Genomic DNA, 56,131 nt, shown 5'->3' with positions numbered 1-56,131 from the left:
CAGTTCCTTTTCGATGGTCTATTTTGGTTCTTCCTTTGAAATGCTTATTCGATTCCTCGTTCTTTGCCTCTTCAAACTTTCTGATATGTTCGGTGGTTTAGTACGGAGTCATACAAATATATGTGGTAAAGGGAAGAAAATGATCATGGTGTTCTTTCCTGTTGTCTAAATATATTTTCTCAAAAGTCAAAAGTGAGAACCGATCAATTACAGGTAAATATGGCCCAGGTAGTTTAAAACGTATAGACGGTTCGATTCTAAAGACAAATCAGCAATATAAATTATAGAGCACCATTCTAAAAAAAAAATAGAAGCTCCACTTTGCAATTTTGCATTGACATGGATTTCCAGAGTTGTATGAGCCAAGTCCTTGCTCGAATTAGAAAAGATAAGGAATAAGATTTCCAAAATAGGATAAACCATAGAAAGGTGCTTCCATAGTGCAGTACAGCAGCCACAAACTTGTCCAAGCTAACAGAACGGAAATCAACACGTCCCGACGAAATTCTCTTCCTTGTTTATTTGATGAGGATTGGTAGCCAGCCGCAGCATGTGGCCTTGGAATCCCCAACCTCCTTGCTCCTCCTTTTGTGGGAGGTTCTTAGCTTGTCTTTCTTGAAACGGGATACCTGTGAGTACGATCCTTTATCTTGAAACCAGCAGCCGTTGTTTTTAGTGTAGCCACCTTTATTTGGAAGCAACACCAGTACTCTACTCTCAGCTAGTAGCAATCTGAGATTTAGAGAGCGATCTGTGTTGCCTTCCTATCAAATGCCGCACCTACCGAGAAAAAATATACTCTAGATGTTATGACAAAACCAAAACATATGTTGGGATGTTGGGTCATCAAATGAAAAGAGGCGGATCCGTCTGGAACGCCGGATTCCTACAAGAATTTCATAACGGGGTCTTGATTGAACATATTTAACAGACGGAAAAAAGCATGCATGGTTAACATAGCCCAGCTTTGAGTACACAATATAGTTAAAATAGTACTTGATGAAGAAAATGTAGGAGGTTCGATGAAGACCTTTTAAGAAGTATCTCTTGGAGCACCGTTAAGGATACCAAGACTCCGGAGATGGGCATAAATTTTACACAAAACTGGGCACTGGAACTACCATGAGATCCTGAAACAAAAGACTTCATTGCAGGAGATATAAGTAAAGCTGATAAACATATCAGGCACTGGACGCTATGAAGAGCTGACAAGTGGCAACAAAAACACACAAAACTAAAGCATGTCTTCAGATCATCTAAATTAGGCTAGTAACAAAACCCTACAAAAGACAACTCCAAGCAATGACTACAACACCTGACATCGTGGCACCAGGATGAACGATGGCCACGTTATGGTGTGAGTGTAACCATCCCTGCCACCAGTTCAGCATAGTTCCTCTCCCCCTAGTCCTTCTCCAGCAGACCAGCCACACAACATCCATCAACAACTGGTCAAGAAATTAATACATTAGAATGTTCAATGTTCAGTCGAAAGAATGGTGTATTAGATGCCTTCCAAAATACTGCATTACAGCATGAGTTACAGACAAACCCGAGCAACCTTTGTAGTACTACTAAATGACAGTAGTGGTAGTATAAGCTATTACAGAAGCTAATATCCTAAATTAGAACCATTATCGATCCAGTGAATGCTTGATTAAATTTCATTTATTTCCCTGTTAGCTTAGAATGACAGTACTATTTCTTCTAAGGCTGCCATAACACCACTTCACTGTGATTCGGTTCAAACTGACGATGGTATAAAAATTCAAAGCTCTCGCCTTAGAGTTTGGAGAATGGCTGGTGGTGGGACCTACAAATCATAGAGTGCTGAACCCAAGTGGAAAAGGGTGAATAGTTGGCCCACCACTCAGGGTGTGTGCCTCCATGGTCGGTGGGCACTGAAGGCAAGCAGCTACGAGGCTTTTTGCAAATCTAGTAACAAGAAAAGGCATGCCAGCCAACAGTTATGGTGTTCCAACTTTCCCTGCAAACAAGATTTCATTCAGGTCCTGTCATGCACTAAATTTTTTTGACAGCAATATGTTAGGCAGAGATCTGACAGAAGGAAGTGCCCGTGTGCATATATGTCATGGCATGACTCCTTCCACAAAGCAACTTTAATCAGCAAGAAATCAAAATGGTTCAGAAAAGCATCATTACCTGGTCTATTGCCACCCGCCACTGCAACTGTTGCGTTTCAAAGTCACTAATCGTAAAAGGGGAAAAGACGTGCCTTTTCTGGCTGCCTTGCTGTTCCAACATAGGACTTGTTCAAGATGCAGCTCCCTGGCTAATAATGGGAAACCCCCTAATGATTCAAACTCTAAGTGGTGCGCATGTAAACCTGAAAAGTTCGTTCATGGCCAGACCCACACCAACTAGCAATTTCTACTGTGTGCAAACCTGCTGTGGCCTGTGGGTCATATAAAATCAGGATGCACTAGATTTTGATGTGGGCAAACATGCTAACATAACGACCTGATAAGCACTCAAAATACCCTCCCTGTCGAATATCTACCACTTCTTATCCTTGTAACTGAACTTCCATTCTCATTGTTCAAGCACTCACGAAAAGATCACAGCAAAGTGCCCTAGAAAATAATAGACGCTTAATTTGGCCACTGACTAGAAAACACACTAGCAAGTACTACCTCCGATCCTAAATTGTTGTCGTTGTTTTAGTACGAAGTAATTGTTGTCGTTGTTTTAGTATATGAAGCAAACGGCAACAATTTAGGATAGGAGGGAGTAATAAACTACTCACAATTATTAACTGAATGTGCATGCAGATATGCAAATAGGCTTATTTTTGTGAATGATTGCTTTCAAAAGTAAGATTTACCTTGATGTGATTGCGGGGAATAAGTGTACGTCATGAGTACATAGACTAACTGTGTGTTTGGAAGACCAAGAAACAAGATTTCAAATCTGAAAAAACAAAGCTATATGGTTAAAACAATGATGTTAATGTAGCTTGTCCAATAACTAAATATCAGTGTCAAATGACTAGAATAAACAAGAGTAGTGGCCTCCAGAACTAACTGTTCTTTTCACTCATTTGCGACTATTGCCAGCCATGAACTGCTTCTGAATAGCAAGAGTGACCTACTGACCTTAGTGGGGATCAATTAATAACATGAAAGGATAGGAAGAGCAAGTTCTCAGAATAAAAAATGAATGAAATATTGTACAAATGCAAGCTTGGTGACAAACAGAACACAATATTACATGAAAGGATGCGATTTTAGGTCCGAGAATGTAAACCATGTCTGTATGAGGATGCTAGCAGTGTTGTGAGCTACTCCCTCCGTCTCATATTAAGTGACTTTTTATTACATGTACCTAGACGCCCTTTTAGGTATAGATACATTCATAATTGGGCAAATTTGAGTCACTTAATATGGGACAGAGGGAATCTGGTAGCATAACTTATCTCACCATTGAATGGAAGAATATTGTCATTTATCTGTTGCTATCTTTGTCCGTAATTGATTGGCACCAAAGGGTATAATGATCAAGCAAATCAAATAACAAAGCTAAAATATTGAATTCATCCTTGTGACACGGCTATATCACTCAGACACTGATGCTTCGAAGTGTCTCTAGGAGTCTAGGTCTTGACAACAAGGATTCCTGTCAATACTTAGGATCAACAAAAAATGTGGTTTCATCCCCTGCCTGCCTTTGACAGCTTGTGTTTGATTTTCTAGGCAACGTAAGTAGGTTAAGTAAATTTACATGCATGGAAGAATAGGACAACCCATAATAATAGAATGTTGGGTTACATGTTGAACACATGTTAGGTTCAACTTTTAAGTGGCAACACTATATGTCTATAGTCAATGGAATGATACCAGTCTAGCAGTGTGCCAACCAACAGACTGGTCATAAATATTGGTTTTCCATAAGTATAACACAGAAATTTCTAAATATTCTTCGAATGAAAGTGCTTTGGAAAGTTTTAAACAATCATCAGTTATACAATCTACAAAATAACTGTTACGCAACTTCCGAAATGGAAAGGAGGGTTGTACATACAGAAGCTTGCGAAAACAATAACTTTAGCTCACCTATGTGCCTTCTGTCTTTTCAAAGCAAACTTGGATTTCATGAATTTGTCACAAGAAATTACAGAGGCTTACAAAAGTTAGCTCATCATGAAGCTAATTCATTTTAAGCTGTTGATCTTGTCGAATTTTATTCCAATAAATTGGTATTCATACTCCGATAGTGTGATACTGACCATGTGCAAAATAAAATAGGTGGGTGAGCGTGGAGTCCAAATGTCTGGAGGGCAGAAGCAGAGGATTGCTATTGCCAGAGCAATCCTGAAGTCACCCAAGATCCTCCTCCTTGATGAAGCCACGAGTGCATTAGACACCGAGTCAGAGCGTGTTGTACAGGAGGCGCTTGACTTGGCCTCTGTGGGCAGGACAACTATTGTCGTTGCACATCGCCTATCCACTATTCGCAATGCTGACATGATTGCTGTCATGCAGTACGGTGAGGTCAAGGAGCTGGGCTCCCATGATGAGCTCATTGCTAATGAGAATGGCCCCTACTCATCTCTTGTTCGCCTTCAGCAGACTAAAGAATCAAATGAGGCTGATGAGGTCAGTGGAACTGGTAGTACTTCTGCCATGGGCCAGTCCAGCAGCCACAGCATGAGCAGGAGATTATCTGTGGCTAGCAGATCAAGCTCGGCCCGGTCATTGGGTGATGCAGGCAATGTTGACAACACTGAACAGCCGAAGCTTCCTGTACCATCCTTCAGAAGGCTGCTTATGCTTAATGCACCAGAGTGGAGGCAGGCACTTATGGGGAGCTTGAGTGCAATTGTGTTTGGAGGCATCCAGCCTGCTTATGCATACGCCATGGGAAGCATGATCTCAGTCTACTTCTTGACAGATCATGCGGAGATCAGGGACAAAACAAGGACCTATGCACTCATCTTCGTCGCTCTTGCAGTGCTCTCATTCCTGATCAATATTGGACAGCATTACAACTTTGGTGCCATGGGAGAATACCTCACCAAGAGGGTCAGGGAACAGATGCTTGCAAAAATTCTCACTTTCGAGATTGGGTGGTTTGACCGTGATGAGAACTCCAGTGGCGCTATATGTTCACAGCTTGCCAAGGACGCCAATGTTGTAAGTAGACAAACAAATATAAGCATGTTGATACTTAGATGGAAATTTATTTAACCTGGCATTTTGTGTCTGTTGTAGGTAAGATCCCTCGTGGGTGACCGAATGGCGCTCGTGATCCAGACAGTTTCAGCAGTGCTTATTGCATGCACCATGGGTCTGGTCATTGCCTGGCGACTGGCTCTCGTCATGATAGCGGTGCAACCGCTCATCATTGTCTGCTTTTATGCTCGCCGTGTCTTACTCAAGAGCATGTCCAAGAAGTCAATACAGGCACAATCCGAAAGCAGCAAGCTAGCTGCTGAAGCTGTCTCCAATCTTCGTACCATCACGGCCTTCTCATCTCAGGACCGCATCTTAGGCCTCTTCAATCAAGCACAGAATGGGCCCCGGAAGGAAAGCATCCGACAGTCATGGATTGCAGGCCTCGGCCTTGGCACTTCCATGAGCCTTATGACATGCACATGGGCGCTTGACTTCTGGTTTGGTGGCAGGCTCATAGCTGAGCACCATATTACTGCAAAGGCGCTCTTCCAGACCTTCATGATTCTTGTAAGCACGGGACGTGTGATTGCTGATGCAGGTAGCATGACAACAGACCTAGCTAAGGGTGCTGATGCAATTGCTTCAGTATTTGCTGTTCTTGACCGGGTAACTGAAATTGACCCTGACAACCCTGAGGGATACAAACCAGAGAAGCTCAAAGGCGAGGTGGACATCAGAGGAGTTGACTTTGCATACCCATCAAGGCCAGATGTGATAATTTTCAAAGGATTTTCATTAAGCATCCAACCAGGCAAGTCAACAGCCCTGGTTGGGCAAAGTGGCTCTGGCAAGTCGACCATCATCGGCCTTATAGAGCGGTTCTATGACCCACTTAGGGGATTGGTGAAGATTGATGGCAGGGACATCAGAACTTATAATCTTCGAGCCCTGCGACAGCACATTGGACTGGTCAGTCAAGAGCCAACACTATTTGCAGGCACGATCAGAGAGAACATTGTGTATGGGACAGAAACAGCAAGTGAAGCAGAAACTGAGAATGCAGCAAGGTCTGCCAATGCACATGACTTCATCAGCAACCTCAAGGATGGATATGACACATGGTGTGGTGAGAGGGGTGTTCAGCTCTCAGGAGGACAGAAGCAGCGGATAGCAATAGCCCGTGCCATCCTGAAGAACCCAGCTATCTTGCTACTTGATGAAGCTACAAGTGCACTGGACAGCCAGTCCGAAAAGGTGGTACAGGAGGCACTGGAGCGAGTGATGGTCGGCAGGACAAGTGTGGTGGTAGCACACAGGCTCAGCACAGTCCAAAACTGTGACCTGATCACTGTGCTTGATAAAGGAATTGTTGTGGAGAAGGGCACACACTCATCCCTCATGTCCAAGGGTCCCTCCGGAACATATTTTAGCTTGGTTAGTTTGCAACAAGGAGGCAGCCAGAACTGATTTTTTGCATGACAGTACAGCACTCATTTCCAAATTAGAACTACGAGCAGAGATGATCATCAGATCACTGAAACTTTCAGCAACAATGGGCTATTTTTACTCATGTTGCTCTTGCTCTATCAGCATATAGGAGTGTACCAGGCTTATCGTTTATTCATATAACTGTTTGATACGTATTGTAATGATGCAATGGTCAAGAAATCTGAGATAAGCCATATATTAGGTTGTACCTCATTTTATTCTTCTGTGGCCTATTTGTTTGAAACCACTATGATACTGTACTCATTGATCATGCACTTATAGCTAGCAATGGATATTAACTAAACTACTATATCTTGATTCGCAACAAAGTTGTGGATTCTTAAGAAATGTAAGGAAAACTAAATTAAAGAGGTCTATATTCTCTAGGGAAATCATAACACGGCGAAGCAACAAGAATGGACCGGGACCCATTTTCAGGAATGCACTTGCACTTTATCCACACTATATCACAATATGGTTTTAGTATGAGGAATTTCCAGAATCCAGAACCCTAACCCTATGATGAACATTTTACAAGTTTATTGTACAACATTATGCATTACCAGATGCAACTCTGGTGGTGGTACCAGTTTGATTTTCCTGGTGGAAGCGAAGGGGGAGGGGGGGAGTTCTTGCGGTGGCACCACAGAGGCGGTCAGGCATCATCCCCGTCGAAGGAATGGAAATTATCCTTTATAAAATGGATATATAAATAGATGCGGAAAAAATAGAGGTTCCCGCAAACCAGTTACCTGGCTCAAAAGAGTAAACTTCAGCAGCAATTACCGCAAAACTAACACTATTCATAAAGTAACCCTGCAACCTTAGGTTGCCAATCATAGAGGTGGCAATTTTAGTGTGCGCAAAGTTATAGGGTACATTATATTATACTCCCTCCGTCCCTAAGTTGTCGTGGTTTTAGTTCAAATTTGAACTAAAACAACGACAAGTATTTAGGAACGGAGGGAGTAGGTGTATCTTCATATGGACAGATATGCCTATCACAGAAATCAGTGAACTACTGAATGGTATGAATTTCCTGGTTATTGATTTAGTATACAAATTGTGCACATTTTGCATACAAGTCACAAATTTTAAGTGCTTACAAATTATACATTATCTGCATGTTCTTCACCAAGGTTACCAATATCACGATTCATATCGTAGGATCACATGATACTATAATCTGGCCTGAGGGGAATGACAAGTGCCGCACAATGGATCGTTATCAGTGGGTACAGTTGTCAGTGCGATACCATGGCTGCCCAGACTTGCTGGGATTGCGACCAGGTATGAAATTCCATGTCTTTGCAATAGCAAATAATAAGAGACAGCAGTAAATGTTGTTTACCTACAATTACAAAACAATACAGAAGGATACACGATTTGATCACTGAAAGCAGGTATAACTGTGCAAATAGCGCAAGAATTTTTCCTTACCTTCAAATAGAAGATGCATTCTATATCATGGTGGCTATGCTTTACCACCATCATCACGGTCCATGTCCTTTCCATCAGGCATGGTCTTGCTCCCAGTACTTATAACCTTTGCGTTCTTACTAGAGTTCCTCTTGGTATACTTCTTCTTATACCGATCCACCACATCATTATGATTAGTCCCAGGAGGACCTTTCCTTTTACCTCTCATTCTCTCCTGAGATTGTTTACCTTTACACTCCAGTGCAAGAACCACTGTGACTGAGGGATCTAATAGTGTATCATGCTCTGCATCCGAGTTGTCTCCCATCTCTGCTCCAGACAAATCATCCTCCAGCTCATACATCATATTGGTTACACAAAGCCCCTGATCCCCATTAGCATTCGTAGCAGAAACCACAACTTTCTGCCCCTTGCCCTTCCCACCTGAGGCTGCCCAGGATGCACTACTAGAACGTGAAATCCTCTGTGACCCGTTCATCGCCAGATGCAGCTGTAATGCCAACTTCTCATCTGGCAGGTCCGGATCACTGGTGCCCTTGCTTCCTGACCCCTCAGCTCCAGCAATGAGGACCGTCGCCTCCTTGGCACGCTTTGAAGCTGGCACAGTCTTCCCTGGGGAATTCAATTTAGACACAGTGACGGCCTCCCCCTTACCACGCACTGAAGATGTGGGCTCCCTGGCACACACATTCTTGCTACCTGGCTTCAGGGTGGGGCAGCAATCGACGCAGACGAAATTCTCCAAATCGACAGGCTGGATCAGGGCAGTACGGTGCTCAGAGGGGATGCAATGGCGGTGGACGCAGCGGTTGCAGCTGCGGCATGTGACTGAGGAGTCCTCTGGCGGGAGGTTGTCCAAGGAGAGGCAGTAGGAGCAGACGACGGCAGAGCGAATGAGGGGGAGACATTCTGAGCAGAGGAGGACGATGCGCCAGACGGAGCGGAGAGCACGGACAGGGCGAGGCTTAGCGCCCGGCGGCGGCGGCGGAAAGCGTGCGCCGCAGCATCGGCAGAGGTTTAGGTCGGGCTGGCCGCGTGTGGGCGCGGGGGGCGGCGGGGTCTGCCGTGGGGGCGCGGCACGGCGGCGCGGGCGATGCTTGGAGAGGAGGCGGGACGGCGGGGAGGGGTGGTCGGCTTTGGGGGCGGGGGTGGGGGAGCTGGGTGCCGATTGTACCATGGAAGCTAGGGTTTGGGACGGAGGAACTTGGTTGGGAAATTTGACCGGCAGAATGCGTTGTGTGTGTGTGCCGCTGCTTGGCTTCTGACTTCTTTGGTTTTTCGGCCAGTGCAGATGCCTCCAACGCATAGAGGCAATCTCTAAAGACTGCAGCCTGCTGCTTTTAGGGTTTAAAAGTAGGAAGTCCCTCTTTCTCTCGATCCAACCTCAAGAAGTAAACATCATTAAAATAAAAGGGATAGAGGAAAACCATGAGAAACATGCATGTCAACTTTACTCAGACATGAGACCCAGTTTAGAAATAAAATTGCCTCTAACCACTGCATCATTTGGTGATAAGCTTAAAAACTTAGAGGTAGAACTACCTCTAAAGAGTGTGGATGCCCTTAGAGCTGTTGGAAATATGTCCTAGAGGCAATAATAAATTTGTTATTATCATATTTTCTTGTTCTTGATAAATGTTTATTATCCATGCTATAATTGTATTAACAGGAAACTAAATACATGTGTGGATAAATAAACAAATACCGTGTCCCTAATACGCCTCTACTAGATTAGCTCGTTGATTAAAAGATGGTTAAGGTTTCCTAACCATAGACATGTGTTGTCATTTAATAACGAGGTCATATCATTAGAAGAATGATGTGATGGACAGACCCAAACCTAAGCATAGCTTTTGATCGTGTCACTTAAGTTTAAATTGCTAATGCTTTTATTATGTCAAGTATAATTTCCTTATACCACGAGATCATGCCACTCCCTAGTACCGGAAGAATACTTTGTGGACATCAACCGTCATCTCGTAACTGGGTGACCATAAAGGTGTTCTTCAGGTATCTCGGAAGGTGCTTGTTGGGTTGTATGGATCAAGACTGGGATTTGTCACTCCATGTGACGGAGGGATATCTCTGGGCCCTCTCGGTAATATAACATCCTAATGAGCTTGCAAGCATGTGACTAATGTGTTTAGTCATGGGGATATTATATTGCGGTACGAGTAAAGAGAACTTGCCAGTAACGAGATTGATCTAGGTATGGTGATACCGACGATCAAATCTCGGGCAAGTAATATATCGCGAGACAAAGAAAATTGGATACCGGATTAATTGAATCCTCGACATCGTGGTTCAACCGATGAGATCTTCGTGGAATATGTGGGAACCATTATGGACATTCAGGTCCCGCTACTGGTTATTGATCGGAGAGATGTCTCGCTCATGTCCACATGTTCTCGAACCCGTAGGGTCACACACTTAACGCTTAATGTCGCTAGGGTTTGATGAGATCCAGGACATCACGAGGAGCTTCGGAATGGTCCGGAGATAAAGAATTATATATGGGAAAGCTGTTTCGGGGTTTCGGAAAAGTTCGGGATATTTTCCGGTATGGACCGGGAATGTTCTAAAAGGTTCCGGAAGTTCTCGGAATGTTTCAGAATATTTTAGAGAATTTAATTGGGCTTCTGTAGTAATTAATTAGAGAGATCCAATTAATTATCCCCTAGGCCCATTAGGGGAAAGGGGACGCAGAAACTCCACCCCACGTACGTGGAGAGGCACGTGGGAAAGGGAGGGAGTCCTCCCGGGACTCCTCTTTCCCTGGCCGGCCACATCTAAGGAAAAGGAAAGGGGCGAAATTGAGGCAAGTTAATTCCTATAGGGATTACTTCCTATTTCTTGAGAGGCAAGGAAGGAAAGAGCAGATTGTCTCCTCTGCCTGCCTTGCCGCCAGCCTCCTCCCCTATATAAGGAGGGGAGGGGCTGCCCCTGAAAAAACCCTGCTCCTCTCCCTGACCTCCTCCTCTCACGCGCACGGTGAAGCCCTGCCCGTGGAGAACTCCACCATAGCCTACACCATGCCGTTGTGCTGCTGGAATCTCATCGACCTCTTCCCCTCGCTTGCTGGATCAAGAAGGAGGAGACGACGTGAAGCTGAACGTGTGGATACCAAGGAGGTGTCATCGTTTCTGCACTGAGATTGATCTCATCGAAAGTTCCACTACGCCAACAACGATCCCGTGATCGTAACGCTTTGTGGTCTACGAGGGTATGATGCTCATTATCTCTCTCGTTACTTACATCTACTAGATATGATCTTGGGTTTCTTCCGCACATCTCGTAGGAAAATTTTTGTTTTCCATGCAACGAACCCATCAAGAGCATCTCCACCGGCACGAGAAAACCCACTCCCAAAACCAAATAAGTGTTTTTTTCTCCTCCAAACTGCTCCACTGCCTCCCCAAAACACCTTTGCAATGAGAAAAAAAATTGGGAGGGAGGAAAAACCTCTCTCCTCCCCCCTCCAAATAGGGAGTCTATCCTCCAAGGAGAAAAAAAATTCTCCACGCCCAACACTCATCCATCTCCGCACGGGAAGTTTCCCGCCGCCGCTCCTCCAGCCGATCCACCGCTGCCAGCCGCCATGGAGCCTCCGCCGGAACTCCCCGCCACTGCCGGACCCTCCGCTGCCGTCGCCCAACCCCCGCCGCCCGCATCCGCGACCAGAGCCGCACCCGGCGACGCCTCGCTGCCGGGAAAGAAGGCACGACAGCGCCTGGGCTTGGTGCCCCTGTCGGGAGGCACAGTGCCGGTCCGGACTGCGGCCGCCGCTCCTTCGCCGATTGAGCCGGTCCCCACCGCGCCGGCCCCTCCTCCTCGGCCCCGCAACACGAAGAAGGGCGGTGTACGGGGTTCCTCCGCCGGGAAGAAGGGGGCAGGCGAGCCGGCAGCCACTCCGCTGTCCCGGAGCAACCCGGCGGTTGGGCTCCTTCCCACGCCTGCCCCGGCCGCGCCGCCGGAGGTCGTCCCCGACGAAGACGATGACGGTGAGGATGAAGTAATCCCGGAAAGGTAAAATTGCTGCCATTCTTCATAGTGTACATATTTTGAATGGAATTGATGCAATGGAATGGATGAGTGTATACATTGTGAGTGGAATTGATTCAATTTTGAATGAAATTGATGAGTGTATGCATTGTGAGTGGAATTGATGAAATTTTGAATGAAATTGATGAGTGTATGCATTGTTCATAGTGTTGATAATGAAGGATTTTTGGAAGAAATGACGGGGGGAGCTTCACAACAAAATGTGCTAGAAGAGGAGGGATTTGTTGAAGAAACACCAAAGGGGAGAGGAGGAAGGCAGCCCAATTTCACAGTTGAAGAAGATGTTGCCTTGTGTTTGGCATGGGAGGCCATCACACTTGATGCCATTTGTGGGGTGGAGCAAACTGGGAATACCTATTGGTCGCGCATACAAGATCACTTTGTTCGCAACAAGAAGGCTGGGTACGAACGGTCACAAGGAAGCCTCTCCCATCGATGGTCGACCATTAGTGACAATTGCAGCAAGTGGTCGTCAGGCGAGGAGCAAGTGGAACGTCTCAATCCCAGTGGAGCAAATGCTCAAGATAGGGTAATATCTTTTGCACACTTACCATTTCTTGATGTAGTTTACTCATTTGTTTCATTCATTGGTATTTGCTTACATATTTGCATCACACAGACAAACATTGCTCAACAACGATACAAGGAGTTGATGGTGACCAAGGGCGGCAAGCCTGGCAAGGCATTCTCTTTGTTTCATTGTCAGGATTTGCTCAAGCATTGTGAGAAGTGGAAGACAAAGGGCAATGACATCCCAAACAGGAGGAAGTCTAGCCACTCTTCTTCTCCAGATGTTGAGAATGTGGATGAGTCTGATGATAGTGATGAGGATGGGAAGAGAAGTCCTACTCCTATCTCGGTTGCAAAGAACAAGAGGTGAAAGATCAGTATGGTCGGCTAGAGGGGGGCGGTGAATAGGCGACTAACAAATTTTAATATTTTTCTTTTTCTTTTCTAGAAAGATACAAACACTTAACCTAGGGTTTACTAAATTTTCTAAAGGTAATGCAACCCTAGGATGAAGTGCAATAGCCGAAGCAACTAGATAACAAGAATGTAAAGGGTAAGAATGGATACCACACGAGGACGAAGATTTCACCGGAGTTCCACCGATTGGGGTAGGTGTACGTCTCCGTTTGGAGGAGTGCTCTACCACAAAGGTAGAGACGCAACAAAGGTTCACTCTATTCTCCTCTCACGGCACCACAAAGGTGAGTGAGCTCCACTAATGGCTTCCTTGAAGGCGAAGACCGAACTTTTACAAAACTTGACCGGGGCTAGCTCCACAACTCAATTGGAGGCTCCCAATCCAATCCTTAAGCTGCACAATCTCCAAGGGAAGAGCTCAAGGCAACCACTTCCGTCTAGGGCTCCCAAATGCCCAAGAGAAATGAAATCCACAAGAGAAACAAGGGGAATCAACTTTGTAACTTGGTGAAACCTTAGATCTAGGTCTTCTCCTCCAATCCTCAAAGAATCAACAAGGGAGAAGCTTTATGGAGGGAGATTCAGTAGAATGAAGCTTAGGGAGTTCTTGGGAGAGAGGGGGCTGTTTTTTGCTTCGTGCTCGGGCTGGAAACCCGTTGGGGATGAAGGGGTATATAATTAGACTCCCCAAAATCTAAACGTTATGCACTGTGAGTTCCAGGGGAGGAACTTCCGCTGGTCACCGGAAGTTCCGGGTGATCGGAAGTTTCGGTCCTGTTCCGGTTCAACTTCCGGAAATCCACAATGGATTCTAATAGCGTTGCGGACCTGGTCCGGAGGTTGGGCTGAAGTTTCGGGGTACCGGAACCCCACCGGAACTTCCGGACCTGGGCAGGCAAATGCACACCAGTTAGGCTCTAGAGTTGGTTCTCTCTCACTTTTTGGTAGGCTTTATGTGGGTGCAAGATGTTTGTTTGTGTACGTGAAAAGCGATTCACCCATTACCTTCCCATATGGACTCCCTCTTAATAGTACGGAGTTCCTACGACTCAATAACCGAAAAAACCGCTAAAACTCCACTACTCTTCGTTTTCCAACTTGAGGGCATCGAATCGTTTTGCGCCATTTGATATCAAATCTGAAATACTTAACGCACGATTAGTCCACAACACACGTTGTCATCACCACCAAAATTAACTAGGAGACAAATGCCCTTTCAAGAGGCCACTTGGGAGGAAGGCAGAGAAGGAAAAGGCTAAGAAGGGTGGAGATCCTTCATACAAGGAGGGCCTAGAGATGACTGTGTCCATAAGGAGGGATCTTGCTGCAGAAAGGAAGCAAGACAACATCACAAGGTGGCAAGAGTTGAAGGAAATTGAGGAGAGGAGGGTGGCGGCAATCGAGCGCAAGGCAGCAATGACAGAGAAGAGGGTGGCACTTGATGAGTGGAAGATAAGAAACAAGCAAGAGAAGCAAGAGCGAGAGTTCATGTTGATGAATCCATCCAATTTTGATGAGAAGGCAAAAGCTTACTCTGAGCTAATGCGTGATCAGATAATGGCATCCAAGACAATGGGCGGGTTTGGTGGCTTCATGAACATGATGGGTGGCTTTGGTGGATTTGGTGGCTATAGAGCAGGTGGAGGATCAAATGCTAGTGGTGGTTCAGAAGATGGTGGTGCCGAGCATGACATATGATTGGTTTTCTCATATTTCGAATTTGAAATTTGAACTTACCAAATTCGAGTTATTATTGAAGTTGAGATATTTTGATTTCATATGCTTTAACTTATGCTATGCTCAAATGTTGAGTCTATTTGGAGTGAATATATGTGCAATAGGATGAGAGTTTAGAAAATATAGGGAGCCAGTTTTTCTCATGCTAGTGGAGAGCAAAACTGCGGAGGAGAAAAAACTGAGTTTTCTCACTCCCAAAAACCAGTTTTTCTCCTACTGGTGGAGATGCTCTTAGGCCCTGTTTGGAATGCATGAAAAACTCAGGATAGAAAAAATACAAGAATTGAAATGACATGTCTCACAAATCCTATGGAAATTGAAAACACATGAATAAAAAATATCAGCCATTTGGAATACAGGATAGGAAAAGAATAGAAAACTCTTCAAATCAAAGTTGGTCACATGAGGAATCTCATTAATCCATCGTACAATTTTTTTGGCTAATAAGAACAGAGAATAGATTAAATCAAACTTGCCAGCCGGATGCAAGAAATATGTGCAATAAAATCACAAAACCTACGCATGATTGAATCTACAGTTAGCCATGCTCACAGCCGCGTACACTACAGGGAAAGAGGAAGTTTTCATCAACCTGCTACCAGGCAAGCTCCCGTTGACCACCACTCTGTCAATTTTCTATCGTTGGGGAAAGGTTGGAGAGATTGGAGCCTAGGTGGAGCTTTATGCGGGCCTTTTTGGCGCGCTAGCGAGTGAAAGAAGCGGCCGTAGCGCGAGCGCGTGCAGGAATTTTTCTATTAGATCGGACCAAATGTTTTATTTCCTATAAAACGTGAAGGATAGGAAACCAATCCTGTGAAAGTCAGTTTCTTATTCCTATGTTCCAAAGGGCACTAAGGAAATTTTTCCTACAAAAATCCTATCCCACAAAAATCCTAAAAGAATCCCTTGTTTCAAATGGGCCCTTATGTTGGGGCTGTGATAGGTACAAATCCAAACAAACACCTTGTTTCTTGAGACTTTCTTAAACCACTTCTTTAATTTGTATTAGAAACTTCCTGAGCAAATTAGTGTACAGATAGTGTTGAGAATGCATGGTGTCTTTCGATCGCATAGAGGTTAGAGGTCACTTTGTATATGTGTATTCAGTCATTTTGAGAAACTACATTTGGATCACCGACCTTTGTATTTCTCAAACCCATCTGATAAATGGTATGTATTTCGAAATAGTATGGCATGTCTAGCCCATGTTTAATGTCAAGATTTGTTCCATATTTGACCCAACTTGCGGCGCGGGGAAACTTGGCTCACATGCTTGCTTATGGAATCTCATAAAAATGAGATAGATTAGCAACTCGGTTCAGGCCCATCGGGTAGCCACATGGACCAATCTCAAACCTTGGAATGCTCATTGTGTTGTACTCTTAACCCATTTGAATTTAATTTTTTGGCTATAATTAGCGATATGGTGATTAAGACATGGTGCACTGTGCACATAAGATTAGATGTGTTGCTAATTTTCGGGGTTGGCAGAAAACCTGGACTGAGTTAAATGTGATGTAAATTTGCACCCATGAACTAAGAGGTGCATTTCACCAGCAAAATATGTTTTACTTAATGGTTTGCCCAGAGTATTTTTTTTTTCAGAATTTCATCACTATTAGAACTTGTATTGTTTGTTTAGATTTACCAGTTCATGGACAAAATGTTATTGACGTGTAATTACAAAATTGATGGAACTTGGACTTCCGATCATTTGTTGATTGTATCATGTGAAAACTCGCCCCCGCAAATTCTAAAAAGAATGTAAAAGCACAATCATGAAAAAAAAATAGTTTGATGGGCGTGAATTCGCCTCCATGGTCAGCAGAGCGCTCGGGCCATCGAATCTGATAGAACAAACACATATCATCACGGTCTTCCGCACACATGAGATACTGGTAACACTCGTATGTTCGCTCGTATGGCTAACCGGTGGCAAACAAGGCGTCGCCGTTGACGGCGTCCCACGAAGGTCATGCGGCTGAGAAAGAGAGGGGGGATTGGAGTTGGGGAAAGGGTGAGGACGAGGTGCCGATCTGGCTTCATGAGGCGAATGAGGAGTGGCGAAGAATAACCTGAGACATGGGCCCACATCAAAATAATATTGTGCATGTGCTATTTCGATAGCATATTGCCCATAAAGCCAAGAGGATTACCCCGATACTTCCTCGCAATCAAACTATTACTAGGCTTATGCAATACCATGTACACCTTCGTATCACTATTCCGCCAGCTCCTTCTCCCTAAGGCCCATAGACGACACAAATACAAAGCGCCAAGACGCAAATCTGCGGGAACCATAGCAAACTATCATCGTTGGTATTGGATCAAGAATGCATGCATGGCTTAGATCAAAGATAAAAACCCACCAACCACTTAAACAGAGTGTTGCACATAACTATCTACTCCACCATTTAGTTTAATGGTTGGTGGTAATCCGAATGCATTTTTTTTATCTAACAGCCTACAAAAATACTCCTGGCTTAGGCCTCCTGCCAGCTGTAGGCCCAGTGGGATTGGGACCGGTAAGAATGGATTGTATTGTTGAAAAAAAAATCTGCAAAATCATCCTGAAAACGAAGCATGAACACGAGTGAAAATAAGAAAGTACGTACCCAGGCTAAAATAGCAAGAGTTGGGCCCCTCAAGCTTAAGGCGGCTCGTCTGCAATTACCTCGAACAGCCGACAGTCTGACACGCACGCACGTATAGTACGTAGGGGATGCACGATGGAAGCAGCGTGCACGGCGGGCGAACAGACACGAGATCACGTCCCATCTAAAAGCAGACGGACGTACGCTGCTGGCTCTGGTACCCAACGCGAATCCAAAGATGGCGACGTAATAATCTTTGATCGAGCGGTGAGCTATTTGCCTAGTATTAGGCTGCAATTAGCTGAACCACCACTTGCTGTACAGAAGAAAAAAAGGGTGAACCACCACTAGGCACTAGCTGTGGAATGACCTGCAGCTCTGCTGATCGCCCACACGAGACTTGCCACGAACAACGAACGTCCGTCGTCTTTTCTTGGAGGCGGAGGAAGAGAAGACTTGCCACAATTTGCTTTCATCTTCAAGAGCCAAACGTCGAATCGAGGAGGAGGGCGCGACGGCGAAAGAAGAGAAAAAACAAAATCGTGTAGTTGGGCCGGCCGACGCGTGGACGGACCACGCAAACCAAACTCTGATGCTGGAGGTTGGCTCGTTTCGATCGGCGGCTCATCATTTGTTTGTTCGGCGGTTCCGGGCGGGGGCCGTTAAGGTGCACTGCAACGGCGCCGTCCGTCCGTTCCCAACTTCCCGTCATGATTACCAGCAGCAGCACACGAGAGTACACGACGCAGCACGGCGTCCGCCCTGGCCTGGCGGCCTTCCGTGTCAACAAGAGCCGCTGGCTCGTCCGTCCTGGGCCACAACGAGGAGTACTACAGTATGCAACAGGCCGGTTCTCTTTTACTGCGAGTTTTTTTTCCCTTTGTGAACGGAGGCAGGCAATACGTGTAATGGCCGGAGTTGTGGCCCCGGATTGCCTTGGCCGGACCTTTGCACGTAGATTTCACCGTTTTGTCTGGACGCACTTAATAACAGCTCCATTTAATACCCCCGTGGGGGAAAGCCATGAAACGCGGCGGAGGTGTCAGCGGAATCGGGCGCCACCCATCTCCCTCCTCCTGTCCCGTGCGCTGCGCGCGTGGCTTACGAGACGAAGGCCCACGGGGTACGTGCGGCGGCCGCACATGGCCCCGCCCATCCGCTCCGTTGGATCAGCCGCGCCGCGCGCCGGTCCCGGTCGGTCTTGCCACGCCGCCAATAGACTCGCACGCCGATGCTGCGGTAGATTCTCATTCTTTACTTGCGCGCGGTTGCGATCGGCGTTGATTTGTTGGTTAACCCACTATCGGGGTGCAAAAGCTTTGAACGCCACGCGGGTGGGCAGAGAGCGTCATGTGCACGGTAGGGAAAATGGAAAAAAGAACAAGCGAAAGAGGGAAGGAAACGGAAACAAAAATGGAAATATAGAAAAATGATGGAAAGGTATTCATATGTTTTTTCTAACATTACTTTTGCTTGATGCGTTTTTAACATTAGAACTGGGTTCTCCATGAGGCTCATCAGCTTATGCTCATCTGTTTTCATGATCCGACTATTTTTCAGCACTTAGATGGGCGAGTTGTCTTGTCCGAAGGGAATGCAAACAAAGCGCAAAAACTTCAAGAAGCAAGAAACATCCATCCATACGAAATAGACTATGCCATGCGCAAGATATGAGAAATCAAATTCGATTTTCAAATGGAATAGCAAATTTGGACGAATTATCAGCTGAAAATACGTGACCATGTGTATGTGCTGACCTATCAAACACGCCTCGTACAGAAGAAAATGAAAAGAAGGAGACAAATAGACCAAGCAGACGACTCGATGCGACTGGCCGTGGAGGCGTTGCCGTGATTTGGCTTGATGCCACGACGGAGACAGTTTCGTGATTTGACTTTATACGGCTAGTGGTGGAGGCCAGCTCGAGACCATCGCTTGCTAGCTCAGAAGAGTGTGCGCTTCGGACAAGGAAGATGATGCAACTGTTTTCGTCTTGATGAATGGTGCTCCGAACCTAGTCTAAACTGATTGCATGTTGTAATATTGTTGGTTTAATATGTTTAAAATCATGGATGTCCATTTCTTTTCATCTTTTCTATCTACGTGAATTCGGCATAATGCCGGTATTTCTGTAAAAGAAAGGCCCAAAAAATTATATCCATCCGTTTCATATGAAATGACAAAATATTACATGTATATAAACGTTTTTTTATATAAATACATCCATACGTCGAACAGATTTGAATATATGGAACTGAGGGAGCACAAATTACCGTATGGGCAAAGCCACGAAAAAAAGGGTTAAAGGAGAAACGGGGAAGGGAAAGGCAACAAGAGAAAGGAAAAAGGCCGGCAAACGGGCAGGGAAGGTGGTGGGAGGCGCGCGGGCGGGTGGGGGTGGGCGTCGTGGGCGGTGGCAGCACAAACAAGCAAACCTTCCAATTAACTCCTCCCCACCTTCCCATCCTCCTCCTCCTTCCTTCTTCCGGCCTTTCCCCCCTTCACAAATCTCAATTTCGATTCCCGTTTCTACCCTCTCGTGCTCACGGGCGCACGTTCCTGGGTTCCGATCCTGAGGAGGGGGATCCCTTGGCCTGGCTTGCCGGCATGCGGCGGGGCGGCGCGGCGGCGATGGCGGCGCAGGGGGATGGGGACGCGGAGGCGCGGTTCCGCGGGGTGCGGAAGCGGCCATGGGGCCGGTACGCGGCGGAGATCCGCGATCCGGCCAAAAAGGCGCGGGTCTGGCTCGGCACCTTCGATTCCGCCGAGGACGCCGCCCGCGCCTACGACGCCGCTGCGCGCATGCTGCGCGGGCCCAAGGCCCGGACTAACTTCCCCCTCTGCCTCGCGCACCATGGCCAACTACCGGCCAGCTACCCGCCCTACCCCCTCGCGGCCGCCGCCGTCCAGCCGCCGGTCGCCGTGGCGGCAGCCTGGCCGGCCAGCAGCAGCCTCAGCTCCACTGTCGAGTCGTTCGGCGTTCCGCGGGCGCGGCCGGTGCTCCCGCCGCGGCCCCCGCCGCCGCCGATCCTCGACGGCGACTGCCATAGCGACTGCGGCTCCTCGGCCTCGGTGGTGGATGATGATTGCGTGGACGCTGCCGCCTCGCCGTCCTGCCAGCTCCTGCTCCCGTTCGACCTCAACCTGCCCCCAGGCTGCGATGGATTTGCATGTGATGACGACGACGAGCTGAGGCTGACGGCGTTGCGGCTCTGAACTCGAGCCACCGGTGGTCAGAGAAAGAGGAAAAGGAGAAAAATATTTGGTTCTTCCCTTCTCTCGTAGCCGACATGATCCACCTCTATGTTGCTGCTGCTGCTGCTGTTGTTGTTTACATGATCTGATGATGATTAATATGGCCGGATCTACAAACCGGCCTGCTTGCATGCTTGTTGCCGGCGATGGTGATGATTATTGCCAGACTCCCCCGGTAGCTCGCTGCTGTTGTACTGTACTATAGTAGCATTTTACTTGCTTCCTCCTGTGAGGAATCAGACAGCTAAAGTAACTTATTTTCTTCTTTAACTACATGTGCTACCCTTACTCACCTGTTTCGAATCGAGAGCATTGAATTTTTTTCCTGTTCATGAGAATGATCACACGGCGCTTAAATGCCAGAAATATAGAGTTTAAAGTTGATGTGCAAGAGGAATTATCTTGATCTGAATTTCAACCTTGGCACAACATTCAGTCTGAATACTTCCATTATTTCTCAAGCACTGCAAATAGACTAACCCTGGCTATTCTTATCCTAACACTGGCATATGATGTATTTTCATTTGCAGTTTTGGTGCTTAAATCAATTCTTGCATTGTTGTAGTTGCAGATATCTGTCATAGAATAAGAGAGGTTCACTTTGGCTGTTCAAGATGATACCATGATTGTTAGATTCAGAATCAAAACTAAATTTAGGAGCTACTTTGTAATTGCTCAGAATGTGTACACCCTTAGCCATAGTTGATGCATTCGGTGCAATTTCGAAAATCACTGGGATGCATGGTTTGGCATCTGATTTACTCCTGAGCTGAAATCACCAGACATCAGGTCATGACGAAACAAGATGCCAACAGGATTAATTCCTACAACTAGCAAAGTTATGCTAATAGCATCAACTATGATGGAATTACATGAAAGTGAAAGGAATTTGAATATACTCTTCTTTCTCTTGGCAGATTTCTCTGTTTGATGTATGCTAACGAAATTTAGCAAACATTTATTGTTTTTCAGGCTTGCCCACTAAACCTCACATTTCTTGCCACTTGCATATATAGGATGCAGCAATGGTAATCCTACTATGGATCTTTTGTTACATTCATGCGAGATGAGGAATTTGTTGGTAACTAGAAAAGGAAGAAACGTGTATTACACTATTATCATAGAAATATTGTTACTCCATTAAACTGTCTGTTGTACAATATTTCCCGTATGGGATGAATTGCATGACTTTTCAGATGCTAACATTATTTTTCTGACGAACCAATGCTAACGTTATGATACCTGCTGCATAGGTTTTAGTTCATATGTAATATTATTACTCCATGTTCTTGTGAATTGTCCAGTTTACTGGTTTTCCGTCAATCATGGCGAATTGCATGACCTTTCAGATGCTAACGTTATGATACCTGCTGCATAGGTTCTAGTTCATATGTAAAATTACATTTTTATCCAGTCTCAGTATATATGGTGGGATGCTACAACAATGCACTGCATCCTTTCTGTTAGTAACCCCACTGTATTGTTTATCTTAGTAAATGTGTTAGTGTGTTAATTTCGGTGAGATTTGGGTATTCCAAAGTCCTCTACAAAACATGCTCTGAAATTTTTATGGTGGCATCTCTGAACATGTGAGTGGACGTTACCTGAGTCTGGAATTTCGTACTACATGCGTACTACTCTCATAAGCAGCAGTGGACCTTGTCTGACGTATTCAAGCAATTTTGCTTATTACTGAGTGTATACTTCTGGTCTTTTGCTGCTCAGCATTCTTCTATGGTTTCAGATGCTTCTCAAGTGGATTGAAATTCTTTATTATGCTAGTAACTTGAAGTTATTTGCTATCAGTATAGCAATATCATAAGTATCATCTAGTCTTGGCCAGTAAATGGGACTTGTCACATAACATATCTTTTCTTTAAAGTACCGTGTTTTGGAACCATCGGTAAGAAAAAGTATTTCATAATCATGTGAAACACATCATTATATGTGCATCATTTTATATATTTTTATGGTTATATATGGGAAGCTTTATATCTTTTCTGGGTTCCAATGGCAAAAAATAGACATGCACTTATATATTCCTTTCATCATGTTTTGCTACATCCAGCAAGGGATGATGTACCTGACCAAATTGGAGAAAGGTGATGTTTTGAGGCAGCAGCTCTGCGAATTACTCAAGTCTCAAACAGTGCCATCAACAAAATAGTGGAAATCCATTGCAATTTGGAGTGTTCTGTGCCTGGACAGCAGGGAGTGGAACCAACTCAGGTACATGTGGGATGTGGCTGATTTGCGAGTTCTTCTTTTCTAGCTGTCAGCATTTACACTTAAGCTCTATATTCTTAGCTGTGAAAACAGTTCTTTAACATTTTGATGCCATTTAGGTTGAGCAAGTTCAATAAAAATGGAACGTCGTCAGGAATATATTAGCTGGAGATATTGTATTATTGACTTGCCTGTTTTTCTTGCATTTTAGTGCTTGGCTGCGAGGGAGCATCTTAATGTTACCGACATTCTATCAGACACTAGTGACAATGGTAGCAATAAGCCAATAACTATTCCTTACAACCAGATTCAAGTTCGCTAAACTTAATCTGTGAGAACTGGCAAATGCCTTCGGACAAACAATTGCCTAACTTGCAGAATCTCTCCCCTTGAACCATCATAATATTACCTGACAGTGAGGCACTTCTAGTGACACTGGTTAATGGTAGCAGAGACTATTCTTTAAAACCAGATTCAAGTTCATTGAGTTTACTATGAGGATTGGCAAAAATACCTTGCCTAACTTTCCTAACTTTCAGCATCTCTCCTCTCTCTAGACAGGAGCATTGGTAGTGAGGAAAAAGTGGGATCTGCTTTGTCAAAGCATTAGTTGTATTACAAAAACCAGTCATTTGATGCCGATTAATCAAGCACCATATCATTATCAATTTCTCATACTAGTATCTATTTGGTTGTAGATATCCAGAAAATTGCGCAATGTAGAACATCTGGTAGGCAATATCTAAAAGTGGAATGTCATGTTACCATTGATGGGTAGAAGATATTGTTCTCTTGGGACCAGGTGTCTTGAGAAAACACAAAAGATCAGCAATCTCTATATCTGACTCGTTTCAATTTTGGCAGTTCATAGGAGTTGTATATAGTATGTAACTGTTATTTAGATCATCTTGGTGCTTCATGCACATGTAATTCTTATTTAGATCATGCTTGGTGCTTCATGCATATTTTTCGTGTTCAATTGTATGTAAAAGTACCTCACTTCCTTCCATGGTACCTCTTGTTTTCTGTCCCTACGAATACAATTAATCTATCCAGGTGGGTTTACTTCTGTTATTATATGCAAATGTGAATAAGTCATACAAGGTCATGCCATATGGTCCTTCGTTGTATTGTCTTGCCAATACACTGGATTACCTCTTTTGTACTAATTGTTCATATTGAATTTATCTATTCCTTTGCCTGTTATTACAGCATCGTCCCCCTTGTCTTGTACATATTTTTAGTTACGGTAGTTTCTTTACTCATGCAGGTCATTTATCACTCCATCTGATTTCGTTGTTATTCCTCCATTGACAGTGATCGTGCTCAATTATTCTGGATTATGCATATATTGTTTTTGGCCGCACGCAAATATGTGTGGTGTATATATGTTTACATGCGTACTCTTGTTTCTCTCGCGGCATCTACTTTGCCCCTCTCCAATCTTAAACCTCTCGGGGTACGCGATCATTGTTGGTTCACATGCATCTGATTTCTTTATAATTTGATGTACTATTATTGATGGCACTTGTTCCATCAGACCCGACACTGACTGGCCTCTTGTTTTATCTGATAATGCATCATAAGCAGGCTGTGGGGTACTCCGTTCCTAAATACTTGTCGTGGTCCACGACAAGTATTTAGGAACGGATGGTGAGAACGGAGAAAGTATTTAGGAACGGATGGTAAGAACGGAGGGTGTATGTTTTAGCACTGCTAATACATAGTGTTTTTCTTGTATATTTGATCTATTGTATTGTTAACTATGGGTAATGGCTATTTTGGATGCGCCTTTCATGTTTGTCGCGAAAGGATGCCACGAATTTTGTGCGCACAATAGCACCCTTTCCATGATAACACGGATGCTCGTACAGGGCACTAATGGCTTATTAGTGAATGTATCATCATCTGATCGCAGCATCTGCTCCGACATCTCTGCCATTAATCTACGATGATGATCTGGTGATTAGATCTTTCCTCATGACTAAACTATTTTCTCTTCTCTTCTGTTTCAGCTGCTCCAGATCTTGCGCGTCGCATGTCCACTGACCAGCAAGCAGGGGCAAGCTTCTCCCATGTGCCTGGTGCCGTGCCGGTGGCTCCTACAACTCTGTGCTATTCTGCTGATGACGACGACGGCCCTGATGGACGGACGTCTCAGTGCAATAAAGCTTCGGGAGTCATTCATGGCGCCATTTCCAGTTCTTGTATCCGAGCCACCGGGTGGCCAACGCGGTGCGGACGTCCGCTTGCTTCTCCTGGCAATCCGTGGTGGGTGCCTTTCCAATTGCGTTTTCTATTAATGCATCAGCTGTTGATGAATTGTGAGCCAGCTATAATAGGATGGTCTCTGTACGCTGCACCGGTCCAGCTTGCGATGCTGAAAAGGGTACGCCTTGTTGCTTACTTTCTAAGCTGTACAGGAGTTTGTTGATGATTTGTTTACATATCTATTTTTCTAGTTACCAATACTATCAATTAGGCGATACGAAAATGCTGAAAGCGCTACCAAAGAGTACGCAAGATTGCTTGATGCGCGTTTCTAAAAGAATTTCATGTCCAAGTTGAGTTATGTTGACAAAGCTCTGATCTATATCTAACTACTGTCCTCATCCGGCCACTGCCTACTCTTACCTAGGTTCGTTTAGTAGGTTTGATTGAATAGTCGGTTCCATCTGACTCAAGTTCTTGCTGTTATCTACAGCGCACACTGTTCAGAAGATAGAGAAGGCACAACAAGCTCGGTTGAACTCTGTTAGCGAGTCTACTCAATAGATGCAACCAGAAGCTGGTCATGCAATGTACTCAACAGAGATACGATACTACTAAAGTTACATCAGTACTCCCTCCGTCACTAAATACTTGTCCTGGTTTTATCCGTCACTAAATACTTGTCCTGGTTTTAGTGAAAAAATCACGACAAGTATTTAGGAAATACATTTTAATCCTGCGCAATGGTGTTTGACCAGGTCAACCTTTGAGAGATGATGGCAGTGGCGACTTATCGAGAGAACAATTTAAGAAACGGCGGGGCTTTGCAACAACCACCGTCCTCCTGTCCTCTCCTCGGTAGGTGAGAGTTTTTAAGCACTCTCTCCCTCCCAGCTGTTCCTTCGTCCCATTCTCCTTCCTTTCCAGTCCCCTCCATAAAAAGCACAGCACATTCCAACTGACACCTTGCTCCCTCCCGTTCCGTTCCGTTCCGTTCCGTTCCGTCTGCCTCACAGCTGTTGCCCTGTACGTCTTCCTTTCTGTTGTGTGCTCCCCTTTATTTAGGACTCTGTCAGTTCCTGGCTTCTGAAGCCCCAATCATAAGAACAATCCTGCCCTGCCCTGCCCTGCGCATCCGCGTCCGTCGCTCCTGCTTGATTGCTGCTTCTTCTCTCTTCTGTCCTCTTGCGATCAAAGGGGAAGAGCGAAGGAACGAGGAAGGGATTCGACGGAGAAGGATAAGGAAGAGATCAGCCAAGACCAGCTCGCCGTCCTCTCCGATCAGTTCTTCATCAAGCAGCATCAACAACGATGGCCGTGAGTATTTATCTATCTATCTATTTATCTACGTTTACATGTCTGATGTCCCCTTTCCCTTGTGGTTAATCATCGGCAATTCTGCATACCTGAATGCCCGGCTTATTCACTGATCATGTGGTGACTGTTAGTTTTCTGCCGATAGTTGCTGCATTTGTGTCATCTTTCTCCTCCTTCTTTCGTTACCACTCTACGTGCGTTCTGCGTGGACTTGTGGCGTAGAATCGCCCAACCCATGATGGACCGTGGTTCACTTTAGATGAAAAAATTTCATGGGCGGCACTCCCCCATGTGCGGGAGCTGCAAGTTGGCAACATGCGTCGGGTGACTTGTGTTAAGTTAGGCAGCGGCAGACAGGAGTTAGGCTCACGGATCTGGACCATGATCCCAATGCGCCGCGCCGGCCGGAGAACCCAAGATCCGGCGGCACATGGCAGTCATGCTCCCTTCTCGTCATTTCACCGGTCACGCTCCCAACCTTAAGAAGAAGATAATGCCATCTGTCTCCAATCTTATCTCTTGGCATGACCAGAACCAGAAGATGAAAAGAAATCATCGGAAACGACACCAGCGCTTTGCGTGCTATGGACGGCAATTTAGACGTCAAGGCAACTCGTCGTTGCGTATCATTACTACTGTACAATGCATGCATCTGCCCAAATGCAGAGCTGTGTGCCTCAGCTGTCACAGACGTGGACATATCTGTATCTGTATCGTGACAGTTGACGCGAGCATGCATGGCACTACTACTCCTCTCTTTTTCTTCCTTTTGCGAGGACGCGTCACGCGTATGCTTGCTAGGTGGTTGGAATTAGCTGGGGAGCTTTGCTGCGTTGTCAAATTTCTTGTCAGTTACAGCTTGAACTTAAGATTAACCCTGTAATAAGACTCTGAACGTTTGATTAAAGATTGGTGTTAATGCGGGGTGCAGGGGAAAGCGGTGGTGCCCAAGTTCGGGTCGTGGGACGCGGAGAACATCGGCTACACCGTCTTCTTCGAGAAGGTGCGGGAGAACAAGACGGCGCCCGTGCCAGCAGCGGCGGCGGCACCCAAGGCGGCCGCGGGGGACGACTACGAGTTCGACCCCTACGAGCACTACGAGACCCTGAGCAGCCGGACCGCGCCTTCACGCCCCGCCAGCTCGCACGGCCACGGCCCTGCCCCGGCGCCGCCGCCGCACCGGCACTACTACCCCGCCGCTCAGCCGCCGCCGCATCACGGCGGGCCGTACCACCGCCGGACCGGGAGCAATGGCAGCAGCGTGGCGGCGTCCGAGTCCGCCAGCAGCCGCGGCGGCAGCAAGTTCTCCCCGCCCAGGCCCTACCAGACACGCTACGGCAACAACCACCAGGCCCAGGCCCAGGCCCGGCACCAGTACCCAGCCCAGCACGCCGCACCGAGGGTCCCCGCCGCTGGGCCCTCGCCGCCGCGCTACGCGCCGCCGGCCCCGGCGAATGAGCGGCGCCACGGGCAAGGCGCGCAGCAGGGTCGTGCCAACAACAACAACAAGGCGCCGTCGGCGGTGCCCAAGTTCGGGGTGTGGGACGACGAGAAGAACGCGGCGGCGGGCGCGCAGGGGTACACGGTGCAGTTCGAGAAAGTGAAGCGGCACCGGGCGGAGGTCGCCACGAAGGCCGCCGCGGTGCCGGACGTTTTGCCGCGGCGGTTCTCGCCGGAGCGGCCAGCGGCGTCGCACCGGCAGCAGCACCACCCTCGGAGGAAGGCCAAGACGTCCTTCCTGTCAAAGGTACATCAAGCGTATTTGCCGTTACAGTAAAACAATTTGACCTGTTCTTTTCCTTACAAGAAAATAAATAAATCGATCTGTTCTATTCTGTTCTGTGCAGGTTTACGGGTGTCTGTTCCCGGTGGTCAGACACTGATGCAGCGGCTGTTCCTGGATCTGAGCCCGGCCTTAATTTCTGCTACTTTGATCGTATTCCTATTTTTCCGATGGGAACTGTGTACTGTACAGTACTATTTCATTTGTTCATTCGTTGTTCACCGTATACTACCCGTGTTTATCAATCACGGGCGACATATTTGGCGTATCTCAGTGTTTTTTTACCTATGCAGCAGAGTACATTTTGACGTGCCTGATCTTCTTTGTGCCTTTCAGCAGTTAACCTACATGGTAAGGACATTTTTGTAGGAAAAGAAAAAACTATGACTGCACAGTGGAGCGAACACAATTGCACAAGATTCTTGATAAAAACAAAATGTGTAACAAGATCCCTTGGAAGTCCGTTCAGTCATGTCCTTCGCATGTTTGTGTCATTCCAAACCTCTGCCCACAAAAATACAAAAAGCAAAGACTAACATGACTAACTTCAAAACCTAAACATGTTGAGTGCATGGGGGGACATGTTCTTTACAAAACTTGGGTTCTCCAAAATGATGACTGAAATTGTAAGAAAGAAGATTCCAGTGAACCCAAATAAATCTAAAAAAATTAGGTTCGGTCTTCGGTCACCCAAAACACCCATGTTCTACTCCATGTTGTCAAAATGAGGAGCTCGCCGTCCGCAAACCGCCAAAGAAACTAGGGACGTGGCACGCCATCCACCATGGGAACGTTGGCAGGATCTATCTTGTCGTTTGTCGTTGCCCAAAGGACACCGGGGTATCGTTGAGGCTGGAATGGGATTGGAGAGAATTTAGGTTGTACCTCGAGGGATCGTGCGGGTGCGGTCATGAGGGACGAAGTGAGATCTTGATGTGGTCCGGACGTGCAGCCATGCGTGACACGAGGAGTCGAGAATGAGTTTGCGGCTGGGGGTGGGCATTGGGAGTGCCAGGATTGGGACTTGGGACTATAGGCATGCGGGAGTAAATTGGGTCCTGCAAGTTAGGTCTCTCCTAATGTTTCTTCATGGCACATCAGTTTTTCCCCATGTGGCACAAACTTAACGAGGAGAGAGCATGATGGCATCTCTTAGGTAGATAGCATATTGCACATAAACCAACAAAAAATCATCTCTGCCACAAACATATACAATAGTAATTATTTTGGATAACATTAAGAGACAATGCATTGTGAAAAGCCTTAAATGAGCCGGCTAGGTTTATTGTTTCTTTAGATATTTTGGGTAATACGGGGGTTTCAGGTTCTGAATGTTGATGACTGAACTTGCACTCGATGATCCAAATAAATGGAAAATTTGACTGAAGTCACTGAACTGAAACCGGATAACCGGCTAGACTATCAATTCGGTCAATTCAGGGGGGATTTGTTCGATCGGTCTTGTTTTGGGTTGGGTTTTCAGGTTTAAAATGGCCACCCCGAAGCGAGTCATCAAACAAAATTGAGCCTTGTTTCCTGGTCTCTGCTTATGGTTCTTCTCCATAAGAAACCGCTCTGGTTGGGTTTTTCTCCGGAAGCAACCCTATCAATCTCACGTCTTGATGATCGATCTGTGGCAATGGGCAAATATTTCAGTGAGATTTTCTGTTAGTTTGGCTGTGCAACATGGTGTCCCAGTTACTCACCCAAAAAACATGAGTCAACAGCCTATTTAGACCTTCTTTGAGCGGATATATGCCCCACAATTGTCTGTTCATTACCCGCAAAACAAAAAATCTGTTCATTTTCTTGAGAATATGGACGTTCAAATTATTCATGGGTCTAATCTCCAAGGAAGCCCACGTAGGCCCATCAAGCAAACCAACCTCGTCAACACGTTATACCATTTTTTTTCCTCCAGGATACTTGTAGGCCCAGGTAGGCTAAAACAAAAAGAGCTTGGGCTTTCTCCAGCATGAGCCGTATCCAACGTGTCATACAATTTTCTTTCCAGGAAACTCGTTACACCAAACTAGAACAAAATTACATTACAACTCGCAAAAAAAAATCAGTAGCTTTCTCTTAGTTTGAGATTCTTTTGCGTTAAAATCAGTTAGTAGCATGCCACAATTTTTTTTTGGGAAATACAAGTACAATTTTTTTTTGTAGAAAAAACTCTCCCCAAATCTTGCACTTCATTCTATTGTTGCGAAAAACATGTTTTTCTTCCTCTAATTGAATCTTTAACCTGCGAATGTCCGTGCAAAGGAGTATCCCAATCGTTCATGGGCGCCTAGTGCTGGCGGAGAGCATGTGGAGCGGTGTGTCTGATGAATCGCTTGTATCCGGTCGTTTTTTGGATTTTCGACGAATCCCTTGCGATCCGGTGAACTTTCGTGTTTACTGGTTAATGGTTCTCATCTTTGGGATGGTTACTGCTATGATGCGTTGCTCCTCTGTGTTTTTGCACAACGACTTCCCCACTATCAACTACGACAAACTCTTGTTTGGCAAACGTTGCTCCTCTATGGACTTAGCACAACGACTTCCCCACTATCAACTACAACAAACTCTTCTTTGGCAAACTTTGCCCAGCTCCGGAATGGAGAGGTGAGGACGGTGCCTTGTTTTCGGCTTGTTTCAATGCTCGTTGTTTCTTCACGTCAGTCAATTTAGGACGGAGGGAGTACTTATAATTTTTAGGACTTTCGTGACTGGTTATATTACCGTTGATGATTATTAATAAATTGGTGGATCTTTTCGAGAGAGAAAAAAGAGATTCATCACGAGACATTCTTGAATCCCCATTGCCGCGAAATGGGAACTTGATCGCACTAACATTAAATCGCTGGGACTGATTCTGGACACGTGACGCGTTGGATATTTGAAGGCAATTTCTTTTTAATTACTCCACAAATGAATATCAATGGATAAATGTTTGGGGGCCAGTTCCATCGGCAGTTGATCGATTCACAGGACGCCTTGCTGGTAGCAGAGGTCGAGCGTGTGGTTGGCCATGATCCGGTTCACCTTCTGCGTCGGGTGGAACGCGTCCCAGAAGAGGAACTTGTCGGCGTCCTCGCACGTCATCGGCGCCTCGTCGTTGCACATGAACCCCATCTCGAACCTCCCCGTCGCACAGCACCCTTCCTCCACGTTCTCCAGCCCTGCCATATATACACCCATATTCTCATCTCACCCAGTAATTTTGAGCAAAAACAGCGCAAAGATCCACATTCATGCATGTAAAAAGAACTCACCGAACTTGGCAGGGTTGGTGACGAGATCGACCATGGTGTCATAGACGGGAACATAAACGAGCATAAACCCCGGGAGCTCGTCCCTGAGCCCACGCAGCATGGCCTCGATCTTAACATTATACTCCCTGGCCACACGGTTATACTCCTCGATGCAGCCGCCGCCGTGGACGGCGTTGGTGGTGCGCTCCAGCGGGAGGCAGCCGATGGCGGAGAGCCCGGCGAAGGTGACCCGGCGCGCGCCGAGCGCGTGGATCCCGGCCAGGAACCGGCGCGCGCCGGCCACCAGGAAGTCGGAGAACTCGGCCACGGTGAACTCCGCGAACCGGCCCGTGGCCAGCATGTAGTAGTTCTCGAGGAAGTCGTTGGTGCCGATGCTCACGACGTGGAGCGCGCCCCGGACGATGGCACGGGCGCGCGCGGCGCCGGCGTAGGCGCGCAGCCGGGCCTGGTACTCCTTGTAGTACTCCACCTCCTTCCACAGCGGGATCACTGACTAGTGGGACATGTTTGTCAGTGCCACAAAAAAGAGCAAGTCAAGAGCATAACGGTGGCCGGTGGCCTCTCGAAATGAATATGGCGGAGGAATCTAAATGTGGTGGCCTCACCGACGTGAGGAATTAGGTGTGGAGAGCGTTAATGCATGACATGCAAGAATGGAGGGTTGGTCCTAGCTTCGACTTTATTTCAACTAATTGCATTATAATTGGGGAATCACACAATTGACAGCTGAAAGATACAGTCCCTCCTTTGCAGCACTCCTATTATGGTCAGAATTAATGGTAGTACTCCGTAACGAATTTACTGAAAGTGTACCCCTGGAACGGGCCCGAAGACGAGTATGTAGGACAAATGCAAAAGCAAGAACAAATGTAGTACTCGATCCTCTTAGGAAGGGGGAAAAATGTGGCTTCATATTCCGGTCAAAATTAAGTGCCGGTCAGGCCCTTTACAGGTGCAGTTTGTTGCATGTTTCCGTGCAAGTGATTTTGTGAAATTCGATCCCAATTCTATCTTTCTTTTTCTAGCGTCCAAATTCGATCTACCGTGCGTGCCTGCTCTGCATGCATGTACACCGGCGCGACGCCATGGCAGGTCCATTGCCGGGAAGCTGGGTCCTCTGAGTCTCTGACGTACAGCCGGAGTACTTCCCTAAAAAAAACAAAGAAAGACAGGCGGCCGGTGCTACTGTCGTTGTCGATGCGCGGGCAAAACAGGAAACCATGCCGAGCGGTTCTCCGGCAATTAACCACCTCGATCGGAGAAACCTTAGAGTATATGTCTAGAAGTCTGTAGCATCCATCACGATTAACTAACTCCAGCTAGCCCAGTTAATGCTAGCACCGGTGGTTGAACGACGAACAAGAACACACGCACCCCAAACGTCCAGAATTTAAACGTCGTAAAAGCAGCAATGAAATCTGCTCAGAGCAGGAGAACCACCTTCCCCAGATCCTTAAACCTCTCTGAAATGACAAGCGTACGCTACGCGTACTGTACTACGCTAGCTACAGTGAGTGTGGCCCCTACAAAGCCAGGCTTTGATTTCGTCTGTGCCTCTTCACCAACCTCCGTGCAGCCCACAGCAATGATCCCCTGCTAAGTACGTGATCTCCGTCCATTAACGCCAAAGCGCAGGTGTACGTGTGGGAAGGTGGAGCCAAGCGAATTAACGGTAGGATTTGGATTGGGTTGGGGTTCAGGACAGCAGTGCAGTACGTGAGCTTACCAGGACGCCGGCGGTGGCGTTGTCGACGCCGGTGCCGGCGGAGGCGAAGCAGACGCCGCGGGCGAAGTCGGCGATGCCGTGGGCCGGGTCGAGGTAGGCCGGGACGAGCGGGGGAAGGCCCAGGGCCTCGGAGATGAAGTCGGGGGGCAGGCGGCCGTTGCCGAAGCGGCCTGTGGCGCGCGGCCCGCCGGGCATGTCGCGGCCGTAGGGCGGGAAGTCGGACCGCAGCGTCGTGCCGATCTGGTTGTTGTTGCCCGTGTCCACCGTCGAGTCCCCGAACACGATCACCGCACGCACCCGCGGCTCTTCCGCTGTTGCGCTGCCGCTGCTACTACCCTTGGGAACGCACATCAGCGTTATTGTTGTTACAAGCAGCAGCTGCAGCAGCGGCGCCGCAGTGTGGACGTGGGAATGGCCGGACGCCATGGGAGGGGAGCTCGAGCTCGGCGGCGAGCGCCGGCCGACTGGTGGTTTATGCGGTGTAGTAATAAGGGAGAGTGATGGGCCGGGGCGCGAGAAGCTGCGAATCGTTGTGGTAATAAATAGAGGAGATGTGATGCGAGTGAGATGGGGTACAGCGTGGCATGCATGCAAGGTCAGCAGCTTCTTTGCTCGCTTCGCTTCGCTTGCAGATTGAATTTTGAAATTTAGAATTGGGCAGCCTATGATACAGCCATACAGGGAGTACTAGTACTCGATGACATGCGTCAACTCTCTACTACCTTCTCATTCACCGAACCATAGGACTTCTTCGCCTTCGGCATTACGGAGAAACAGGTCGAGCCCGTAAGATTTGAAAGTGTAAATAGATGGTTGGACTATCGCCTCAGAGCATCTCCGGCCGTGACCTGTGTCCGGCCTGCCACTTTTTACGGCCGTATGAGGGGACGCCGGCCTAAAACTCCGCCGTGACCCAGCATGACCCCAATACCAACGCAAAACTACATTCTCCTAATTTATAATCCCTTTTCTCCTCTCTAGAATATACTTAGCTAACCCCATGTGTCGGAGGGAGATCCGGTCATGCTCTCACATGACTTAACGTACGTCTGAGGAGCCACTTCCCCATCCATCTTCTTTCAGCTTCACGAATCAATGACGGTGATCCCCATCACCATCTCACCTCCGTTTCGAGTTTCGAATCGATCAAGGAGGTGTACTGCAAGTTCCTGCAGTTTAGTCCTTGATTTGTTTTAGATTTTTTTGTAAGTTTGAGTAATATCTGTAGATACTTTTATAGTTAGTGTTGTGTTGGCCGAATTTGGCGGTGTATTAGTGAAAATGTGGTAGTGTGAGAATGGAAAGTTGCTTAGTCGGAAGCTCAATGCCAGATATTTGTAAGCTTTTTCGTAAATAGTTGAACTCATCTGTTTCCACCATATAAATCTTCCGATCTAGTGACGCGGCCGGGCGGGGGAGGTAATCAGGGAAAGGGATCAAAGACTTTTCATAGGTAGCGGGAAGGAACCGGAGCAGGGTGAATCCAGGATAAACAACTGTTGATGTCAAGAGCTTAATTGCACTGGTTTGTAACTATTTTGGATGGTGCCAATTTCAATTTTGTGCTATAGTTATAAGGTTTTATCGAAAATCATTGGTGTCAACTGACACCAGTGAAATGATCTAGCTCCCCCGTGAATCGGCGTCTGAAAGCATCTCCGGCGGAGCGAGCGTGATTTATGTGAAATCGAACTTCCGAGCGTAGCGTCATCACAGGAAGACGTGGAGCGTGGCGTTCATCTTGGCGTCGGCCAGGGCGCGGTGGAGGCGCTCCGTGGGGTGGATAGCGTCCTAGAAGGCGAACTTCCCCGCGTCGGCCATCGTTGAAGCCCACGGCGACGTCATCGTAGGCCCACGAGGGCGCTCTCCATGGGGAGGCAGCCCATGGGCGGGAGCCCGTTAAGGTCCAGCTTGCGCGCCCCGAGCGCGTGCAGCGCGCGCACGAACGACCCCGGCGCGCCCAGCAGGTAGTCCCGGCCGTACGCCGCCGCTGTCGGGTACTGGGAGGCGCGGCCCTGCGGCACGGCGTAGTAGTTCTCCAGGAAGTCGTTGGTGCCCATGCTCACCACGTACAGCGCCTCCGCGAGCGTCTGTGCCGCCTTCTCCTCTCCCTGGAAGCCCCTGAGCCTGGCCGCGTATTCCTTGAAGTAGTCCAGCTCCTCCCAGATCGTCAGGACGGACTGCAAATTCAGGAACTTGTAATTCATGTGATAAGCCAAGGGAGTGTGAAACCCAGGTTTCTAAAACTCAAATTACATCTTTCTAACACCTTATATCACAAAAATAATACAAAGTTTTTATTACAAACAAGTATTTCGAAAATTTCAAAAAAGTCATTTTCAATTTTACATTTCAGCCCTTGGACAATTTCTTAGCAGCAAAGAAATCTTTTTGTGGGCCCAAGTGTATGAATGCCATTTGGCACATTCTAGCACACACCTGTGCACCATGCATCCATTTTTTCCAACACCTGTCATCATGGTACACAGTACAATACCTCCTATAAATAGGGAGTACTTTTTTTTTTCTCCTGTGACCTTTTCACCACCTTTCCACCGAACACTTTCCTTCACCTGGCTCCATTGCTGCTGCTTGCTGTTGTGTGCTGCTGCTTCTTCCTGTTGTGTGCTACTGTTGTGTATTGAAGGTAAAATATAATGTCACTTTAATTTGCCTTTGCATGCTCTTGAATGAAATTGCTGGCACATTACTGTGGATTAAAATGCATGTCTGAGTAGCACATTAAGTGATTAGGAGTAAAACACAATGCTTAAGAGAAAAATAATACCCTCACCCTGCTACTGTTTAGAACTAGATCACATAATCACTTTGCTAGATTAATCACTATTTTGTTTGCTCTTGTGTGCATCTGCTTGTTCAGTAGAATTTAGCACTTAGATACATGGCAGTACATTGTTAGGATATATTTTACCCTAGTTTATCAGCATCTTTTTGTTCTCATGCACATGGTGTTGAGTTACTAAATCAAATCCTCTGCATGTTAACAAGTATTATCTTTTTCAAAAACGAACAGAACATAGTCAGCTCAAGTAAATCAAGCAACACTCACATATTAATTTTCCTTAATTGACCACCTAATACTACAAGCAACCACGAAGAGTAGAACTTGCTGTCAAGGAGAGAGAGGGACTTAACTTGTCTGTTAGGGGAACTTAGCAGTAGGCCGCGCACGCCGGACTGCCCGGTCCCAACGCCGGCGAGCTGGGGAGGAGGAAGTGTAGCCCCAGCTTCCCCGTCGCCGGTGACGGCGCCTTGACGCCATCGCACCTCCTTGTTGGTATTGTAGCTCAGCGTGTAGACGACCAGTAGGTGGAGGAGCACCGTAGTAGCAGGGAGACGACGTGGTGGACCTCGCCGGAGCCGAGGTAGACGGCGCCGGCCATGGCAGCCCAAGAACTAGGTTTACAAATTTGGGACGAGTAGATGTTGATTGGTAGAAATTAAGTTGGGGATCTAGTAGAGGAAGGAGAGAGGAACCCGGAGCTGGCCTCGTAGTCGCCAGACATGGCCGGAGCAGGGAGATCGAGCTGGTGGCGGCATACTGCGCTCGCTCGGGAGAGAACGGGGAAAGAGAGGCAGGGAACAAGAGAAAAAAAGGAGGAGGAGGAGAATAGATGCAGTCGGTGAAGTTTGTCTGCGCAGTGCTTTATTTTTTTTTATTTTTTTTCTTTTGTCTTCACAAATCGATGACACGCTGGGTGGATTAGTACTACTTGCTGCTGGTTTCTGCTACACACACACATACACACATGTTTATTCCTCTCATTTGTTTGGCTTAGATATAGAATAGGAAAACTAGTGTAAGTTGTTGCACGTATGCTTTTTATTTTTATTTTCCCTTATTACTTTGTTGGTTAGAAACTTTTGTTAAACATGTGTATGAATTAAATATTAGGAGTTGACTCCAGACAAGTAGGATACCCGGACGGTATTTTTGAGTTGACCGGAGCGGTACCAGGCAAGTCGCATCTCTTGAACATGTCTTCGAACATGATTTATGAAACTCGGCTTATTTCGAAATTCTTGCATGCCACCCAAAAATAAGATTTATAAATAAATATGTAAGTGGATCCGGTGTATCCACTAGTATGGTCAGTACTAGGTGGGCCGACCCGGACAGGGTTACGGCTTAAGTGTAATTCGGTGGGTAGGGAGCCCAGGGTTCGGAGCAACCCGGATAGGGTTGGCGGAAAGTCAGAGCTCTTCTACATAGGGAAACCATATAAGGACAAACCAACTGGCGATTACATCAAAAGCGACGCAGACCGTACTGACCATAGACCTGGAATGGGACAGGCTGAGCCGAACCACGCCAAGTAGCTGCCTCTGCCCGGGTGAGAAGTTGACTGTATCCAGGTAGGTGCAGACACCCTAGGGCGGGACCTACCGGTCAGGGGTCTCGACCCGCGGGCCTACGTAAGGCAAGGTGGCGAAACAGAGGTAGTGTACGGGCTGGTTCTGGTTCTGGTTCCTTGGTCTAGTCGTGTGCATATGATTAGTGCGCCGACGAGGATTGACCAAGTGATGCTATGGGAAAAGCAGTACACCTCTGATCAGAGTTAGATGTGATATCACTCCTAACTTCCGGGTTTGGAAGTGCGTCGTGTGGGTTTTCCTCTAACACAGGATGTAGGATCCCATGTCGATCTGCCGCCAGTAGATTTTTCAAATAAAATATGGTTTTCAACTTATTTTCGAATATAATTTCTGAAAACACTAAAAGAAATAACTTATTTTCGAATATAATTATTTTTGGTCTGACGGCTTGATGGTCGTCAAGGTTAGCTCATGCATAATGATTTCCGGCGACTTGCGGAGTACGCAGCCTCGCTTCATATGTTGTTTTCAGAACCAATGATCATGGTGAGCCCCGACGAGGTAGAGGCCGGTACTTATGATGAGTCCGGTCCTTACTATGAATATGCTGAAGTGGAGTATGAGTATGAGGATGCCGCTGGCGAAGATGATGCTGCGTAGACCACCAGAAGGATAGTTCAAGATGGCCTAATAATGTCTAGATTAGAGGCACCTCTTGCCGTAGTGAGACTTGGAGACATTTTGAGTGTCCTTGTAATAAGACACCGTCTGCGAACGGTAAAGGTTTCTATTGTACATGCTGCTGTTTTTCTCAAGTTAATCTTGGCGCAACTCTATACGTGACGATTCTTCCGTTACGCTGACGTTGTCAGAGGTAACGGGACGTCACAGGGAGAGAGATCAAATGCATGTGCTTACGAAGAGATCGGAGGTGGAATTGTCGTAGCCGGCGCCGGCGGCGAGGTTGCTGATGTCGGCGTTCGGGTCGAGGTAGGGTGGCATGAGCGGCGGTAGGCCGAACGTCTCGGAGATGAAGTCCACGGCGAGGCGGCCGTTGGAGAAACGGCCCGTGGGTGTGGGGTGATCAGTATCGTCGCTCTTGCTCTTGCCGAGGTGGAGGTCGCGGCCGTACGGGACGAAGTCGCTCCGGACGACCGTGGAGATGAAGTTGTTGTTGCCCGTGTCGACCGTGGAGTCGCCGAACACGAAGAGAGCCGGGACCTTGGCTGCCGCCGGCTCGCCGGAGAGGATGCACAGATGGAGGAGTAGGATTGGTACGTAATGACGCAGCAAAGACATGTTTTTGTCTCAGACTGATCCTTTTGCGTACGTGAGATGTTCTTCACTGGACAGGCCGCGTCGATTGCTGGTTTTCATTGCTGGCCATTTGTGCCTTTCCGGGAGTTGGCAAGCTACTGGAGACCGATAGGTCCTGAGACTAGAGTCACAACTGCTGCAGAGTCGTGGGCTCAGGGCACGGAAGCTTCATTCTCCTGAGAAAAAAACAAGAGAGATACTGCCATACTGTTTTTTTTTTAGCGAAAGATACTGCCATACTGGAGACGCTGTCAGACAACCTGAATCCATCCTTGGCCTGGCCCACCTAGCCCAATAGCCCAGCCCATAAAAGCAAAAATCCCCCGAGTCCCTCTTCCTCTCGTTCCCGATCCTGAATTCCCGATCGAGCCCCTCTTCCTCTCGTTCTTTGTCTTCCCGAATCGTCTCTCTCTCGACTCCTCTTCTCTCCCGGGAGTAAAAAAAAAAGAACCCTAGCCGCTAACACCACCTGGAGCGAGCGCGTCCCTCCCGGCCTTGGCGGAGCGCCCCGACGCGGCGAGGCGGGTCTCCTCTGCTGAGAGTTCGCCACCGTGCCGCCTACAGGAAGCGGCGGTGTCCCGTTCGGTTGGTTCGGTTAAACCTGTGTTCAAGTAAGTTCGTACAGGGAGCGATGGTTCCCCAGGGCCAGAGCAGCTCGCTCCAGCGCCTCCACCACGTCGAGAAGGTAAGCCGCTTTCTCCTTCCTCTCGCCTTTCCACCTTGGTCCCCCCGAGCTGTCTATCATCTGGGCTGTTGGTTCTTTTGAGTTCTAGAATCTTGACTTGGTGTCGTGTTCGTTTGTTCCTGTGCAGCGGATAGTGCGGGTGCTGGAGCTGGCGGGGGCGGTCATGGAGGAGCTGGGAAACTCGCAGGGTCCCCGCGCTGACGCTGTAGCCGCCCAATGCCGCGAGTTCATGCTCTCTATGAAGGTACCCCCATCAATCCACCCTCACCGCTCTCAGATCTGTTTGTCCCTTGCTCGTGGATAGAAAAAGAGGGGAGAGTGAGGAATTTGGGAAGTTGGAACCTACGACAGATAAAAAATGGATGGGGAATTCTGGTGTAGCTGTTTAGGGCTCATTGATTGCTATGACATATCTTTTTTTTTAATCCATTGCTATAACATATCGATGTTACACTATTAGCATAACGACATGGATGACTACATATTAGGAGTTTGTTTTCATCTGCTTGCTCGTAGATAATTCTTCCTTAGCCATGGGAAGCCCTGCTTTGTGAGGTATCATGCCAATGTAGATAGAACGCGAGCTGAACATTTTAGTACCATATAAATTTTCTGTTGTTACTTTGTGTGTCTCGCATATTTGTTTGATTCAAACTTGTTGCCTTTTGATTACATTCTGAACTGTAATCGGTAAGTCGCTTTTGCTAATTCTGCTTTTAGATTCCGTAAAAACATTGCTCCATGTTGTTTGAGATGCTCAACTGTTATTTTTCATGTCTATGTTGCACCAAAAAGTTGGAACCTGTGCTGACCGAAACAATTGCTTCCGATTTCCAAAATTATTGTTCTGGTTTAATGATGTCTGCCTGTGTGGACTGCTCATTTGGTTGTCGTAAAATCAGGATGGAAACGGATTGTTAAAGGTGTCCTGTACAATTGTTCCCATTGTTTCATCCTTTCCACCAAAATACTGCCCAGATATGTGAACCAATTAATCAATTACATTACTGTGACCTTTTCGATATCGGTTTTTGTTTAGACACACTATTTTCCATGAATCACGTGATAATTATGTACTGTGGCTGGAGCAGGAAATTCAAACAACATTGCGAGAGGAAATAAAAAGTGCTTGTGAATATCGTCCATTTGAGAAGTGTGACTACAGTGCAAGGATTGCTAATGAGATTTGTTGCAAAAAGCTGGAGTATGTAATTGAGAAGATGGATGCCATGCAACTGAACATTGAGCAAAGCACTGATGAAGTTTAGCTAGTTACCTGGCTACCTGACGGTGATCTGGTGAGTTCTGAAGCATCATGTGGCTTCCAACTCTAATTTCTTATGTTCCATTCTTGCTATACCTACAGCATGTGTTCCATTGTCCACTGGAGTTCAATTAATTATGTAGTGGAGTATAAATTGCAATATATATTGTGATATACTGGTGTTGCACATGCAGTTTGTTTCATGCCCATCAACATCAAAGAATCACAGATATTTCCGATCCTTCAACTTAGTTGAATCTGAAGTTCTTCTGTACTACTGATACACTGTACTACTTAGTGGTTCTAAGTTCAAAGAAATGTAATTATTGACAAACCCAACCAGTGTACTGTTAAACTCTACATGAATGCCAATAAATTTAAAGTATTTTCAATTGGGACATACCTTGAGAGTTGAGAGGCAAGCCCCCATATACCAGTCATTGGTTTGCCATCCGGATCATGATTCAACGGTCAATGGGGCATGACATATGATGCGTCCATGTAAGTTTTTGCTAGGCCATTTTGTACTGTTGGGTGGAGTCCAATTTTGGGTCAATGTAAATTGCCTAAATGGATTGGCTATCTTCCAGCTTTTGTCTTGATGTTCTTTTACACACTATTCATGAGTGAGATGCTTGACAGGACTGAGGAGTTATGACGGAGTTAGCAGAGTAGAGTAATCTGAACATATTATTAAGACTTCTATGCCTTGTAGTGTTTGTATTTTAATCAGTCATCTTGTTCTATGTTTTCCAAGGTATAAGAGTAAAATTTTGCGGGTTCATATTCTCAAGAACCATTTTTTTTTTGCTATTCAGCCTTCAAGAACTGAGGAGCCTTTCTTTCAGGGTTAGCAGCAGCAGAGATCTCACTGAGCGGTTTACATCAGGAATGGCGAATTGCTGACGAAGCATTCATTAGATTGCTCACAACGCTTTGGTCAACTCTGCAAATGTAATTGTTGTTCTAGTTACAGTGCATTGGACTAGGAGTTGTGTACTACTACTATTAACTTCTACTCCCTCCGTTTCAAAATAGTTGTCGTAGTTTTAGTGCAAGTTTACACTAAAACAGCAACAAGTATTTAGGAACGGAGGGAGTACAATGGCATTGCCTTGGAACCATTCCAGTCATGTAGAAAGGGCTTGAAGCGTGGTGACACAGCTCTGCTTTAAAAATCCTCTTACGTAGCGGTGCATAGATTGCAACAGAAGAGACCGTTGCTGCACTAAACTATGTCAGCCTGCTACCGCCGATTTTTCTGTATTTGATGTTGATGAGTGCAATAGATTCTAGTGTTGATGCCATGTAGTGGTTATTTCTGCCAGTGTTCTTCCGACATGTGTACACTCCAATTTTACCTGCCGCAAATAATGAGTGGTGCATCACTGGCACTAGTAGTAAGCACGAGGTAAATTTTTGTTCTTATTAACACTTGGAGAAAAGGGAAAACAAATACATTTTTGTCCTGGATCCAATTTGCTAATTATCCAAAGTAAAAAAAAGAGGAAAAGAAAATCAAATTAGAACAGAATTCAGTATAATGGAAAAAGACTTGTCCAAGGAAGAAAAATGGCACTTCCCTCCAAAACTCGCAAAATAAATAAGAGGATAAGCCAAGCCTCTCCCTCCCTCCTTCCCCAGCCTCATCCGACACTCAAAACCTGCAAACCGAAGAGCACGGAGCACCCAGCAGAGCCGACTAATCGAAGGCCACAGCCATGGCCGCTCCTACGGGCACCTCCCTGCTGAGCGCCATGCTCCAGCTTCCCCTGGCCCCGTTCTCAGGGAAGAGCTCCCCGCCTTCCGTGGCCCACGTGGCCCCCCGCCGGGCGCCGACGGCCGTGCTGGCCACCAAGGGCTACAACGTGCAGATCCTGGTGGACGAGAACGAGGGGGAGGACTCCATCTTCCGGCGGTTCCGGCGGGAGGTGATGAAGGCCGGGCTGCTGCAGGAGATCAAGCGCCGCCGGAGGCACGAGAACAAGAAGGACGAGAAGATCCGCAAGGCCCGTGAGGCCGGCCGCCGCAACCGCCGCAGGTAAAACCTCGCCATATTTGACGCTGCCTTTCTCTTCATCCATGCTATAGGAAGATTGGACCTGTGGGCTTACTCTCATGAGCCTCGGTTGAAGGGACCATGAGCCATTTTTGGGTGTAGTAGAAGCAGAACACACAAATGTAATATGTTGTGCAACATGCAGAATTTAGCCATGTTTTCATTTTATAGTGTTACAAACATATAAGTAGCCGTGCCACGAAAATTTAGGGCCTCTTTGATTTGCGGGATTTCAAAATCGCAGGAGTAGGAAAAACATAGGATTTGAATGTCATGGCATGTTGAATCCTATGGAAATTCAAAATACAGGAATGTGTAGTAGAAGTTGTTTGATTGCATCACAGAAAAAATGTATGATTTGCTTAAAAGATTATGTGATACTCATTGTTGTCAGAGAGACAAAGGAAATTTTCCATGAGATTGGACCTCATGGAAATTTTTCTTTGGAATTGCATGCAAACTAGTCCATAGGAATTATTCCCGTGGTTTCAAATCCTGTAAATCAAACGAGTTATAAAGTAAAAATTCCTTAGGAATAAAACCCTTCAAATTTCCTATGAAATTCCTTTGAATCAAAGGAGCCCTTAGCAGGCAAGACGGCAGGAAGCCCAGGATTTCATATTGCGGACCTCTATTTCTGTCGAGTGTTGACAATGAAAAAGAAGTTTTGGGTTCAGTTAGACAGTGTTTCTGATGCCAGGCGGATTTGGGTTTGTTCATTGCTGATGGAAACTTGCGCAGGGAGAGACACAGAGAGCAGTTGCATTAGGATTGCATTGGCCATCAGAATAGTTTCGTTACTGTTGTACTATAATCCTTAGGAACCAAAGGCTTGCCATGGATGAAAAACCAGGTCGACTGATCTGCGTTAAAATACTACAATCTTCAACTTTCAGACATTATTTTTATGGGTGACATGTAGTTTTAAACTTCCTTTTTTATTGATCCGCTTATAAACTGTGCATGTCAAAATTTCTGTAGGCGTATGATGGATGATCGTAGGTTCCCGGAAGACGAGGGAGACTCAGAGGCTGTGAGAACCCGCCGGGATGAGGACAACGACAACTGGGAGGTTAACGGTCTTCTGTGAATGGAACAAGGGAGTTCATAACCACTTAGATGCACAGTTGGGAGGCAATTCGAGTTCTTCTTTTGCCTGCAAGGCACAAACTATATGAGTTATCAGCCTCTCTTTCCACTTCAATTGTATTATTCAAATGTACTAAATCTCCTTAGCTAATGCTATGCCTTTCATTACTGGGGTACCATGTTTTACTTCATTTCCAAGCTCCTGCCATATCTGTGAATGTTAAACATTTAGGGTGTGTTTGGATGATGATCAAATATAACCCTACCAATATTTTTGGCAATGACCAAATTTTTAGATCTTGTTTGGATATTTGTCGAAATTTTCGTAAGCCAATCATCTATGGCCAACTCTAGTTCATTTTTATTGTTAACATGGGCCAAATCTTGACCAAGCAAAACCATAACCAAAATATTGTGCTAAAACCAAACAAACCCTTACTAGTTTCAAGTTGGTGAACATCTAGAACCCTTCGATTTGAAAGTGAGCACTGTGTAGGTGTTTGCATATTATAGATGCAGACTGCATTTTTCTCTCTCGAAAAGGAAGCCCCGCCTCTGGATCAGTTCATGCACACAATCATGTATTATTACGTAAGTTTGCATATTTATAATTATAGATTGCAAACTGCATACTGCTTTTTACTCTTGAGAACTCATGCACTCATTTTGTTTCAAGACGCCCAGAAGTTCTAAACTTTTTTGAGAAAAAAAAAGTTGGAGCAGACAAAGAGTACAGGAGGAACTTGGAGCCAGTATAGCAAAAAAGGACTCTATTCCGCAGATGTATTGCATGAAATCCCGCGGATCCAAATGTTACAGCATGCGTTAATTACCTCCATGCATTAAAAAAAAACTTTCAGATTTACAAGAAGCAGCTTTTGTACTGCAGGCCCAATTTGATCCATCATCATCCCCTATTCCAGGGTTCCACAGAAAAAAAAAACTTCCATTCATAGTCTAGAAAAACAGAGAAACTTCCAGTCCGCCTGTTTATAAGCGGCTATGCTAATTGGCGGAGCTCCGCCAGATCCAATTTCGGCGGACGATTTCCGACCAGGATCCGGGTGGTCCACGCGCTCGTTCCTGCTCGTCCCGATCAGGCAGTTCCCGCACTCGTCCCGCGTCGTTTCCTCAGTTCCAGTTTTTCGTTTCCGTCCAGCGCTAGGCCTGGTCCCGTGCTTGCGCTCTGTTTTATCCTCGTGCTGGGCCTCGATCCAGAGCCCAACGACTACAAGTCATCTTCAGGCATTTTCTCTTTTCCCTTTTTTTTTCTATATCTTGGACGGTGCAGAGTCAACCTGAGAGCCCAGCCCGTCCTTGGGATTTTTGCCCTTTCCCTTTTCTAATCTTACAATATGTACGTGAAAATGTTGCCTGGTGGGTTCCTTTCCTCTCTCCCCATTTTTCGTCTTCTACGTGCGGAAAAAACATGTCCGTTGGACTTTCATTTTTCCCTTTTTGGGAGAGTGGGTTTTAGGGAGTAAAACGGGTGGGGAATAGCACTTTCAATCACATTTGCTAGACACTTTCAATCGGGTGGAGCTAATTGGCGGAGCTTAGCCTAGTTTTTGCCGGACGATTCTGACAAGGTGTAGTTGTCCGTACTGGCGCTCGTTGTCCCTCGAGTAGCCTCTTCTGTCCCGTGCTCGTTCCTCAGTTCCTCTTTTGGCAGCGGCCCACGTTGGGCTACGAAAAAGTGCGGCTGCTGAACCACGGGCTAGATCGTGAAAAACTCGTGATGCAATCGTTAAAAGCTCATGATGAGATCGTTTCAAGCTCATCATGAACTTAGAAAAATAATTTAAAGCATGTCTCAAGGATTTTCGAAAATTAAAAGCACATGATGCGTTCGTTAAAAGCTCATCGTTAGAATGCTAAAAAGCTCATTATAAGATGGTTAAAAGATCGTTTTGATTTTTTTTTTGAAATGTACAAGACTTATACGTTAAAAAACTAATAATGGGATCATAAAAAAAAACTATCAGAATATTAAAATCTCATCACGGGATCTTTAAAAGGCTCATCATTATAAAGTTAAAAGGCCCAATGGATTTTGGAAAAATAAAATGCTCATGATGAGAACCTTGAAAGTTCATGGTGGGATTGTTAAAAGCTCATGCTGAGTTGTTAAAAGTTATGATGGGATCGTTAAAAGTTATTGATGAGATCGTCAAAGCTTCATGACGCGACCATCTAAAGCTCAGGATGAGACTGTTAAAAGCTCATCGTGAACTTAGGAAATTTTTTTGAAAACATGTCTCAAGTATTTTTTAAAATTAAAAGCGCATGATGCTTTCATTAAAAATCTCATCATATGATCCTTAAAGCTCATCGTTAGAATGCTAAAACGCTCATAATAAGATCTTCAAAAGCTCAAGGGTTTTCGAAAAAAAGGAAATGTACAAGACTTGTTCGTTAAAAAACTCATCATGGGATCATCAAAAAAGCTCATCATTAGAATATTAAAAGCTCTTCATGCGGTCTTCAAAACGCTCATCATTAGGAAGTTAAAAGGCTCAACGACTTTTGGAAAAATTAAATGTGCATGATGAGAACCTTTAAAGCTCATGTTGAGATCGTTAAAAGCTCATGATGAAACCATTAAAAGCTATGATGCGATCGTTAAAATCTCATGATGCGGTCGTTAAAAAGCTCAAGGTCATAATGAGATCGTTAAAAGCTCCTGATGCGATCGTTAAAAGCTGATGATGCGATTGTCGAGAGCTCATGATGTGATCGTTAAAAGCTCATGATGAACTTAGAAAAATAATTGAAAACACGTCTCATGGATTTTTTAAAATTAAAAAGACATGATGCGTCATTAAAAATCTCACATGGGGTCCTTAAAATATGATTGTTTGGATGCTAAAAGTGCATAGTTAACATCGCTAAAAGCTCCAGGATTTCCGAAGAAATCATAGTAGATGATGGGATCACTAAAAATCTCATCATGGGGATCATTAAGAATATCATCGTTAGACGTTAGAAAGCTCATCAGAAAGATCGTTAAAAGCTCATGTAGATTACACGAGGAAAAAATGGCCTTAGAAAAAAATTAAAGCACATGTCAATGATGTTTGAAAATCGCAAAGTGCATGATGGGATTGTTAAAATCTCATGATGATATCATTAAAAACTCATGTAGAATGGAAAAGAAAAATGAACTTAGAAAAATAATTGAAAGCACGTCTCAAGGATATTTGGAAAAAATTAAAAGCACATGATGCGTTCTTTAAAAGCTCATCATTAGAATGCTAAAATCTCATAATGAGAAAGTTAAAAAGTTCAATGGTTTTTGGAAAAATTGGAAGCTCATGATGACATCGTTAAAAGCTCATGATGATGTCGTTAAAAGCTCATCGTGAGCTTCGAAAAAATATTGTAAAGCATGTCTCGAGGATTTTTGAAAATTGAAAACACATGATGTGTTCGTCAAAAATCTCATCATTAGATTGTTAAAAAGCTCAAGAATTAGAATGCTAAAAACTAATCATAAGACACAATTACATGCAGACATGTGGTGCTGATGATTTTTTATTTTATTTTAAAAATGGGAAAGGTAAAAATCCCTAACCAAAATTTTAGATGATGAACATGTAAAGAAATCGCAACTGGCTGAAAAACGAGAATTGATCACAAAAAATATGGGTCATGGCATACCATTTTCTGGTTCTTCTATGGTACACTGACATAATGAACTTTTGAACGCCATGGTAGGAATTGCCTTGAAGGAGAATGCTGATGGTAGGAACTTTGCACAAGGATGCATGCTGATTTTATTCCCAAACACCGGAGAATTTGTTTCCACATGGTCACTAACCAGGACAAAGAGTGAAGATGTGCAGGAGGCAACACCTGAACTGAATATAACAACTTCTATACATATAGCAACATTTACCCACATAGATGAGACATTTCTCACAAAATTCAGAAATCAAGTGCCATGCAACACTACTCCTATTTTTATTAACAAAATTATTCACCCCAAATATGTTTTTAGATCTTCTCTTCCTGTATGTACTCCATTTTGTTACCTCTTGCTCTGCTTACAGGCTTGCTTCTCCCAGTAGCAAATTAAAATCCGAAACTGCAACACTACCACAGGGGAACCACGTACTGATGAACTAAAATACAAATTCTAAACCCTTTATAATCAGCACTAAGAGATGTTTGTCATCACTCATCAGCATTAATAAAACATAACAGTAAATGGATGCATATTAACCCTTTCTATGTCCAGAGCCGGCTGATTGAACGAAGAGTATCCAGATCCATGAACAAACAGTCGTGTGCCTCCAATCCAGCCAAAATTGAAAAATTACTCATAATCTTTAAGGTTGATTCACAAAAAAATCAGATCAACTGAACCTAATGCGTGAAGTGAATAGTATTGGAAGTCCTCTAAAAAAGGGAAGGAAGAAATTAAATAGGGGAGAGCACACACCGTTTCAACCTGCAGGCAAACGGCACCCATGGATCCTGGGTTTTTGGAGGAAGGGAAGAGCCGCTGCTCAGAGGCCTGGCAACGGGGCAGCCGTGGGCAATCTCACATTCCACTGGGAAGCCTGACGCCGAGGTCTTGCATCACCGATAGCTAGGATCTCACGCTGCAGCATGGGAGGGAGGACGGTACCACGACACCAGCTATCGTGGTATGACCGGGTCTAGAAAATCCGGCGAGGAGAAGCTCCGCGAATTCAGGAGCCTAGAAGCCCCCGACGTGGCGACGACGAGGATTCACGCCGCTTTTGGAATCACGGAGTCAGCAGCCACCCAACGATGCCGAGTCAACCGGAAAAAATCCCCAACACCGGCCCCCACCCATGCGGATGGAGGAAGGAAGCTTCCGTCCACAACGTCGAGGATTTGGACGACCTCCGGAGAAGAGAGCGGCGGAGGCGAGGAGACGAGGAGGAAGGAGGCCGATATGAAAAAATTGAAAAAAAAAGGGAAAAGGGAAAGGGGGAGAGAGACCGCCTGGGAGGCTGGGAGGGAGATATTTTGGCTAATTGAAAACGGGAGGCCAGGACAGAAAAAGAAACTACGCGGAAAGAGAAAAGGGAAAGGAGCACGCGCGCGGTCGGCTTTTCATCCGCACCGCGCGGACGAGCGCTAGAGAGTTGTTTCGCATTCTTGTTTCCCTAAAAAAAAGCTATGCTTGTTGTTTCTCAAAAAATAAGAAAAAAAAACTATGCTTGTCTGATTATTAAGAGTACTCGATTAATAAAGTGGCGACGTCCTTCCCCTAAAAAAGGGAAATTCTCAAAAAAAATATCTACACTCGTAGATCCGCTAAAAAAACCCATGTTATTAGCTGTATTCGAGTAGTAATATTTTTTCAATAAGCTGCCTACAGCATGCACTACGTTTATATTTTCCGGTACCAAGAAGTATCAAGCTGAGGGTACCAGCCGAGGTATATACGGAGACCTAGGATGAAAAAGTGAGAATAGACCCCGCAGTTAGCTGGCAATCACCCACTGTGATGAGATTTTTTAAGTAAATTTCACAAAATCATGGTTTTTTGGGCATTCTTCCCAAGGAGCCTCATTTTTTACTAACCATATTTCTACACCAAAGCCCCGAAAGTAACAAGTTCAGTCTGTTTGAAAGTTTTTCTTACAGCTGGATCCCACGTGTAAGACGACACGTCGGACTAACCCGACCCGACCCGTTATGCCCTTGAGGTTGACCCGTGTTTTTTCAAAGGGGGGGGGGGTCTGATAGGGGGGCATAACGGGCTAACGGGTCGAGTTAGTCGCATCTTACATGTGGGGCCCAGCTAAAAGAAAAAAATGTCAAATGTCCTTAACTCGTTACTTTGGACTCATTGGTGCAGACTGGCTGTAAAACTGTGATTTTTTAAACAAATTAGCAAAAAATGTGGGTTCGAGAGAAGAATGCTCCGAAAATTTTGTTTTTGTGAAATTTACTCTCTTTTTTATATACTGAGCTGAGCTGACACTAGTCCACTCATGTCAGGAGAAGGTAGATTTCTTGTGACGAGGCGAGCTTAAAATCTCATTCTCATTCAGCAGTGTTTAGTCTCATAGTAAGTACTCCCTCCGATCCTAAATTGTTGTCGAGATATTACATGTATCTAAACATCTTTTAAGAATATATACGTCCATATCTGGACAAATTTGAGACAAGAATTTAAGATCGGAGGAAGTAAATGTGAGAGTAGCTCATAGTGTAGAGAAAATGCTAACTTAGACTCTGAAATTTCAATCCTCCGTAGAGGTTTACGAACGGCACGTATGTAGTTCAGGCTTTTATTTGAAAGAACAAACTTTTGGACGCAAAAAGCAGGTTGGCGCGGGAGGCGTTCAGCATTTGAATCCGAATCCAGTCATTATCCGCTCCGCTCCTAATCAAGCAAAACAATATGGTAAATGTTATGAAAAGAGTATTATCCGATCCGTTTACATTCTGAATCACGAGGCATCATCAAATCGTGGGGTCAAGAATCTGTCGTGCTATTAGACACAATCTCGGCTTGACGTGGGTGGACGACTGTTTGTCATGAGCTGACACGAGTTTACACGTCTGCCGAGGCAGGAACCTGTTGTTGACCGTCTGTGGTGAAATCGGAGTCGCTAAGTCAAGCATGTGTGATGATGACGACATCTAAGTGCAAACTTGACACCGACCTTCTTCCACCAGTTTTGCCCTCACGGTGTGATCACGTTCCGTGATGGCACACAGGACATTTGTTACTGTTTCTCTTCTATTTAATTAATGGATTGAATACTACCACCACGGTTTGAAAAAAACGAAAAACATAGAGAGCTGCTTCACGCATATGACATAAACGTGCGATTTTTATACGATGTTCCTCGAGAGTCGAGAGTCCTCGATTACAGCAGGGGTCAAGATATGCTCCTCATCTTTTTCCGTTTCTCTTTTGCTTGTGTGATTTCTAATCTACGGCAACACGCCGTCCAAAGTTCTAATACAAATAGCGTCCGATCGCGTATTCGCGCTAGAGCGAAACATAATACGAGTACTTTTTTTCTCCGAAAGAGGAACCCATCGAGAGACTCGGACAAGAACAAAAAAATTCGAAGCAGCTTCAGACCGAACCATGTACGAATAGTACAACGGTAAATAAACCTGATCGTCCGTGTACGAAGAGTACAACGGTTGAGTTGTATCGTGCTCGATTTGGGACAACATATAAATTACCGGCCAATTAGGTACGTGCCCTCGGCGTGGGCAGCGGTTTCAGCGTGCAATCGAGCTTCCTCAACAAATTAATCGATCTCCCAAAGAGGCGAAATCATGGACGTCAGCAACGCATCTTCCAATATTTGCTTGCTGGACCTCGTGAGTTTTGGCAAAGGGCTGGGAAACCGGGGCCTGATTTACCCGGACACCGAACCTCTCCCCGTCGGCACGTTTCCACTCCTCCGATTCGACGGCTCCATTGTGACCAAGACAGCCCGTGAAATCAAGGTCGTGGACAGGAGCCACCTTTACCCTGGCATGGCGGTCGGCTCGACGTCGGACTTGGGCGGCCAAATGGGCGTCGTCACCGGGGTCACCACCGTGGTCGACCTAGTCAAGCTCGACGGCCGCGGCGAGCTGACGGAGGTCGTCAGGGGCGTGTCCCCGCGTGATCTGCGGCGTGTCAGGAGGCTAAACATTGGCGACTTTGTGGTGTCCGGGCCATGGCTCGGTCGGGTCGTCGAGGCGTCCGTGGACGTCGACGTGTTGTTCGAACAAGACGGGTCCGTGTGCAGGGTCGCCGACGCGAAGCCCGAGACGCTGAATATACTGGCGGCGACGCATGTCCATTACCGCCCTATGATGAACGTCGCCTTCCACCCTGGCCAGCTCGTGATCGGCGACCCCCGTGCCGTCTTCAAGGCCTCCAGGTGGCTCCGCGGTTGCTGGAAGCCCGGCCGTGAAGTTGGCCTGGTGGCCAAGGTGGACGTTTCGGGCGTTCTCGTCTCCTGGATCGCGTCCAAGATGCACGGCGCCGGCTTCCTCGTCCAGGCATCCGCTCCTCCGGCTGCCTACATGCAGAACCCAGACGACCTGACCTTGTTATGCGCCGCACTGGACTGCAGCTGGGGCGTAGCCGACCGCTGCTACTTGCGTGCTCCAGCTGCTTCTTCGGATCATGGCCCTGCTGCATCATCCCCTTGTTTTGCTCACCGCCGTCACCTGCAGGAGGCGCCGCAAACACACGGCACATGTCCAGACGAGCAACAGGATAGTGAACCATCGGCTCTCGCTCATCATGTGGATGTGGTGCCTCTACGAGCAAAGACGAAGAGGTTGTACTACCTAGGGAAGCAGCTCAGCTGCAAGGTTTTCTGCAATGGACGACGGCACAGCCGTCGACGGACGCGGCGCCGTGAAACCATCAGGAGGCCGAGGTCGTACCCGGAGCCGGAGCCGGAGCTGCCCATGATCGTCGCGAGCACCCGTACCTCCGTCGACGTGCTGTGGCAGGACGGCACGCTGCAGCGTGGCACGCCGTCGGCGTCCGTCGTGGAGTGCGAGAACGGGCACGAGTTCTTCCCGGGGCAGCACGTCATCGACAATTCTTCAGCTCCTCATGTGGATGGCGCTGAATCGACGGGACGTGTCGGCGTCGTTAGAAGCATGGATTACAAGGACCAGACCGTGCGTGTCTCATGGTTCAAGGCTGCGTCTGCTTGCCCCGAAGATGTCACCGTGAGCGCGTACGATCTCGAAACCGGCCCTGACCGCCCGGCTTACTATGGAGATGTCGTCGTTCGACGGCTTCTTCCGTCAGGATCAACCGACGACGGAAGTTCACGAGTAGAGCCACCGGTCTCCGCGGAGGACCTTTCATGGGTCGGGCGTGTTGTTGACCTTGTCGACGATGGCCACGCCGTCCGAGTCAGGTGGGGCGACGGTAGCATGTCAACGGTACGTTGATCTGGTTTTGCATCTTAATTGTCTTTTACCACTTTCATTCATGGTTCGGTATACTGTCGTTGATTGGTGATATTTCAGGTGTTACACCATGAGATCAGTGTGGTCCACAAACAGAGCGACGCCTGGGTCGCAATGGGCGATTGGGTGGAGGACGACGGCATCGATGCACCTGAAGAACCGGTTGCTACCAACGCGGTAAGCAGTCTCTTCTTATATCGAGCCAACCGATGAACATTTTATACCATTCTTAGATATCATTTTAACTTAATTTGTTGATGTCAGAGATCAAATATACCATTTTACTGTTTGTATACTCTTTCGTTGCCTCTCAATTGCACTCATGTATGTTTACTAAAAATTCACACAACAACGTGCGGGGCATCATGTAACTAGGTATTTTTTAGGATCGGTTTGATTAGATTAGAATTGGGTGCCTTAATTTTTGAATGTGTGGGAGGACGTAGCATCACCACCAACATTAAATTAAGTGATATCAAAGATATATTAAACATTGGAGATATAAATTAGCCAAATGATTGAGTAATTTAAAATGGGTATTGGTTTGTAATTAATTGAGAGTTCTCATAATAGATTAAAAGCTTTCTATATTAGTCGCCATGTAAAACTAATCGGATTGACTTGTAAATAAATGAGTTTCAATTGGACGATCGGGTGTACCACTAGCATTGGAGTTGAAACATGATGTAAATCATATATCACTGAAACTCCGTGAGACTTTAGATTTAGCCAGTTAGACGGTTGAGATTTTTTTAATCCGCCACAGCTTGTACCTTTAATGGTAGTAGTAAAGACAGAAAATAATTTAAGTGTTTCTAATTGATTAAATATTTTCATAATTGATTGGATCCTTTTCAAATTAACTGCTGTGTGATTTTTTTTCTTTCTTTCTAGAATACGCCTAAACATGCAAGGGGTATCATCATTTAAAGAAAAAGAGAGTTATGTTGCATAGCAGCTACATGCCTGAAGGCCCACAAACAATCAAAAGGAAATAGGTCAACTCAGCCAGTGTCTCTCCACTCTACAAGTGTATAACCAAAAACTGAAAAGATAAATCCTTAACTCGCTAGAGATAATCTGCACCTATATGCTCTTTTGGAAAACAATGGGATTATGGGAAAACAAGGATCAACTTAACTACTCTTCGATCCATAATAAGTGTCTTGGATTTAGTAATATAACACTTATTATGGACCAGATGTAGTACTTAATATTAATTTTGTATTACCTCGCTTATATATACTTAATACTTAATTATTGTGGATTAATCCATTGTTAGGACAATGATCCACCGAACTTAGCCGACGCTGCAACAGAGGCCATCACGGCTGCTGCGACAAGAAATGATGCGGGAGACAATGTTGGCGGCCAAGATTCCGCCGAGGAGGGGAAGAAGGCTCTGGATACTATCTGCGATGACGGGTTGTTCCGTTTCGCACAGTTTGATGTGATAAAGAGCCCTCCGGATCATCATTATTTTGACACCACGAACAAGGTATGTAACCATCAGAGTTGTGTATATATGGATTTACTCAGTTAGATGCACAACATTAATTGTGTATGGCTCATCTCTCCCACTGATTGATTACGACATTGTTTTGACGCCTTAATGAAACTATATGGAGTATTTGACTTAAAATAGTTACTAAAAGAAAACTCATTACAGTTACCTCCTTTTTACTAGGGGTACCTGTCGTCACGTACTACATCTATTGCAATTAAGAGGCATACGTGCTCTGCCATTGGAGTATAAAGTTGGAACGTACTAGTAGGAACTTTTAATTGTGACAGCAAGATTCTAACATAAATCGAGTAGACACTATATATACATGTACATAAAAGCATCATCATATATATGAACCACAGATCGATCGGACCTTAACCAATGCTAGTTTTCAATGAAATGCAGGGCGGTAGTTCCGGAAAGAATTGGGCCAAGAGAGTGCACAAGGAATGGCAAATATTACAGAACCATATACCAGGTACTACCATTGGAGTAGTATATATCACCTAAACCAGTCGCATCTAATTAACTTGCGTATATATAAAGTCTCGATGAAATGAATAAACTTTTTCACGCACGCGCATCCATCTCTGAATTTGCAGAAACCATCTATGTGCGGGCGTACGAGGACCGTATGGACCTGCTCCGGGTGGCGATAGTAGGCGCGAGCGGGACGCCGTACCATGACGGGCTCTTCTTCTTTGACTTGCAATTGCCTCCATCGTACCCAGCCGTTCCACCTCAGGTGTACTACCATTCGTTCGGCCTAAGCCTCAACCCCAACCTATACGCCTCCGGCACAGTGTGCCTAAGCCTGCTTGACACCTTTGGTGGCGGCGAGGACACCGAGGTCTGGCTGCCGACCACGTCGAGCCTCCTCCAGGTCGTCGTCTCTATCCAGGGTCTAGTCTTAACGGACCAGCCATACTACAACGAGGCCGGGCACGAAACCCTGATGGGCACACCGGAAGGCCACCGCAAGGCGTTGCCCTACAACGAGAATGCCTACCTGCTCACCCTCCGGACCGCGCTCCAACTGCTGCGCCGGCCGCCCCGAGGCTTTGAGGGGTTCGTCAGGGATCACTTCCGCAGCAAGGGTAGGTTCATGCTGAGGGCGTGCAAGGAGTACTTGGGGGCGTGTGTTGTTGCCACTCTCGGGAGCATGGCGGAGCGTCCGTGCTCTGCAGGGTTAAGGCTTGCACTCGCCAACTTGGTGCCCAGCCTCGCGGCAGCATTCAAGGAGATCGGTGCCGAGGGATGCAGCGAGTTCCAACAACTCTAAGAGCCCCGTGAGCTCTCTCAGCAGTCAACACCCCTCTACACAAGCTCTCTGTCATATCATCATACTCCACCAATTCAAACTTCAGAGTTCAGCACAAACGTTCATGTAATCTTACATTTGTAATTGACATTTTACTGCCAGTGAAATTTTTGTTAAAATTCGCCTAGCCTAGTTAGTACTCATATCGTTGCATACTAAATCATAATTGATTTATACTTGTAAACATGGTGATATTCAATATACAACATTCACGTTTTTCTGCCATGAACCCAAGCTCAATTGATGTTGCCTTTCACTCTTACGTTATGAGGGTCCCGTACCAAATCACAGATTTTTGAAACGTAAGAGTACGGAAAACGTTGGTTTGTACGTCATGATATATATGTTGAATTTTACATGTGTTGTATGCATATCTATGTATATACAAGTCGAGTGAGATGTTATGTTCTATTCCATTAATTGCCGAAAAGAGAAACAATCTGGATTATACTTGAT

The 56,131-nt window shown here is 46.0% G+C and overlaps 9 protein-coding genes across 35 annotated transcripts in view; 6 read left to right on the top strand and 3 right to left on the bottom strand.

Moving 5' to 3' along the window:
• The window catches only part of LOC100843472 (putative multidrug resistance protein), an 8,912-nt gene extending 2,004 nt beyond the window's left edge, over positions 1–6,908 (top strand). The window contains exons 5-6 of the mRNA XM_003571001.4: positions 4,266–5,153; positions 5,232–6,908. Of these exons, the coding sequence (XP_003571049.1) occupies positions 4,266–5,153; positions 5,232–6,602 (2,259 nt within the window). The 3' untranslated portion in view covers positions 6,603–6,908. The remainder of the gene's footprint in view (positions 1–4,265; positions 5,154–5,231) is intronic.
• LOC100843170 lies at positions 295–9,325 on the bottom strand. 22 transcript variants are annotated; one of them, XR_002965110.1, is made up of 5 exons: positions 8,064–9,325; positions 7,187–7,375; positions 2,846–2,931; positions 1,031–1,448; positions 295–780 (listed from the first exon to the last, which is right to left on the bottom strand). XR_002965110.1 is itself a non-coding variant. In XM_010235647.3 (2 exons), the coding sequence occupies exon 1, from the start codon at positions 9,238–9,240 to the stop codon at positions 8,098–8,100; it is 1,143 nt and encodes a 380-aa protein (XP_010233949.1). In that variant the 5' UTR covers positions 9,241–9,324; the 3' UTR covers positions 5,946–6,083; positions 8,064–8,097. The 22 variants fall into 22 exon arrangements, 2 of the variants coding, with proteins under 2 accessions (XP_010233949.1, XP_014756389.1); XR_002965111.1 differs by lacking the exon at positions 7,187–7,375 and adding an exon at positions 1,868–1,987 and having other exon boundaries at positions 8,064–9,324; XR_002965103.1 differs by having other exon boundaries at positions 1,031–2,931.
• Positions 9,326–19,746: 10,421 nt separating this feature from the next.
• LOC100839826 (ethylene-responsive transcription factor 3) lies at positions 19,747–20,970 on the top strand. Its single transcript, XM_010235646.3, has one exon. The coding sequence runs from the start codon at positions 19,991–19,993 to the stop codon at positions 20,597–20,599; it is 609 nt and encodes a 202-aa protein (XP_010233948.1). The 5' UTR covers positions 19,747–19,990; the 3' UTR covers positions 20,600–20,970.
• A 208-nt stretch (positions 20,971–21,178) lies between these two features.
• On the top strand, positions 21,179–28,489 carry LOC100842866 (translation initiation factor IF-2). 4 transcript variants are annotated; one of them, XM_024461826.1, is made up of 4 exons: positions 21,179–22,867; positions 24,880–26,392; positions 27,324–28,139; positions 28,240–28,483. In XM_024461826.1, the coding sequence occupies exons 2-4, from the start codon at positions 26,387–26,389 to the stop codon at positions 28,273–28,275; spliced, it is 858 nt and encodes a 285-aa protein (XP_024317594.1). In that variant the 5' UTR covers positions 21,179–22,867; positions 24,880–26,386; the 3' UTR covers positions 28,276–28,483. The 4 variants fall into 4 exon arrangements, with proteins under 4 accessions (XP_024317594.1, XP_024317592.1, XP_003571047.1 ...); XM_024461824.1 differs by having other exon boundaries at positions 21,179–25,253; positions 25,569–26,392; XM_003570999.4 differs by having other exon boundaries at positions 21,179–25,703; positions 25,834–26,392.
• Positions 28,490–30,971: 2,482 nt separating this feature from the next.
• LOC100842558 (GDSL esterase/lipase At4g26790) lies at positions 30,972–33,781 on the bottom strand. The gene is made up of 3 exons (XM_003570998.4): positions 33,162–33,781; positions 31,436–31,928; positions 30,972–31,342 (listed from the first exon to the last, which is right to left on the bottom strand). The coding sequence occupies exons 1-3, from the start codon at positions 33,585–33,587 to the stop codon at positions 31,146–31,148; spliced, it is 1,116 nt and encodes a 371-aa protein (XP_003571046.1). The 5' UTR covers positions 33,588–33,781; the 3' UTR covers positions 30,972–31,145.
• An 887-nt stretch (positions 33,782–34,668) lies between these two features.
• LOC100842245 (GDSL esterase/lipase At2g04570-like) lies at positions 34,669–38,844 on the bottom strand. The gene is made up of 2 exons (XM_024461615.1): positions 38,418–38,844; positions 34,669–35,341 (listed from the first exon to the last, which is right to left on the bottom strand). The coding sequence occupies exons 1-2, from the start codon at positions 38,796–38,798 to the stop codon at positions 35,003–35,005; spliced, it is 720 nt and encodes a 239-aa protein (XP_024317383.1). The 5' UTR covers positions 38,799–38,844; the 3' UTR covers positions 34,669–35,002.
• Positions 38,845–39,160: 316 nt separating this feature from the next.
• LOC100831854 (mediator of RNA polymerase II transcription subunit 11) lies at positions 39,161–42,087 on the top strand. Of its 3 annotated transcripts, none has more exons than XM_024461614.1 (4): positions 39,161–39,501; positions 39,629–39,745; positions 40,593–40,799; positions 40,960–41,150. In XM_024461614.1, exons 1-3 carry the CDS (start codon positions 39,448–39,450, stop codon positions 40,767–40,769), a joined length of 348 nt encoding a protein of 115 aa, XP_024317382.1. In that variant the 5' UTR covers positions 39,161–39,447; the 3' UTR covers positions 40,770–40,799; positions 40,960–41,150. The 3 variants fall into 3 exon arrangements, with proteins under 3 accessions (XP_024317382.1, XP_010233946.1, XP_003571013.1); XM_010235644.2 differs by lacking the exon at positions 40,960–41,150 and adding an exon at positions 41,584–42,087 and having other exon boundaries at positions 39,162–39,501; XM_003570965.3 differs by lacking the exon at positions 40,960–41,150 and adding an exon at positions 41,614–42,087 and having other exon boundaries at positions 39,165–39,501.
• A 291-nt stretch (positions 42,088–42,378) lies between these two features.
• Positions 42,379–44,202, top strand: LOC100828601 (30S ribosomal protein S21, chloroplastic). Its single transcript, XM_003570954.4, has 2 exons — positions 42,379–42,806; positions 43,806–44,202. Exons 1-2 carry the CDS (start codon positions 42,487–42,489, stop codon positions 43,912–43,914), a joined length of 429 nt encoding a protein of 142 aa, XP_003571002.1. The 5' UTR covers positions 42,379–42,486; the 3' UTR covers positions 43,915–44,202.
• Positions 44,203–51,197: 6,995 nt separating this feature from the next.
• Positions 51,198–55,636, top strand: LOC100841950 (probable ubiquitin-conjugating enzyme E2 23). The gene is made up of 5 exons (XM_003570996.1): positions 51,198–52,820; positions 52,908–53,024; positions 54,130–54,345; positions 54,760–54,832; positions 54,957–55,636. The coding sequence occupies exons 1-5, from the start codon at positions 51,198–51,200 to the stop codon at positions 55,634–55,636; spliced, it is 2,709 nt and encodes a 902-aa protein (XP_003571044.1).
• Positions 55,637–56,131: the final 495 nt, after the last annotated feature.

This window comes from Brachypodium distachyon, chromosome 3, assembly GCF_000005505.3.
Source record: "Brachypodium distachyon strain Bd21 chromosome 3, Brachypodium_distachyon_v3.0, whole genome shotgun sequence".
NCBI lineage: Eukaryota > Viridiplantae > Streptophyta > Magnoliopsida > Poales > Poaceae > Brachypodium > Brachypodium distachyon.
The sequence above is the reverse complement of the archived record's forward strand: the minus strand, read 5'-3'. Positions and strand labels throughout refer to the sequence as shown.

What these genes read in the sequence shown, in the direction of transcription:
- LOC100828601 (XM_003570954.4), top strand. Translation starts at nt 42,487, where the DNA reads ATGGCCGCTCCTACGGGCACCTCCCTGCTGAGCGCCATGCTCCAGCTT. An exon ending in GGCCGCCGCAACCGCCGCAG is followed by an intron (nt 42,807 to 43,805) that starts GTAAAACCTCGC and finishes AAATTTCTGTAG; the next exon opens with GCGTATGATGGATGATCGTA.
- LOC100839826 (XM_010235646.3), top strand. Translation starts at nt 19,991, where the DNA reads ATGCGGCGGGGCGGCGCGGCGGCGATGGCGGCGCAGGGGGATGGGGAC.
- LOC100831854 (XM_010235644.2), top strand. Translation starts at nt 39,448, where the DNA reads ATGGTTCCCCAGGGCCAGAGCAGCTCGCTCCAGCGCCTCCACCACGTC. An exon ending in GCCTCCACCACGTCGAGAAG is followed by an intron (nt 39,502 to 39,628) that starts GTAAGCCGCTTT and finishes GTTCCTGTGCAG; the next exon opens with CGGATAGTGCGGGTGCTGGA. An exon ending in AGTTCATGCTCTCTATGAAG is followed by an intron (nt 39,746 to 40,592) that starts GTACCCCCATCA and finishes TGGCTGGAGCAG; the next exon opens with GAAATTCAAACAACATTGCG.
- LOC100842866 (XM_010235645.3), top strand. Translation starts at nt 26,823, where the DNA reads ATGGCAGTCATGCTCCCTTCTCGTCATTTCACCGGTCACGCTCCCAAC. An exon ending in GCTGCGTTGTCAAATTTCTT is followed by an intron (nt 27,240 to 27,323) that starts GTCAGTTACAGC and finishes TGCGGGGTGCAG; the next exon opens with GGGAAAGCGGTGGTGCCCAA. An exon ending in AGACGTCCTTCCTGTCAAAG is followed by an intron (nt 28,140 to 28,239) that starts GTACATCAAGCG and finishes TGTTCTGTGCAG; the next exon opens with GTTTACGGGTGTCTGTTCCC.
- LOC100842245 (XM_024461615.1), bottom strand. Translation starts at nt 38,798, where the DNA reads ATGTCTTTGCTGCGTCATTACGTACCAATCCTACTCCTCCATCTGTGC. An exon ending in ATTCCACCTCCGATCTCTTC is followed by an intron (nt 35,342 to 38,417) that starts GTAAGCACATGC and finishes CTGAATTTGCAG; the next exon opens with TCCGTCCTGACGATCTGGGA.
- LOC100843170 (XM_014900903.2), bottom strand. Translation starts at nt 9,240, where the DNA reads ATGGTACAATCGGCACCCAGCTCCCCCACCCCCGCCCCCAAAGCCGAC.
- LOC100841950 (XM_003570996.1), top strand. Translation starts at nt 51,198, where the DNA reads ATGGACGTCAGCAACGCATCTTCCAATATTTGCTTGCTGGACCTCGTG. An exon ending in ATTTTGACACCACGAACAAG is followed by an intron (nt 54,346 to 54,759) that starts GTATGTAACCAT and finishes AATGAAATGCAG; the next exon opens with GGCGGTAGTTCCGGAAAGAA. An exon ending in ATTACAGAACCATATACCAG is followed by an intron (nt 54,833 to 54,956) that starts GTACTACCATTG and finishes CTGAATTTGCAG; the next exon opens with AAACCATCTATGTGCGGGCG.
- LOC100842558 (XM_003570998.4), bottom strand. Translation starts at nt 33,587, where the DNA reads ATGGCGTCCGGCCATTCCCACGTCCACACTGCGGCGCCGCTGCTGCAG. An exon ending in ACGCCACCGCCGGCGTCCTG is followed by an intron (nt 31,929 to 33,161) that starts GTAAGCTCACGT and finishes ATGTCCCACTAG; the next exon opens with TCAGTGATCCCGCTGTGGAA. An exon ending in CACCAACCCTGCCAAGTTCG is followed by an intron (nt 31,343 to 31,435) that starts GTGAGTTCTTTT and finishes TATATATGGCAG; the next exon opens with GGCTGGAGAACGTGGAGGAA.